This window comes from Hyla sarda, chromosome 8, assembly GCF_029499605.1.
Source record: "Hyla sarda isolate aHylSar1 chromosome 8, aHylSar1.hap1, whole genome shotgun sequence".
Lineage (NCBI taxonomy): Eukaryota > Metazoa > Chordata > Amphibia > Anura > Hylidae > Hyla > Hyla sarda.
Window position 1 is genome coordinate 229,291,250 of NC_079196.1, and position 72,089 is coordinate 229,363,338.

The 72,089-nt window shown below is 42.1% G+C and overlaps 2 protein-coding genes across 2 annotated transcripts; both read left to right on the plus strand.

The window, feature by feature from the left end:
• Positions 1-2,561: 2,561 nt before the first annotated feature.
• LOC130285359 (transmembrane protease serine 9-like) lies at positions 2,562-57,249 on the plus strand (the record flags this gene model as incomplete). Its single annotated transcript, XM_056536719.1, has 4 exons — positions 2,562-2,656; positions 54,810-55,044; positions 55,130-55,340; positions 57,093-57,249. Coding segments are annotated over exons 1-4 (681 nt in total), but the record flags the coding sequence as incomplete, so codon positions are not given.
• Position 57,250: 1 nt separating this feature from the next.
• LOC130285360 (prostasin-like) lies at positions 57,251-60,257 on the plus strand. Its single transcript, XM_056536720.1, has 3 exons — positions 57,251-57,339; positions 59,571-59,740; positions 59,880-60,257. Exons 1-3 carry the CDS (start codon positions 57,258-57,260, stop codon positions 60,255-60,257), a joined length of 630 nt encoding a protein of 209 aa, XP_056392695.1. The 5' UTR covers positions 57,251-57,257.
• Positions 60,258-72,089: the final 11,832 nt, after the last annotated feature.

The following is a 72,089-nucleotide window of genomic DNA, read 5'->3' on the forward strand; positions in this document are numbered from 1 at the left end:
AAACAGGTGACACTGGGGTGGAGGCCGGTGATGGTGGTGGTATGGGCCTAGCTACAGCCCCTAGTGGCTCTTGGACCGGGGTACAAACTTCCTCTAACTCAGTCCCGGATTCCATTACTTGAATAGCCAGTCTTTTAAAAGCGCGGGAAGGACAGACTGGGGTTTTGAACTGTTAACATTCTCAACTGGGCTTTGTCCCACTTACTATGAGCCCCATCAATAAATCTGTCGATTAACACTTTGTTGCCCTGCTCGGGCGTTATACCATCTAGTTTTTGAACAGTCTCTAGGGCATTCTGCAGGGCTATGGCATAAGCTCTTAAAGTCTCACCTGGCTTCTGTCGCCTCTCATACAGCCGGAGACGTACCTCTGAGGGAGAATGTGACTCAAATACCTGGTACAGGAGGCGGGCCAGGTATGGACTTCCTATAGTGCTGGTCCCTGTAGTTGCCCTCTGAGCAATGGCACCTGTTGGTTAGGAAAGAATAAGAGACAAACAAACTCTGGATGCTCTCCTTGAAATCCCTCAGGGTGAAGGGGTCTCCATTGTAGGTAGCGAGAACAGGGTTCCCTATGAATACTGGTGCTGACGCTGGAACACACAGGATGTTAATGTGGACTGCAGGCAGGACTGGCAGCATTCCGGCCACTGGGGCAGCAGGTGATCCAGCTGTGCCGTTACTCTAAGAAGAATTGAGTGCGTTGTGGCTTTCAGATGAATTGAGTGTGCTGTCACTTTAAAATGAATTGAGTGCGCTCTCGCTTTAATATAAATTAAGTGTGCTGTTGCTTTAAGATGAATTGAGTGTGCTGTCGCTTTAAGATGCTTGTTGAGGTGCTGCAGCGGCTTAGTCTTGGCTAGCGGAAACACTCTGAGTGGCGCTCCCCTTCTATGTGGCAGGTACCCAGTATTACTGTTGGGCACTAGAGGGTTAATGAAGGGAGCTACTGATGATCGTTTGTGTTTGCAGAGTCTGCACTGCAGCGGGTGCTTGACTGAAGACAGCGGAGCTGGACGCAGAAGCTGGAACCTTCAATATGGCTGCGGCCAGGGAACTTCCTGTTTTGGTCCGGACTGCAAAGTCTTCCCCTGTGCAACACAGGGCGGATCTTTAGTTCCTCCTCGTAACACTGGAGAGGTGTTACCGCTGGGGACTGACGGGGCAGAGCTGCGACCGCTCACGCTCGCGGGAAACACCGGAACAAGTTAACATTTTCAGGTACTGACTTTTTATCCTCCACAGTGGCAAACAATAGTGTTTCCGTCACCTCTCCAAATATTTCAAAGGTGCCGCTAGTAAACACATTTACAGACAAAGTCCCGAACACTTTTTCTGGCGCAAATTTGTCACATCGGCATGCGATTACGGCAGACAGTCTTGGACAAAGTTCAGACTAGGGGGAAGACTTTTGGCTTGTGACATATGATGCACACCTGTGTCCTGTTCGTAGGACGCCAAAAGTTGTGGTGTCGGGGTGCAATGCAGGGTAGATGCAGGGCAGATGTTGTGGCCCTAGGGGCAGATGTTATTAACCTCTTCTCGTAGTTACGCCAGGGGCATGGTTTAGCCTTAACCACCCAAAGGTAATACCGCAGGTCCTGGGCTAGGCACGGGGGCAATGAAGACACCAACGAAGAGTTACGGACAAACGGTGGCTTTACTGAGGGTAGACAGGTGATACAGTCTATGCAGTAAAGCCGGGGCCCAAGGAGGTGACCAGTGACACAGCGGGACCTCGCAGGATTGCTGGGATTTGCAGTAGTTAGACAGACTATGATGCAGGCCACGATGACTATAAGGAAGACTTGACTTGAGGACTGACAATTAGATGACTTTACGTTACTTGCAATTGACTTGTGGCTGCAGACTTTAGGCTCAAGGCCTTCAATGCTCCGGACACACACTGAGACGACTGCACTGGACCTCAGCAGGAAGAGAGAGATTGCAGCCCTTCCCCTGGTTTTATAGGTGGGCTGTGCAAGGAGCCCATAGGTCACTTGGGGGGGTCCCCTTGTCACTAGTGCCTCCTGGGTAACAAACACGTGGTTTACAATTTAAAGGAACAATGCATTTTATAACACAATTATATACAACATGGAGATTATACTGTAAGGGGGCCCTGGGAACATGCAGGGACACTGCCTGACAGGGCAGGAGAACGGTACGGGGACACATCATCCTGTACTGGGCCACCACATATGGCTCAAAAAAAGTAAGGCAAGATAGAAAATTTGGAGTAGGGATTGTCTCCCCAGGATGTAAACATAAAAGAGAAATAGCAGTGGGTAGTAAACATCCAGTGATTACCAGGGGCCATCGAGCGAAGGTAAGTACTTACTGAAGTCCGGCCTTCACACTGGAGACATTTTAAGACTTTTAGGAAGAAGGAGGAGTAAGAGAGCACCCGATCCTCAAATATTTGTAATTTGGACCCAAACCCATTGACCATAAACCAGCTTCTTCTTCCTACAGGTTGACACTTCCATGTATTTTAGGTACTCAAGAATTTCCCAGAAGCCTCCAGAAGGTGAGGACGTCTCTCATTGACCAATCACGATGTGACCTCCTGTATCATATGGGCTCGTCCAGTAACATCTCCATCATCCTGGACGACATGATCTGTTCTGACCCCAGAGCCGAGGGCCCCTGCCAGGTACTATAGGTGTCCAGGATGAGAGGAAAGCCTCATAGGACAATATTGGGAACAATCCCCTAATCACAATGTATTTTCTGTACGAGGGGTTCAGGTTATATTACATGATCTTCCTAAAAGGTAAAATAGTCATGTAATGTGATTATTATAGGAGATGTATGGGGGTAGTAGTCATGTAATGTGATTATTATAGGAGATGTATGGGGGTAGTAGTCATGTAATGTGATTATTACAGGAGATGTATGGGGGTAGTAGTCATGTAATGTGATTATTATAGGAGATGTATGGGGGTAGTAGTCATGTAATGTGATTATTATAGGAGATGTATGGGGGTAGTAGTCATGTAATGTGATGATTATTATAGGAGATGTATGGGGGTAGTAGTCATGTAATGTGATGATTATTATAGGAGATGTATGGGGGTAGTAGTCATGTAATGTGATGATTATTATAGGAGATGTATGGGGGTAGTAGTCATGTAATGTGATTATTATTATAGGAGATGTATGGGGGTAGTAGTCATGTAATGTGATTATTATAGGAGGTGTATGGGGGTAGTAGTCATGTAATGTGATTATTATTATAGGAGATGTATGGGGGTAGTAGTCATGTAATGTGATGATTATTATAGGAGATGTATGGGGGTAGTAGTCATGTAATGTGATTATTATAGGAGGTGTATGGGGGTAGTAGTCATGTAATGTGATGATTATTATAGGAGATGTATGGGGGTAGTAGTCATGTAATGTGATTATTATAGGAGGTGTATGGGGGTAGTAGTCATGTAATGTGATGAATATTATAGGAGATGTATGGGGGTAGTAGTCATGTAATGTGATTATTATAGGAGATGTATGGGGGTAGTAGTCATGTAATGTGATGATTATTATAGGAGATGTATGGGGGTAGTAGTCATGTAATGTGATGATTATTATAGGAGATGTATGGGGGTAGTAGTCATGTAATGTGATGATTATTATAGGAGATGTATGGGGGTAGTAGTCATGTAATGTGATTATTATAGGAGGTGTATGGGGGTAGTAGTCATGTAATGTGATTATTATTATAGGAGATGTATGGGGGTAGTAGTCATGTAATGTGATGATTATTATAGGAGATGTATGGGGGTAGTAGTCATGTAATGTGATGATTATTATAGGAGATGTATGGGGGTAGTAGTCATGTAATGTGATTATTATAGGAGGTGTATGGGGGTAGTAGTCATGTAATGTGATGAATATTATAGGAGATGTATGGGGGTAGTAGTCATGTAATGTGATTATTATAGGAGATGTATGGGGGTAGTAGTCATGTAATGTGATTATTATTATAGGAGATGTATGGGGGTAGTAGTCATGTAATGTGATTATTATAGGAGGTGTATGGGGGTAGTAGTCATGTAATGTGATTAATATAGGAGGTGTATGGGGGTAGTAGTCATGTAATGTGATTATTTTAGGAGGTGTATGGGGGTAGTAGTCATGTAATGTGATTATTATAGGAGATGTATGGGGGTAGTAGTCATGTAATGTGATTATTATAGGAGATGTATGGGGGTAGTAGTCATGTAATGTGATTATTATAGGAGATGTATGGGGGTAGTAGTCATGTAATGTGATGATTATTATTATAGGAGATGTATGGGGGTAGTAGTCATGTAATGTGATGATTATTATAGGAGATGTATGGGGGTAGTAGTCATGTAATGTGATTATTATAGGAGGTGTATGGGGGTAGTAGTCATGTAATGTGATGATTATTATAGGAGATGTATGGGGGTAGTAGTCATGTAATGTGATTATTATAGGAGATGTATGGGGGTAGTAGTCATGTAATGTGATTATTATAGGAGATGTATGGGGGTAGTAGTCATGTAATGTGATGATTATTATAGGAGGTGTATGGGGGTAGTAGTCATGTAATGTGATGATTATTATAGGAGGTGTATGGGGGTAGTAGTCATGTAATGTGATTATTATAGGAGATGTATGGGGGTAGTAGTCATGTAATGTGATGATTATTATAGGAGATGTATTGGGGTAGTAGTCATGTAATGTGATGATTATTATAGGAGATGTATGGGGGTAGTAGTCATGTAATGTGATGATTATTATAGGAGGTGAAAGGGGGTAGTAGTCATGTAATGTGATGATTATTATAGGAGATGTATGGGGGTAGTAGTCATGTAATGTGATGATTATTATAGGAGGTGTATGGGGGTAGTAGTCATGTAATGTGATTATTATAGGAGATGTATGGGGGTAGTAGTCATGTAATGTGATGATTATTATAGGAGATGTATGGGGGTAGTAGTCATGTAATGTGATTATTATAGGAGATGTATGGGGGTAGTAGTCATGTAATGTGATGATTATTATAGGAGATGTATGGGGGTAGTAGTCATGTAATGTGATGATTATTATAGGAGGTGTATGGGGGTAGTAGTCATGTAATGTGATGATTATTATAGGAGATGTATGGGGGTAGTAGTCATGTAATGTCATTATTATAGGAGATGTATGGGGGTAGTAGTCATGTAATGTGATGATTATTATAGGAGGTGTATGGGGGTAGTAGTCATGTAATGTGATTATTATAGGAGATGTATGGGGGTAGTAGTCATGTAATGTGATGATTATTATAGGAGATGTATGGGGGTAGTAGTCATGTAATGTGATGATTATTATAGGAGATGTATGGGGGTAGTAGTCATGTAATGTGATGATTATTATAGGAGGTGTATGGGGGTAGTAGTCATGTAATGTGATGATTATAGGAGATGTATGGGGGTAGTAGTCATGTAATGTGATTATTATAGGAGATGTATGGGGGTAGTAGTCATGTAATGTGATGATTATTATAGGAGATGTATGGGGGTAGTAGTCATGTAATGTGATGATTATTATAGGAGATGTATGGGGGTAGTAGTCATGTAATGTGATTATTATAGGAGATGTATGGGGGTAGTAGTCATGTAATGTGATTATTATAGGAGATGTACGGGGGTAGTAGTCATGTAATGTGATGATTATTATAGGAGATGTATGGGGGTAGTAGTCATGTAATGTGATGATTATTATAGGAGGTGTATGGGGGTAGTAGTCATGTAATGTGATGATTATTATAGGAGGTGAAAGGGGGTAGTAGTCATGTAATGTGATGATTATTATAGGAGATGTATGGGGGTAGTAGTCATGTAATGTGATGATTATTATAGGAGGTGTATGGGGGTAGTAGTCATGTAATGTGATGATTATAGGAGATGTATGGGGGTAGTAGTCATGTAATGTGATTATTATAGGAGATGTATGGGGGTAGTAGTCATGTAATGTGATGATTATTATAGGAGATGTATGGGGGTAGTAGTCATGTAATGTGATTATTATAGGAGATGTATGGGGGTAGTAGTCATGTAATGTGATGATTATTATAGGAGATGTATGGGGGTAGTAGTCATGTAATGTGATTATTATAGGAGATGTATGGGGGTAGTAGTCATGTAATGTGATTATTATAGGAGATGTATGGGGGTAGTAGTCATGTAATGTGATTATTATTATAGGAGGTGTATGGGGGTAGTAGTCATGTAATGTGATGATTATTATAGGAGGTGTATGGGGGTAGTAGTCATGTAATGTGATGATTATTATAGGAGGTGTATGGGGGTAGTAGTCATGTAATGTGATTATTATAGGAGGTGTATGGGGGTAGTAGTCATGTAATGTGATGATTATTAGAGGAGATGTATGGGGGTAGTAGTCATGTAATGTGATGATTATTATAGGAGATGTATGGGGGTAGTAGTCATGTAATGTGATGATTATTATAGGAGATGTATGGAGGTAGTAGTCATGTAATGTGATTATTATAGGAGGTGTATGGGGGTAGTAGTCATGTAATGTGATGATTATTATAGGAGATGTATGGGGGTAGTAGTCATGTAATGTGATTATTATAGGAGGTGTATGGGGGTAGTAGTCATGTAATGTGATGATTATTATAGGAGATGTATGGGGGTAGTAGTCATATAATGTGATGATTATTATAGGAGATGTATGGGGGTAGTAGTCATGTAATGTGATGATTATTATAGGAGATGTATGGGGGTAGTAGTCATGTAATGTGATGATTATTATAGGAGATGTATGGGGGTAGTAGTCATGTAATGTGATGATTATAGGAGGTGTATGGGGGTAGTAGTCATGTAATGTGATGATTATAGGAGATGTATGGGGGTAGTAGTCATGTAATGTGATTATTATAGGAGATGTATGGGGGTAGTAGTCATGTAATGTGATTATTATAGGAGATGTATGGGGGTAGTAGTCATGTAATGTGATGATTATAGGAGATGTATGGGGGTAGTAGTCATGTAATGTGATGATTATTATAGGAGATGTATGGGGGTAGTAGTCATGTAATGTGATGATTATTATAGGAGATGTATGGGGGTAGTAGTCATGTAATGTGAGGATTATTATAGGAGATGTATGGGGGTAGTAGTCATGTAATGTGAGGATTATTATAGGAGGTGTATGGGGGTAGTAGTCATGTAATGTGATGATTATTATAGGAGGTGTATGGGGGTAGTAGTCATGTAATGTGATGATTATTATAGGAGATGTATGGGGGTAGTAGTCATGTAATGTGATGATTATTATAGGAGGTGTATGGGGGTAGTAGTCATGTAATGTGATTATTATAGGAGATGTATGGGGGTAGTAGTCATGTAATGATTATTATAGGAGGTGTATGGGGGTAGTAGTCATGTAATGTGATTATTATTATAGGAGGTGTATGGGGGTAGTAGTCATGTAATGTGATTATTATAGGAGGTGTATGGGGGTAGTAGTCATGTAATGTGATTATTATAGGAGATGTATGGGGGTAGTAGTCATGTAATGTGATGATTATTATAGGAGATGTATGGGGGTAGTAGTCATGTAATGTGATGATTATTATAGGAGATGTATGGGGGTAGTAGTCATGTAATGTGATTATTACAGGAGATGTATGGGGGTAGTAGTCATGTAATGTGATTATTATAGGAGATGTATGGGGGTAGTAGTCATGTAATGTGATGATTATTATAGGAGATGTATGGGGGTAGTAGTCATGTAATGTGATGATTATTATAGGAGATGTATGGGGGTAGTAGTCATGTAATGTGATGATTATTATAGGAGATGTATGGGGGTAGTAGTCATGTAATGTGATTATTATTATAGGAGATGTATGGGGGTAGTAGTCATGTAATGTGATTATTATAGGAGATGTATGGGGGTAGTAGTCATGTAATGTGATGATTGTTATAGGAGATGTATGGGGGTAGTAGTCATGTAATGTGATGATTATTATAGGAGATGTATGGGGGTAGTAGTCATGTAATGTGATGATTATTATAGGAGGTGTATGGGGGTAGTAGTCATGTAATGTGATGATTATTATAGGAGATGTATGGGGGTAGTAGTCATGTAATGTGATGATTATTATAGGAGGTGTATGGGGGTAGTAGTCATGTAATGTGATTATTATAGGAGATGTATGGGGGTAGTAGTCATGTAATGTGATGATTATTATAGGAGATGTATGGGGGTAGTAGTCATGTAATGTGATGATTATTATAGGAGATGTATGGGGGTAGTAGTCATGTAATGTGATTATTATAGGAGATGTATGGGGGTAGTAGTCATGTAATGTGTCTATTATAGGAGATGTATGGGGGTAGTAGTCATGTAATGTGATGATTATTATAGGAGATGTATGGGGGTAGTAGTCATGTAATGTGATGATTATTATAGGAGGTGTATGGGGGTAGTAGTCATGTAATGTGATTATTATAGGAGATGTATGGGGGTAGTAGTCATGTAATGTGATGTTTATTATAGGAGATGTATGGGGGTAGTAGTCATGTAATGTGATTATTATAGGAGATGTATGGGGGTAGTAGTCATGTAATGTGATGTTTATTATAGGAGATGTATGGGGGTAGTAGTCATGTAATGTGATGATTATTATAGGAGATGTATGGAGGTAGTAGTCATGTAATGTGATGATTATAGGAGATGTATGGGGGTAGTAGTCATGTAATGTAATGATTATTATAGGAGGTGTATGGGGGTAGTAGTCATGTAATGTGATTATTATAGGAGATGTATGGGGGTAGTAGTCATGTAATGTGATGTTTATTATAGGAGATGTATGGGGGTAGTAGTCATGTAATGTGAGGATTATTATAGGAGATGTATGGGGGTAGTAGTCATGTAATGTGATTATTATTATAGGAGGTGTATGGGGGTAGTAGTCATGTAATGTGATGATTATTATAGGAGATGTATGGGGGTAGTAGTCATGTAATGTGATGATTATTATAGGAGATGTATGGGGGTAGTAGTCATGTAATGTGATTATTATAGGAGATGTATGGGGGTAGTAGTCATGTAATGTGATTATTATAGGAGATGTATGGGGGTAGTAGTCATGTAATGTAATGATTATTATAGGAGATGTATGGGGGTAGTAGTCATGTAATGTGATGATTATTATAGGAGATGTATGGGGGTAGTAGTCATGTAATGATTATTATAGGAGATGTATGGGGGTAGTAGTCATGTAATGTGATGATTATTATAGGAGGTGTATGGGGGTAGTAGTCATGTAATGTGATGATTATTATAGGAGATGTATGGGGGTAGTAGTCATGTAATGTGATGATTATTATAGGAGATGTATGGGGGTAGTAGTCATGTAATGTGATGATTATTATAGGAGATGTATGGGGGTAGTAGTCATGTAATGTGATTATTATAGGAGATGTATGGGGGTAGTAGTCATGTAATGTGATTATTATAGGAGATGTATGGGGGTAGTAGTCATGTAATGTGATGATTATTATAGGAGATGTATGGGGGTAGTAGTCATGTAATGTGATTATTATAGGAGATGTATGGGGGTAGTAGTCATGTAATGTGATGATTATTATAGGAGATATATGGGGGTAGTAGTCATGTAATGTGATGATTATTATAGGAGATGTATGGGGGTAGTAGTCATGTAATGTAATGATTATTATAGGAGATGTATGGGGGTAGTAGTCATGTAATGTGATTATTATAGGAGATGTATGGGGGTAGTAGTCATGTAATGTGATGATTATTATAGGAGATGTATGGGGGTAGTAGTCATGTAATGTGATTATTATAGGAGATGTATGGGGGTAGTAGTCATGTAATGTGATGATTATTATAGGAGATGTATGGGGGTAGTAGTCATGTAATGTGATTATTATAGGAGATGTATGGGGGTAGTAGTCATGTAATGTGATGATTATTATAGGAGATGTATGGGGGTAGTAGTCATGTAATGTGATGATTATTATAGGAGATGTATGGGGGTAGTAGTCATGTAATGTGATGATTATTATAGGAGGTGTATGGGGGTAGTAGTCATGTAATGTGATGATTATAGGAGATGTATGGGGGTAGTAGTCATGTAATGTGATTATTATAGGAGATGTATGGGGGTAGTAGTCATGTAATGTGATGATTATTATAGGAGATGTATGGGGGTAGTAGTCATGTAATGTGATGATTATTATAGGAGATGTATGGGGGTAGTAGTCATGTAATGTGATTATTATAGGAGATGTATGGGGGTAGTAGTCATGTAATGTGATGATTATTATAGGAGGTGAAAGGGGGTAGTAGTCATGTAATGTGATGATTATTATAGGAGATGTATGGGGGTAGTAGTCATGTAATGTGATGATTATTATAGGAGATGTATGGGGGTAGTAGTCATGTAATGTGATGATTATTATAGGAGATGTATGGGGGTAGTAGTCATGTAATGTGATGATTATTATAGGAGGTGTATGGGGGTAGTAGTCATGTAATGTGATGATTATTATAGGAGGTGTATGGGGGTAGTAGTCATGTAATGTGATTATTATAGGAGATGTATGGGGGTAGTAGTCATGTAATGATTATTATAGGAGGTGTATGGGGGTAGTAGTCATGTAATGTGATTATTATTATAGGAGGTGTATGGGGGTAGTAGTCATGTAATGTGATTATTATAGGAGGTGTATGGGGGTAGTAGTCATGTAATGTGATTATTATAGGAGATGTATGGGGGTAGTAGTCATGTAATGTGATGATTATTATAGGAGATGTATGGGGGTAGTAGTCATGTAATGTGATGATTATTATAGGAGATGTATGGGGGTAGTAGTCATGTAATGTGATGATTATTATAGGAGATGTATGGGGGTAGTAGTCATGTAATGTGATTATTATTATAGGAGATGTATGGGGGTAGTAGTCATGTAATGTGATTATTATAGGAGATGTATGGGGGTAGTAGTCATGTAATGTGATGATTGTTATAGGAGATGTATGGGGGTAGTAGTCATGTAATGTGATGATTATTATAGGAGATGTATGGGGGTAGTAGTCATGTAATGTGATGATTATTATAGGAGGTGTATGGGGGTAGTAGTCATGTAATGTGATGATTATTATAGGAGATGTATGGGGGTAGTAGTCATGTAATGTGATGATTATTATAGGAGGTGTATGGGGGTAGTAGTCATGTAATGTGATTATTATAGGAGATGTATGGGGGTAGTAGTCATGTAATGTGATGATTATTATAGGAGATGTATGGGGGTAGTAGTCATGTAATGTGATGATTATTATAGGAGATGTATGGGGGTAGTAGTCATGTAATGTGATTATTATAGGAGATGTATGGGGGTAGTAGTCATGTAATGTGTCTATTATAGGAGATGTATGGGGGTAGTAGTCATGTAATGTGATGATTATTATAGGAGATGTATGGGGGTAGTAGTCATGTAATGTGATGATTATTATAGGAGGTGTATGGGGGTAGTAGTCATGTAATGTGATTATTATAGGAGATGTATGGGGGTAGTAGTCATGTAATGTGATGTTTATTATAGGAGATGTATGGGGGTAGTAGTCATGTAATGTGATTATTATAGGAGATGTATGGGGGTAGTAGTCATGTAATGTGATGTTTATTATAGGAGATGTATGGGGGTAGTAGTCATGTAATGTAATGATTATTATAGGAGATGTATGGGGGTAGTAGTCATGTAATGTGATTATTATAGGAGATGTATGGGGGTAGTAGTCATGTAATGTGATGTTTATTATAGGAGATGTATGGGGGTAGTAGTCATGTAATGTGAGGATTATTATAGGAGATGTATGGGGGTAGTAGTCATGTAATGTGATTATTATTATAGGAGGTGTATGGGGGTAGTAGTCATGTAATGTGATGATTATTATAGGAGATGTATGGGGGTAGTAGTCATGTAATGTGATGATTATTATAGGAGATGTATGGGGGTAGTAGTCATGTAATGTGATTATTATAGGAGATGTATGGGGGTAGTAGTCATGTAATGTGATTATTATAGGAGATGTATGGGGGTAGTAGTCATGTAATGTAATGATTATTATAGGAGATGTATGGGGGTAGTAGTCATGTAATGTGATGATTATTATAGGAGATGTATGGGGGTAGTAGTCATGTAATGATTATTATAGGAGATGTATGGGGGTAGTAGTCATGTAATGTGATGATTATTATAGGAGGTGTATGGGGGTAGTAGTCATGTAATGTGATGATTATTATAGGAGATGTATGGGGGTAGTAGTCATGTAATGTGATGATTATTATAGGAGATGTATGGGGGTAGTAGTCATGTAATGTGATGATTATTATAGGAGATGTATGGGGGTAGTAGTCATGTAATGTGATTATTATAGGAGATGTATGGGGGTAGTAGTCATGTAATGTGATTATTATAGGAGATGTATGGGGGTAGTAGTCATGTAATGTGATGATTATTATAGGAGATGTATGGGGGTAGTAGTCATGTAATGTGATTATTATAGGAGATGTATGGGGGTAGTAGTCATGTAATGTGATGATTATTATAGGAGATATATGGGGGTAGTAGTCATGTAATGTGATGATTATTATAGGAGATGTATGGGGGTAGTAGTCATGTAATGTAATGATTATTATAGGAGATGTATGGGGGTAGTAGTCATGTAATGTGATTATTATAGGAGATGTATGGGGGTAGTAGTCATGTAATGTGATGATTATTATAGGAGATGTATGGGGGTAGTAGTCATGTAATGTGATTATTATAGGAGATGTATGGGGGTAGTAGTCATGTAATGTGATGATTATTATAGGAGATGTATGGGGGTAGTAGTCATGTAATGTGATTATTATAGGAGATGTATGGGGGTAGTAGTCATGTAATGTGATGATTATTATAGGAGATGTATGGGGGTAGTAGTCATGTAATGTGATTATTATAGGAGATGTATGGGGGTAGTAGTCATGTAATGTGATGATTATTATAGGAGATGTATGGGGGTAGTAGTCATGTAATGTGATGATTATTATAGGAGATGTATGGGGGTAGTAGTCATGTAATGTGATGATTATTATAGGAGGTGTATGGGGGTAGTAGTCATGTAATGTGATGATTATAGGAGATGTATGGGGGTAGTAGTCATGTAATGTGATTATTATAGGAGATGTATGGGGGTAGTAGTCATGTAATGTGATGATTATTATAGGAGATGTATGGGGGTAGTAGTCATGTAATGTGATGATTATTATAGGAGATGTATGGGGGTAGTAGTCATGTAATGTGATTATTATAGGAGATGTATGGGGGTAGTAGTCATGTAATGTGATGATTATTATAGGAGGTGAAAGGGGGTAGTAGTCATGTAATGTGATGATTATTATAGGAGATGTATGGGGGTAGTAGTCATGTAATGTGATGATTATTATAGGAGATGTATGGGGGTAGTAGTCATGTAATGTGATGATTATTATAGGAGATGTATGGGGGTAGTAGTCATGTAATGTGATGATTATTATAGGAGGTGTATGGGGGTAGTAGTCATGTAATGTGATGATTATAGGAGATGTATGGGGGTAGTAGTCATGTAATGTGATTATTATAAGAGATGTATGGGGGTAGTAGTCATGTAATGTGATGATTATTATAGGAGATGTATGGGGGTAGTAGTCATGTAATGTGATTATTATAGGAGATGTATGGGGGTAGTAGTCATGTAATGTGATTATTATAGGAGATGTACGGGGGTAGTAGTCATGTAATGTGATGATTATTATAGGAGGTGTATGGGGGTAGTAGTCATGTAATGTGATGATTATTATAGGAGATGTATGGGGGTAGTAGTCATGTAATGTGATTATTATAGGAGGTGTATGGGGGTAGTAGTCATGTAATGTGATGATTATTAGAGGAGATGTATGGGGGTAGTAGTCATGTAATGTGATTATTATAGGAGGTGTATGGGGGTAGTAGTCATGTAATGTGATTATTATAGGAGATGTATGGGGGTAGTAGTCATGTAATGTGATGATTATTATAGGAGATGTATGGGGGTAGTAGTCATGTAATGTGATTATTATAGGAGATGTATGGGGGTAGTAGTCATGTAATGTGATGATTATTATAGGAGATGTATGGGGGTAGTAGTCATGTAATGTGATTATTATAGGAGATGTATGGGGGTAGTAGTCATGTAATGTGATGATTATTATAGGAGATGTATGGAGGTAGTAGTCATGTAATGTGATTATTATAGGAGGTGTATGGGGGTAGTAGTCATGTAATGTGATGATTATTATAGGAGATGTATGGGGGTAGTAGTCATGTAATGTGATTATTATAGGAGATGTATGGGGGTAGTAGTCATGTAATGTGATGATTATTATAGGAGATGTATGGGGGTAGTAGTCATATAATGTGATGATTATTATAGGAGATGTATGGGGGTAGTAGTCATGTAATGTGATGATTATTATAGGAGATGTATGGGGGTAGTAGTCATGTAATGTGATGATTATTATAGGAGATGTATGGGGGTAGTAGTCATGTAATGTGATGATTATTATAGGAGATGTATGGGGGTAGTAGTCATGTAATGTGATTATTATTATAGGAGATGTATGGGGGTAGTAGTCATGTAATGTGATGATTATTATAGGAGGTGTATGGGGGTAGTAGTCATGTAATGTGATTATTATAGGAGGTGTATGGGGGTAGTAGTCATGTAATGTGAAGATTATTATAGGAGATGTATGGGGGTAGTAGTCATGTAATGTGATGATTATTATAGGAGATGTATGGGGGTAGTAGTCATGTAATGTGATTATTATTATAGGAGATGTATGGGGGTAGTAGTCATGTAATGTGATTATTATAGGAGATGTATGGGGGTAGTAGTCATGTAATGTGATGATTGTTATAGGAGATGTATGGGGGTAGTAGTCATGTAATGTGATGATTATTATAGGAGATGTATGGGGGTAGTAGTCATGTAATGTGATGATTATTATAGGAGGTGTATGGGGGTAGTAGTCATGTAATGTGATTATTATAGGAGGTGTATGGGGGTAGTAGTCATGTAATGTGATGATTATTATAGGAGGTGTATGGGGGTAGTAGTCATGTAATGTGATTATTATAGGAGATGTATGGGGGTAGTAGTCATGTAATGTGATGATTATTATAGGAGGTGTATGGGGGTAGTAGTCATGTAATGTGATTATTATAGGAGGTGTATGGGGGTAGTAGTCATGTAATGTGATGATTATTATAGGAGATGTATGGGGGTAGTAGTCATGTAATGTGATGATTATTATAGGAGATGTATGGGGGTAGTAGTCATGTAATGTGATGATTATTATAGGAGATGTATGGGGGTAGTAGTCATGTAATGGGATGATTATTATAGGAGATGTATGGGGGTAGTAGTCATGTAATGTGATTATTATAGGAGATGTATGGGGGTAGTAGTCATGTAATGTGATGATTATTATAGGAGATGTATGGGGGTAGTAGTCATGTAATGTGATGATTATTATAGGAGATGTATGGGGGTAGTAGTCATGTAATGTGATTATTATAGGAGGTGTATGGGGGTAGTAGTCATGTAATGTGATGATTATTATAGGAGATGTATGGGGGTAGTAGTCATGTAATGTGATTATTATTATAGGAGATGTATGGGGGTAGTAGTCATGTAATGTGATTATTATAGGAGATGTATGGGGGTAGTAGTCATGTAATGTGATGATTGTTATAGGAGATGTATGGGGGTAGTAGTCATGTAATGTGATGATTATTATAGGAGATGTATGGGGGTAGTAGTCATGTAATGTGATGATTATTATAGATGTATGGGGGTAGTAGTCATGTAATGTGATGATTATTATAGGAGGTGTATGGGGGTAGTAGTCATGTAATGTGATTATTATAGGAGGTGTATGGGGGTAGTAGTCATGTAATGTGATGATTATTATAGGAGATGTATGGGGGTAGTAGTCATGTAATGTGATGATTATTATAGGAGGTGTATGGGGGTAGTAGTCATGTAATGTGATGATTATTATAGGAGGTGTATGGGGGTAGTAGTCATGTAATGTGATTATTATAGGAGATGTATGGGGGTAGTAGTCATGTAATGTGATGATTATAGGAGATGTATGGGGGTAGTAGTCATTGTCACGATGCCGGCTGGCAGGTAGTGGACCCTCTGTGCCAGAGAGGGATTGGCGTGGACCGTGCTAGTGGACCGGTTCTAAGCCACTACTGGTTTTCACCAGAGCCCGCCGCAAAGCGGGATGGTCTTGCTGCGGCGGTAGTGACCAGGTCGTATCCACTAGCAACGGCTCACCTCTCTGGCTGCTGAAGATAGGCGCGGTACAAGGGAGTAGGCAGAAGCAAGGTCGGACGTAGCAGAAGGTCGAGGCAGGCAGCAAGGATCGTAGTCAAGGGCAACGGCAGAAGGTCTGGAAACACTGGCAAGGGACACACAAGGAACGCTTTCACTGGCACTAAGGCAACAAGATCCGGCAAGGGAGTGCAAGGGAAGTGAGGTAATATAGGGAAGTGCACAGGTGAAAACCCTAATTGGAACCACTGCGCCAATCAGCGGCGCAGTGGCCCTTTAAATCGCAGAGACCCGGCGCGCGCGCGCCCTAGGGAGCGGGGCCGCGCGCGCCGGGACAGAACAGACGGGGAGCGAGTCAGGTAGGGGAGCCGGGGTGCGCATCGCGAGCGGGCGCTACCCGCATCGCGAATCGCATCCCGGCTAGCAGCAGGATCGCAGCGCCCCGGGTCAGAGGACGTGACCGGAGCGCTGCAGCGGAGGAGGTGAAGCGAGCGCTCCGGGGAGGAGCGGGAACCCGGAGCGCTCGGCGTAACAGTACCCCCCCCCTTGGGTCTCCCCCTCTTCTTGGAGCCTGAGAACCTGAGGAGCAGACTTTTGTCAAGGATGTTGTCCTCAGGTTCCCAGGATCTCTCTTCAGGACCACAACCCTCCCAGTCTACTAAAAAAAAATTTTTCCCTCTGACCTTTTTGGCAGCCAAAATCTCCTTGACCGAGAAGACGTCCGAGGAGCCGGAAACAGGAGTGGGAGGAACAGATTTGGGAGAAAAACGGTTGAGGATGAGTGGTTTGAGAAGAGAGACGTGAAAGGCATTAGGGATACGAAGAGAAGGAGGAAGAAGAAGTTTATAAGAGACAGGATTGATTTGACACAAAATTTTGAAAGGACCAAGATAGCGTGGTCCCAACTTGTAGCTAGGGACACGGAAGCGGACATATTTAGCGGAGAGCCATACCTTGTCTCCAGGGGAAAAAACGGGGGGAGCTCTTCTTTTCTTATCCGCGAAGCTCTTCATGCGTGAAGAAGCCTGTAAGAGAGAATTTTGGGTCTCTCTCCATATAATGGAAAGGTCACGAGAAATTTCATCCACAGCGGGCAGACCAGAGGGCAAGGGGGTAGGGAGGGGGGGGAAGAGGGGTGACGGCCGTACACCACGAAAAATGGGGATTTGGAGGAAGATTCAGAGACCCTGAAGTTATACGAGAATTCGGCCCATGGAAGGAGATCTGCCCAGTCATCCTGGCGGGAGGAAACAAAATGTCGCAAATAATCACCCAGGATCTGGTTAATTCTTTCTACTTGTCCATTGGACTGGGGATGATATGCAGAGGAAAAATTTAATTTAATCTTGAGTTGTTTACAGAGAGCTCTCCAGAATTTAGACACGAATTGGACCCCTCTATCCGAGACAATCTGCGTAGGCAACCCGTGAAGACGAAAAATGTGTACAAAAAATTGTTTAGCCAACTGAGGCGCAGAAGGAAGACCAGGAAGAGGAATGAAATGTGCCATTTTGGAGAATCGATCAACGACCACCCAAATAACGGTGTTGCCACGGGAAGGGGGTAAATCAGTAATAAAATCCATACCAATCAGAGACCAAGGCTGTTCGGGGACAGGCAGAGGATGAAGAAAACCAGCGGGCTTCTGGCGAGGAGTCTTATCCCGGGCACAGATAGTGCAGGCTCGCACAAAGTCCCCAACATCCGTCTCCAGAGTCGGCCACCAATAGAAGCGGGAGATGAGTTGCACAGATTTCTTGATGCCCGCATGACCTGCGAGATGGGAGGAGTGACCCCATTTGAGGATTCCGAGGCGTTGGCGTGGAGAAACAAAGGTCTTCCCTGGAGGAGTCTGCCTGATGGAGGCAGGAGAAGTGGAGATCAGGCAGTCAGGTGGAATGATGTGTTGCGGAGGGAGATCAACTTCTGAGGCATCCGAGGAACGAGAGAGAGCATCGGCTCTAATGTTCTTATCGGCAGGACGAAAGTGAATCTCAAAATTAAATCGGGCAAAAAACAGAGGACCACCGGGCCTGGCGAGGATTCAGCCGTTGGGCCGACTGGAGGTAGGAGAGGTTCTTGTGGTCGGTGTAGATAATAACAGGAAATCTTGATCCCTCCAGCAGATGCCTCCATTCCTCAAGTGCTAATTTAATGGCTAGAAGCTCTCGATCCCCGATGGAGTAGTTCCTCTCCGCTGGAGAGAAGGTCCTAGAGAAAAAACCACAAGTGACAGCATGCCCGGAATGATTTTTTTGTAGAAGAACAGCTCCAGCTCCTACTGAGGAGGCATCAACCTCCAATAGGAAGGGTTTGGAAGGGTCAGGTCTGGAGAGCACGGGAGCCGAAGAAAAGGCAGACTTGAGTTGTTTAAAGGAGTCTTCTGCTAGAGGAGGCCAGGACTTGGGATCAGCATTTTTCTTGGTTAAAGCCACGATAGGAGCCACAATGGTAGAAAAATGTGGAATAAATTGCCTGTAATAATTGGCGAACCCCAAAAAGCGTTGGATAGCACGGAGTCCGGAGGGGCGTGGCCAATTTAAGACGGCAGAGAGTTTGTCTGGATCCATCTGTAGTCCCTGGCCAGAGACCAAATATCCTAGAAAAGGAAGAGATTGGCATTCAAACAGACATTTCTCAATTTTGGCATAGAGTTGGTTGTCACGAAGTCTCTGAAGAACCATACGGACATGCTGGCGGTGTTCTTCTAGATTGGCAGAAAAAATTAGGATATCGTCCAGATATACCACAACACAGGAGTATAATAGATCACGAAAAATTTCATTGACAAAGTCTTGGAAGACGGCAGGGGCATTGCACAGTCCAAAGGGCATGACCAGATACTCAAAGTGTCCATCTCTGGTGTTAAATGCCGTTTTCCACTCGTCCCCCTCTCTGATGCGGATGAGGTTATAGGCGCCTCTTAAGTCCAATTTAGTGAAGATGTGGGTACCTTGGAGGCGATCAAAGAGTTCAGAGATGAGGGGTAAGGGGTAGCGGTTCTTAACCGTGATTTTATTAAGACCGCGGTAGTCAATGCAAGGACGTAGGGAGCCATCTTTTTTGGAGACAAAGAAAAATCCGGCTCCGGCAGGAGAGGAGGATTTACGGATAAAGCCCTTTTTTAGATTCTCCTGGACGTATTCGGACATGGCAAGAGTCTCTGGGGCAGAGAGAGGATAAATTCTGCCCCGGGGTGGAGTAGTACCCGGGAGGAGGTCGATAGGGCAATCATAAGGCCTGTGAGGAGGTAGAGTCTCAGCTTGTTTTTTGCAGAAAACATCCGCGAAGTCCATATAGGCCTTAGGGAGACCGGTTACTGGAGGAACCACAGAGTTACGGCAAGGGTTACTGGGAACCGGTTTTAGACAGTTCTTGGAACAAGAGGACCCCCAACTCTTGATCTCCCCAGTGGACCAATCCAGGGTTGGGGAATGAAGTTGAAGCCAAGGAAGTCCAAGGAGAATCTCCGAGGTGCAATTGGGGAGGACCAAAAGTTCAATCCTCTCATGATGAGATCCGATGCTCATAAGAAGGGGCTCCGTGCGGAAACGTATGGTACAGTCCAATCTTTCATTATTTACACAATTGATGTAGAGGGGTCTGGCGAGACTGGTCACTGGGATGTTGAACCTGTTGACGAGAGAGGCCAAAATAAAATTTCCTGCAGAACCAGAGTCCAAGAAGGCCACTGTAGAGAAGGAGAAGGCAGAAGCAGACATCCGCACAGGCACAGTAAGACGTGGAGAAGCAGAGTAGACATCAAGGACTGTCTCACCTTTGTGCGGAATCAGCGTACGTCTTTCCAGGCGGGGAGGACGGATAGGACAATCCCTCAGGAAGTGTTCGGTACTAGCACAGTACAGGCAGAGGTTCTCCATACGGCGTCGTGTCCTCTCTTGAGGTGTCAGGCGAGACCGGTCGACCTGCATAGCCTCCACGGCGGGAGGCACAGGAACAGATTGCAGGGGACCAGAGGAGAGAGGAGCCGAGGAGACGAAACGCCTCGTGCGAACAGAGTCCATATCTTGGCGGAGTTCCTGACGCCTTTCAGAAAAACGCATGTCAATGCGAGTGGCTAGGTGAATAAGTTCATGTAGATTAGCAGGAATTTCTCGTGCGGCCAGAACATCTTTAATGTTGCTGGATAGGCCTTTTTTGAAGGTCGCGCAGAGGGCCTCATTATTCCAGGACAATTCTGAAGCAAGTGTACGGAATTGTACGGCATACTCGCCAACGGAAGAATTACCCTGGACCAGGTTCAACAGGGCAGTCTCAGCAGAAGAGGCTCGGGCAGGTTCCTCAAAGACACTTCGGATTTCCGAGAAGAAGGAGTGTACAGAGGCAGTGACGGGGTCATTGCGGTCCCAGAGCGGTGTGGCCCATGACAGGGCTTTTCCGGACAGAAGACTGACTACGAAAGCCACCTTAGACCTTTCAGTGGGAAACAGGTCCGACATCATCTCCAGATGCAGGGAACATTGGGAAAGGAAGCCACGGCAAACCTTAGAGTCCCCATCAAATTTATCCGGCAAGGATAAGCGTATCCCAGGAGCGGCCACTCGCTGCGGAGGAGGTGCAGGAGCTGGCGGAGGAGATGACTGCTGAAGCTGTGGTAGCAACTGTTGTAGCATAATGGTCAGTTGAGACAGCTGTTGGCCTTGTTGCGCAATCTGTTGTGACTGCTGGGCGACCACCGTGGTGAGGTCAGCGACAACTGGCAGAGGAACTTCAGCGGGATCCATGGCCGGATCTACTGTCACGATGCCGGCTGGCAGGTAGTGGACCCTCTGTGCCAGAGAGGGATTGGCGTGGACCGTGCTAGTGGACCGGTTCTAAGCCACTACTGGTTTTCACCAGAGCCCGCCGCAAAGCGGGATGGTCTTGCTGCGGCGGTAGTGACCAGGTCGTATCCACTAGCAACGGCTCACCTCTCTGGCTGCTGAAGATAGGCGCGGTACAAGGGAGTAGGCAGAAGCAAGGTCGGACGTAGCAGAAGGTCGAGGCAGGCAGCAAGGATCGTAGTCAAGGGCAACGGCAGAAGGTCTGGAAACACTGGCAAGGGACACACAAGGAACGCTTTCACTGGCACTAAGGCAACAAGATCCGGCAAGGGAGTGCAAGGGAAGTGAGGTAATATAGGGAAGTGCACAGGTGAAAACCCTAATTGGAACCACTGCGCCAATCAGCGGCGCAGTGGCCCTTTAAATCGCAGAGACCCGGCGCGCGCGCGCCCTAGGGAGCGGGGCCGCGCGCGCCGGGACAGAACAGACGGGGAGCGAGTCAGGTAGGGGAGCCGGGGTGCGCATCGCGAGCGGGCGCTACCCGCATCGCGAATCGCATCCCGGCTAGCAGCAGGATCGCAGCGCCCCGGGTCAGAGGACGTGACCGGAGCGCTGCAGCGGAGGAGGTGAAGCGAGCGCTCCGGGGAGGAGCGGGAACCCGGAGCGCTCGGCGTAACAGTCATGTAATGTGATGATTATTATAGGAGGTGTATGGGGGTAGTAGTCATGTAATGTGATTATTATAGGAGGTGTATGGGGGTAGTAGTCATGTAATGTGATGATTATTATAGGAGATGTATGGGGGTAGTAGTCATGTAATGTGATTATTATAGGAGATGTATGGGGGTAGTAGTCATGTAATGTGATTATTATAGGAGATGTATGGGGGTAGTAGTCATGTAATGTGATGATTATTATAGGAGGTGTATGGGGGTAGTAGTCATGTAATGTGATTATTATAGGAGATGTATGGGGGTAGTAGTCATGTAATGTGATTATTATAGGAGATGTATGGGGGTAGTAGTCATGTAATGTGATTATTATAGGAGATGTATGGGGGTAGTAGTCATGTAATGTGATGATTATTATAGGAGATGTATGGGGGTAGTAGTCATGTAATGTGATGATTATTATAGGAGATGTATGGGGTAGTAGTCATGTAATGTGATTATTATAGGAGATGTATGGGGGTAGTAGTCATGTAATGTGATGTTTATTATAGGAGATGTATGGGGGTAGTAGTCATGTAATGTGATTATTATTATAGGAGGTGTATGGGGGTAGTAGTCATGTAATGTGATGATTATTATAGGAGATGTATGGGGGTAGTAGTCATGTAATGTGATGATTATTATAGGAGATGTATGGGGGTAGTAGTCATGTAATGATTATTATAGGAGATGTATGGGGGTAGTAGTCATGTAATGTGATTATTATAGGAGATGTATGGGGGTAGTAGTCATGTAATGTGATTATTATAGGAGATGTATGGGGGTAGTAGTCATGTAATGTGATTATTATAGGAGATGTATGGGGGTAGTAGTCATGTAATGTGATGATTATTATAGGAGATGTATGGGGGTAGTAGTCATGTAATGTGATTATTATAGGAGATGTATGGGGGTAGTAGTCATGTAATGTGATGATTATTATAGGAGATATATGGGGGTAGTAGTCATGTAATGTGATGATTATTATAGGAGATGTATGGGGGTAGTAGTCATGTAATGTAATGATTATTATAGGAGATGTATGGGGGTAGTAGTCATGTAATGTGATTATTATAGGAGATGTATGGGGGTAGTAGTCATGTAATGTGATTATTATAGGAGATGTATGGGGGTAGTAGTCATGTAATGTGATTATTATAGGAGATGTATGGGGGTAGTAGTCATGTAATGTGATTATTATTATAGGAGATGTATGGGGGTAGTAGTCATGTAATGTGATGATTATTATAGGAGATGTATGGGGGTAGTAGTCATGTAATGTAATGATTATTATAGGAGATGTATGGGGGTAGTAGTCATGTAATGTGATTATTATAGGAGATGTATGGGAGTAGTAGTCATGCAATGTGATTATTATAGGAGATATATGGGGGTAGTAGTCATGTAATGTGATGATTATTATAGGAGATGTATGGGGGTAGTAGTCATGTAATGTGATTATTATAGGAGATGTATGGGGGTAGTAGTCATGTAATGTGATGATTATTATAGGAGATGTATGGGGGTAGTAGTCATGTAATGTGATTATTATAGGAGATGTATGGGGGTAGTAGTCATGTAATGTGATTATTATAGGAGGTGTATGGGGGTAGTAGTCATGTAATGTGATGATTATTATAGGAGATGTATGGGGGTAGTAGTCATGTAATGTGATGATTATTATAGGAGATGTATGGGGGTAGTAGTCATGTAATGTGATTATTATAGGAGATGTATGGGGGTAGTAGTCATGTAATGTGATGATTATTATAGGAGGTGTATGGGGGTAGTAGTCATGTAATGTGATGATTATTATAGGAGGTGTATGGGGGTAGTAGTCATGTAATGTGATTATTATTATAGGAGGTGTATGGGGGTAGTAGTCATGTAATGTGATTATTATAGGAGGTGTATGGGGGTAGTAGTCATGTAATGTGATGATTATTATAGGAGGTGTATGGGGGTAGTAGTCATGTAATGTGATTATTATAGGAGATGTATGGGGGTAGTAGTCATGTAATGTGATTATTATAGGAGATGTATGGGGGTAGTAGTCATGTAATGTGATGATTATTATAGGAGATGTATGGGGGTAGTAGTCATGTAATGTGATGATTAGTATAGGAGATGTATGGGGGTAGTAGTCATGTAATGTGATGATTATTATAGGAGATGTATGGGGGTAGTAGTCATGTAATGTTATGATTATTATAGGAGATGTATGGGGGTAGTTAGTCATGTAATGTGATGATTATAGGAGATGTATGGGGGTAGTAGTCATGTAATGTGATGATTATTATAGGAGGTGTATGGGGGTAGTAGTCATGTAATGTTATGATTATTATAGGAGATGTATGGGGGTAGTAGTCATGTAATGTGATGATTATAGGAGATGTATGGGGGTAGTAGTCATGTAATGTGATGATTATTATAGGAGGTGTATGGGGGTAGTAGTCATGTAATGTGATTATTATAGGAGATGTATGGGGGTAGTAGTCATGTAATGTGATGATTATTATAGGAGATGTATGGGGGTAGTAGTCATGTAATTTGATGATTATTATAGGAGATGTATGGGGGTAGTAGTCATGTAATGTGATTATTATAGGAGATGTATGGGGGTAGTAGTCATGTAATGTGATTATTATAGGAGATGTATGGGGGTAGTAGTCATGTAATGTGATTATTATAGGAGATGTATGGGGGTTAGTAGTCATGTAATGTGATTATTATAGGAGGTGTATGGGGGTAGTAGTCATGTAATGTGATTATTATAGGAGGTGTATGGGGGTAGTAGTCATGTAATGTGATGATTATTATAGGAGGTGTATGGGGGTAGTAGTCATGTAATGTGCTGATTATTATAGGAGATGTATGGGGGTAGTAGTCATGTAATGTGATTATTATAGGAGGTGTATGGGGGTAGTAGTCATGTAATGTGATGATTATTATAGGAGATGTATGGGGGTAGTAGTCATGTAATGTGATGATTATTATAGGAGATGTATGGGGGTAGTAGTCATGTAATGTGATGATTAGTATAGGAGATGTATGGGGGTAGTAGTCATGTAATGTGATGATTATTATAGGAGGTGTATGGGGGTAGTAGTCATGTAATGTGATTATTATAGGAGGTGTATGGGGGTAGTAGTCATGTAATGTGATTATTATAGGAGATGTATGGGGGTAGTAGTCATGTAATGTGATGATTATTATAGGAGATGTATGGGGGTAGTAGTCATGTAATGTGATGATTATTATAGGAGGTGTATGGGGGTAGTAGTCATGTAATGTGATGATTATTATAGGAGGTGTATGGGGGTAGTAGTCATGTAATGTGATTATTATAGGAGATGTATGGGGGTAGTAGTCATGTAATGTGATTATTATAGGAGATGTATGGGGGTAGTAGTCATGTAATGTGATGATTATAGGAGGTGTATGGGGGTAGTAGTCATGTAATGTGATGATTATTATAGGAGATGTATGGGGGTAGTAGTCATGTAATGTGATTATTATAGGAGATGTATGGGGGTAGTAGTCATGTAATGTGATTATTATTATAAGAGATGTATGGGGGTAGTAGTCATGTAATGTGATTATTATAGGAGATGTATGGGGGTAGTAGTCATGTAATGTGATTATTATAGGAGATGTATGGGGGTAGTAGTCATGTAATGTGATGATTATTATAGGAGATGTATGGGGGTAGTAGTCATGTAATGTGATGATTATTATAGGAGGTGTATGGGGGTAGTAGTCATGTAATGTGCTGATTATTATAGGAGATGTATGGGGGTAGTAGTCATGTAATGTGATTATTATAGGAGATGTATGGGGGTAGTAGTCATGTAATGTGATGATTATTATAGGAGATGTATGGGGGTAGTAGTCATGTAATGTGATGATTATTATAGGAGATGTATGGGGGTAGTAGTCATGTAATGTGATGATTATTATAGGAGATGTATGGGGGTAGTAGTCATGTAATGTGATTATTACAGGAGATGTATGGGGGTAGTAGTCATGTAATGTGATTATTATAGGAGATGTATGGGGGTAGTAGTCATGTAATGTGATGATTATTATAGGAGATGTATGGGGGTAGTAGTCATGTAATGTGATTATTATAGGAGATGTATGGGGGTAGTAGTCATGTAATGTGATGATTATTATAGGAGATGTATGGGGGTAGTAGTCATGTAATGTGATTATTATAGGAGGTGTATGGGGGTAGTAGTCATGTAATGTGATGATTATTATAGGAGGTGTATGGGGGTAGTAGTCATGTAATGTGATGATTATTATAGGAGGTGTATGGGGGTAGTAGTCATGTAATGTGATTATTATTATAGGAGATGTATGGGGGTAGTAGTCATGTAATGTGATTATTATAGGAGATGTATGGGGGTAGTAGTCATGTAATGTGATTATTATAGGAGATGTATGGGGGTAGTAGTCATGTAATGTGATGATTATATAGGAGGTGTATGGGGGTAGTAGTCATGTAATGTGATTATTATAGGAGATGTATGGGGGTAGTAGTCATGTAATGTGATTATTATAGGAGATGTATGGGGGTAGTAGTCATGTAATGTGATGATTATTATAGGAGGTGTATGGGGGTAGTAGTCATGTATTGTGATGATTATTATAGGAATTGTATGGGGGTAGTAGTCATGTAATGTGATGATTATTATAGGAGATGTATGGGGGTAGTAGTCATGTAATGTGATTATTATAGGAGATGTATGGGGGTAGTAGTCATGTAATGTGATGATTATTATAGGAGATGTATGGGGGTAGTAGTCATGTAATGTGATGATTATTATAGGAGATGTATGGGGGTAGTAGTCATGTAATGTGATGATTATTATAGGAGATGTATGGGGGTAGTAGTCATGTAATGTGATTATTATAGGAGATGTATGGGGGTAGTAGTCATGTAATGTGATGAATATTATAGGAGATGTATGGGGGTAGTAGTCATGTAATGTGATGATTATTATAGGAGATGTATGGGGGTAGTAGTCATGTAATGTGATGATTATTATAGGAGATGTATGGGGGTAGTAGTCATGTAATGTGATTATTATAGGAGATGTATGGGGGTAGTAGTCATGTAATGTGATTATTATAGGAGGTGTATGGGGGTAGTAGTCATGTAATGTGATGATTATTATAGGAGATGTGTGGGGGTAGTAGTCATGTAATGTGATGATTATAGGAGGTGTATGGGGGTAGTAGTCATGTAATGTGATGATTATTATAGGAGGTGTATGGGGGTAGTAGTCATGTAATGTGATGATTATTATAGGAGATGTATGGGGGTAGTAGTCATGTAATGTGATGATTATTATAGGACATGTGTGGGGGTAGTAGTCATGTAATGTGATGATTATTATAGGAGATGTATGGGGGTAGTAGTCATGTAATGTGATTATTATAGGAGATGTATGTGGGTAGTAGTCATGTAATGTGATTATTATAGGAGATGTATGGGGGTAGTAGTCATGTAATGTGATGATTATTATAGGAGATGTATGGGGGTAGTAGTCATGTAATGTGATGATTATTATAGGAGATGTATGGGGGTAGTAGTCATGTAATGTGATGATTATTATAGGAGGTGTATGGGGGTAGTAGTCATGTAATGTGATGATTATTATAGGAGGTGTATGGGGGTAGTAGTCATGTAATGTGATTATTATTATAGGAGATGTATGGGGGTAGTAGTCATGTAATGTGATTATTATAGCAGATATATGGGGGTAGTAGTCATGTAATGTGATGATTATTATAGGAGATGTATGGGGGTAGTAGTCATGTAATGTGATGATTATTATAGGAGGTGTATGGGGGTAGTAGTCATGTAATGTGATGATTATTATAGGAGATATATGGGGGTAGTAGTCATGTAATGTGATTATTATTATAGGAGGTGTATGGGGGTAGTAGTCATGTAATGTGATGATTATTATAGGAGGTGTATGGGGGTAGTAGTCATGTAATGTGATGATTATTATAGGAGATGTATGGGGGTAGTAGTCATGTAATGTGATTATTATTATAGGAGGTGTATGGGGGTAGTAGTCATGTAATGTAATGATTATTATAGGAGGTGTATGGGGGTAGTAGTCATGTAATGTGATGATTATTATAGGAGGTGTATGGGGGTAGTAGTCATGTAATGATTATTATAGGAGATGTATGGGGGTAGTAGTCATGTAATGTGATGATTATTATAGGAGATGTATGGGGGTAGTAGTCATGTAATGTGATGATTATTATAGGAGGTGTATGGGGGTAGTAGTCATGTAATGTGATGATTATTATAGGAGGTGTATGGGGGTAGTAGTCATGTAATGTGATGATTATTATAGGAGATGTATGGGGGTAGTAGTCATGTAATGTGATGATTATTATAGGAGATGTATGGGGGTAGTAGTCATGTAATGTGATGATTATTATAGGAGGTGTATGGGGGTAGTAGTCATGTAATGTGATTATTATAGGAGGTGTATGGGGGTAGTAGTCATGTAATGTGATGATTATTATAGGAGATGTATGGGGGTAGTAGTCATGTAATGTGATTATTATAGGAGATGTATGGGGGTAGTAGTCATGTAATGTGATTATTATAGGAGATGTATGGGGGTAGTAGTCATGTAATGTGATGATTATTATAGGAGGTGTATGGGGGTAGTAGTCATGTAATGTGATTATTATAGGAGATGTATGGGGGTAGTAGTCATGTAATGTGATTATTATAGGAGATGTATGGGGGTAGTAGTCATGTAATGTGATTATTATAGGAGATGTATGGGGGTAGTAGTCATGTAATGTGATGATTATTATAGGAGATGTATGGGGGTAGTAGTCATGTAATGTGATGATTATTATAGGAGATGTATGGGGTAGTAGTCATGTAATGTGATTATTATAGGAGATGTATGGGGGTAGTAGTCATGTAATGTGATGTTTATTATAGGAGATGTATGGGGGTAGTAGTCATGTAATGTGATTATTATTATAGGAGGTGTATGGGGGTAGTAGTCATGTAATGTGATGATTATTATAGGAGATGTATGGGGGTAGTAGTCATGTAATGTGATGATTATTATAGGAGATGTATGGGGGTAGTAGTCATGTAATGATTATTATAGGAGATGTATGGGGGTAGTAGTCATGTAATGTGATTATTATAGGAGATGTATGGGGGTAGTAGTCATGTAATGTGATTATTATAGGAGATGTATGGGGGTAGTAGTCATGTAATGTGATTATTATAGGAGATGTATGGGGGTAGTAGTCATGTAATGTGATGATTATTATAGGAGATGTATGGGGGTAGTAGTCATGTAATGTGATTATTATAGGAGATGTATGGGGGTAGTAGTCATGTAATGTGATGATTATTATAGGAGGTGTATGGAGGTAGTAGTCATGTAATGTGATTATTATAGGAGGTGTATGGGGGTAGTAGTCATGTAATGTGATGATTATTATAGGAGATGTATGGGGGTAGTAGTCATGTAATGTAATGATTATTATAGGAGATGTATGGGGGTAGTAGTCATGTAATGTGATTATTATAGGAGATGTATGGGGGTAGTAGTCATGTAATGTGATTATTATAGGAGATGTATGGGGGTAGTAGTCATGTAATGTGATTATTATTATAGGAGGTGTATGGGGGTAGTAGTCATGTAATGTGATGATTAGTATAGGAGATGTATGGGGGTAGTAGTCATGTAATGTGATGATTATTATAGGAGATGTATGGGGGTAGTAGTCATGTAATGTAATGATTATTATAGGAGATGTATGGGGGTAGTAGTCATGTAATGTGATTATTATAGGAGATGTATGGGAGTAGTAGTCATGCAATGTGATTATTATAGGAGATATATGGGGGTAGTAGTCATGTAATGTGATGATTATTATAGGAGATGTATGGGGGTAGTAGTCATGTAATGTGATTATTATAGGAGATGTATGGGGGTAGTAGTCATGTAATGTGATGATTATTATAGGAGATGTATGGGGGTAGTAGTCATGTAATGTGATTATTATAGGAGATGTATGGGGGTAGTAGTCATGTAATGTGATTATTATAGGAGGTGTATGGGGGTAGTAGTCATGTAATGTGATGATTATTATAGGAGATGTATGGGGGTAGTAGTCATGTAATGTGATGATTATTATAGGAGATGTATGGGGGTAGTAGTCATGTAATGTGATTATTATAGGAGATGTATGGGGGTAGTAGTCATGTAATGTGATGATTATTATAGGAGGTGTATGGGGGTAGTAGTCATGTAATGTGATGATTATTATAGGAGGTGTATGGGGGTAGTAGTCATGTAATGTGATTATTATTATAGGAGGTGTATGGGGGTAGTAGTCATGTAATGTGATTATTATAGGAGGTGTATGGGGGTAGTAGTCATGTAATGTGATGATTATTATAGGAGGTGTATGGGGGTAGTAGTCATGTAATGTGATTATTATAGGAGATGTATGGGGGTAGTAGTCATGTAATGTGATTATTATAGGAGATGTATGGGGGTAGTAGTCATGTAATGTGATGATTATTATAGGAGATGTATGGGGGTAGTAGTCATGTAATGTGATGATTATTATAGGAGATGTATGGGGGTAGTAGTCATGTAATGTGATGAATATTATAGGAGATGTATGGGGGTAGTAGTCATGTAATGTGATGATTAGTATAGGAGATGTATGGGGGTAGTAGTCATGTAATGTGATGATTATTATAGGAGATGTATGGGGGTAGTAGTCATGTAATGTTATGATTATTATAGGAGATGTATGGGGGTAGTAGTCATGTAATGTGATGATTATAGGAGATGTATGGGGGTAGTAGTCATGTAATGTGATGATTATTATAGGAGATGTATGGGGGTAGTAGTCATGTAATGTGATGATTATAGGAGATGTATGGGGGTAGTAGTCATGTAATGTGATTATTATAGGAGGTGTATGGGGGTAGTAGTCATGTAATGTGATGATTATTATAGGAGGTGTATGGGGGTAGTAGTCATGTAATGTGATGATTATTATAGGAGATGTATGGGGGTAGTAGTCATGTAATGTGATGATTATAGGAGATGTATGGGGGTAGTAGTCATGTAATGTTATGATTATTATAGGAGATGTATGGGGGTAGTAGTCATGTAATGTGATGATTATAGGAGATGTATGGGGGTAGTAGTCATGTAATGTGATTATTATAGGAGGTGTATGGGGGTAGTAGTCATGTAATGTGATGATTATTATAGGAGGTGTATGGGGGTAGTAGTCATGTAATGTGATTATTATAGGAGATGTATGGGGGTAGTAGTCATGTAATGTGATGATTATTATAGGAGATGTATGGGGGTAGTAGTCATGTAATGTGTTGATTATAGGAGATGTATGGGGGTAGTAGTCATGTAATGTGATGATTATTATAGGAGATGTATGGGGGTAGTAGTCATGTAATGTGATTATTATAGGAGATGTATGGGGGTAGTAGTCATGTAATTTGATGATTATTATAGGAGATGTATGGGGGTAGTAGTCATGTAATGTGATTATTATAGGAGATGTATGGGGGTAGTAGTCATGTAATGTGATGATTATTATAGGAGATGTATGGGGGTAGTAGTCATGTAATGTGATTATTATAGGAGGTGTATGGGGGTAGTAGTCATGTAATGTGATGATTATTATAGGAGATGTATGGGGGTAGTAGTCATGTAATGTGTTGATTATAGGAGATGTATGGGGGGTAGTAGTCATGTAATGTGATGATTATTATAGGAGATGTATGGGGGTAGTAGTCATGTAATGTGATTATTATAGGAGATGTATGGGGGTAGTAGTCATGTAATTTGATGATTATTATAGGAGATGTATGGGGGTAGTAGTCATGTAATGTGATTATTATAGGAGATGTATGGGGGTAGTAGTCATGTAATGTGATTATTATAGGAGATGTATGGGGGTAGTAGTCATGTAATGTGATTATTATAGGAGATGTATGGGGGTAGTAGTCATGTAATGTGATGATTATTATAGGAGATGTATGGGGGTAGTAGTCATGTAATGTGATTATTATAGGAGGTGTATGGGGGTAGTAGTCATGTAATGTGATGATTATTATAGGAGGTGTATGGGGGTAGTAGTCATGTAATGTGCTGATTATTATAGGAGATGTATGGGGGTAGTAGTCATGTAATGTGATTATTATAGGAGGTGTATGGGGGTAGTAGTCATGTAATGTGATGATTATTATAGGAGATGTATGGGGGTAGTAGTCATGTAATGTGATGATTATTATAGGAGATGTATGGGGGTAGTAGTCATGTAATGTGATGATTAGTATAGGAGATGTATGGGGGTAGTAGTCATGTAATGTGATGATTATTATAGGAGGTGTATGGGGGTAGTAGTCATGTAATGTGATTATTATAGGAGGTGTATGGGGGTAGTAGTCATGTAATGTGATTATTATAGGAGATGTATGGGGGTAGTAGTCATGTAATGTGATGATTATTATAGGAGATGTATGGGGGTAGTAGTCATGTAATGTGATGATTATTATAGGAGGTGTATGGGGGTAGTAGTCATGTAATGTGATGATTATTATAGGAGGTGTATGGGGGTAGTAGTCATGTAATGTGATTATTATAGGAGATGTATGGGGGTAGTAGTCATGTAATGTGATTATTATAGGAGATGTATGGGGGTAGTAGTCATGTAATGTGATGATTATAGGAGGTGTATGGGGGTAGTAGTCATGTAATGTGATGATTATTATAGGAGATGTATGGGGGTAGTAGTCATGTAATGTGATTATTATAGGAGATGTATGGGGGTAGTAGTCATGTAATGTGATGATTATTATAGGAGATGTATGGGGGTAGTAGTCATGTAATGTGATGATTATTATAGGAGGTGTATGGGGGTAGTAGTCATGTAATGTGATGATTATTATAGGAGGTGTATGGGGGTAGTAGTCATGTAATGTGATTATTATAGGAGATGTATGGGGGTAGTAGTCATGTAATGTGATTATTATAGGAGATGTATGGGGGTAGTAGTCATGTAATGTGATTATTATAGGAGGTGTATGGGGGTAGTAGTCATGTAATGTGATGATTATTATAGGAGGTGTATGGGGGTAGTAGTCATGTAATGTGATTATTATAGGAGATGTATGGGGGTAGTAGTCATGTAATGTGATTATTATAGGAGATGTATGGGGGTAGTAGTCATGTAATGTGATTATTATAGGAGATGTATGGGGGTAGTAGTCATGTAATGTGATGATTATTATAGGAGATGTATGGGGGTAGTAGTCATGTAATGTGATTATTACAGGAGATGTATGGGGGTAGTAGTCATGTAATGTGATTATTATAGGAGATGTATGGGGGTAGTAGTCATGTAATGTGATGATTATTATAGGAGATGTATGGGGGTAGTAGTCATGTAATGTGCTGATTATTATAGGAGATGTATGGGGGTAGTAGTCATGTAATGTGATTATTATAGGAGATGTATGGGGGTAGTAGTCATGTAATGTGATGATTATTATAGGAGATGTATGGGGGTAGTAGTCATGTAATGTGATGATTATTATAGGAGATGTATGGGGGTAGTAGTCATGTAATGTGATTATTACAGGAGATGTATGGGGGTAGTAGTCATGTAATGTGATTATTATAGGAGATGTATGGGGGTAGTAGTCATGTAATGTGATGATTATTATAGGAGATGTATGGGGGTAGTAGTCATGTAATGTGATTATTATAGGAGATGTATGGGGGTAGTAGTCATGTAATGTGATGATTATTATAGGAGATGTATGGGGGTAGTAGTCATGTAATGTGATTATTATAGGAGGTGTATGGGGGTAGTAGTCATGTAATGTGATGATTATTATAGGAGGTGTATGGGGGTAGTAGTCATGTAATGTGATGATTATTATAGGAGGTGTATGGGGGTAGTAGTCATGTAATGTGATTATTATTATAGGAGATGTATGGGGGTAGTAGTCATGTAATGTGATTATTATAGGAGATGTATGGGGGTAGTAGTCATGTAATGTGATTATTATAGGAGATGTATGGGGGTAGTAGTCATGTAATGTGATGATTATATAGGAGGTGTATGGGGGTAGTAGTCATGTAATGTGATTATTATAGGAGATGTATGGGGGTAGTAGTCATGTAATGTGATTATTATAGGAGATGTATGGGGGTAGTAGTCATGTAATGTGATGATTATTATAGGAGGTGTATGGGGGTAGTAGTCATGTATTGTGATGATTATTATAGAATTGTATGGGGGTAGTAGTCATGTAATGTGATGATTATTATAGGAGATGTATGGGGGTAGTAGTCATGTAATGTGATTATTATAGGAGATGTATGGGGGTAGTAGTCATGTAATGTGATGATTATTATAGGAGATGTATGGGGGTAGTAGTCATGTAATGTGATGATTATTATAGGAGATGTATGGGGGTAGTAGTCATGTAATGTGATGATTATTATAGGAGATGTATGGGGGTAGTAGTCATGTAATGTGATTATTATAGGAGATGTATGGGGGTAGTAGTCATGTAATGTGATGAATATTATAGGAGATGTATGGGGGTAGTAGTCATGTAATGTGATGATTATTATAGGAGATGTATGGGGGTAGTAGTCATGTAATGTGATGATTATTATAGGAGATGTATGGGGGTAGTAGTCATGTAATGTGATTATTATAGGAGATGTATGGGGGTAGTAGTCATGTAATGTGATTATTATAGGAGGTGTATGGGGGTAGTAGTCATGTAATGTGATGATTATTATAGGAGATGTGTGGGGGTAGTAGTCATGTAATGTGATGATTATAGGAGGTGTATGAGGGTAGTAGTCATGTAATGTGATGATTATTATAGGAGGTGTATGGGGGTAGTAGTCATGTAATGTGATGATTATTATAGGAGATGTATGGGGGTAGTAGTCATGTAATGTGATGATTATTATAGGAGATGTGTGGGGGTAGTAGTCATGTAATGTGATGATTATTATAGGAGATGTATGGGGGTAGTAGTCATGTAATGTGATTATTATAGGAGATGTATGGGGGTAGTAGTCATGTAATGTGATTATTATTATAGGAGGTGTATGGGGGTAGTAGTCATGTAATGTGATGATTATTATAGGAGATGTATGGGGGTAGTAGTCATGTAATGTCATGATTATTATAGGAGATGTATGGGGGTAGTAGTCATGTAATGTGATTATTATTATAGGAGATGTATGGGGGTAGTAGTCATGTAATGTGATTATTATAGCAGATATATGGGGGTAGTAGTCATGTAATGTGATGATTATTATAGGAGATGTATGGGGGTAGTAGTCATGTAATGTGAGGATTATTATAGGAGGTGTATGGGGGTAGTAATCATGTAATGTGATGATTATTATAGGAGATGTATGGGGGTAGTAGTCATGTAATGTGATTATTATAGCAGATATATGGGGGTAGTAGTCATGTAATGTGATGATTATTATAGGAGGTGTATGGGGGTAGTAGTCATGTAATGTAATGATTATTATAGGAGGTGTATGGGGGTAGTAGTCATGTAATGTGATGATTATTATAGGAGATGTATGGGGGTAGTAGTCATGTAATGATTATTATAGGAGATGTATGGGGGTAGTAGTCATGTAATGTGATGATTATTATAGGAGATGTATGGGGGTAGTAGTCATGTAATGTGATGATTATTATAGGAGGTGTATGGGGGTAGTAGTCATGTAATGTGATGATTATTATAGGAGATGTATGGGGGTAGTAGTCATGTAATGTGATTATTATAGGAGGTGTATGGGGGTAGTAGTCATGTAATGTGATTATTATAGGAGATGTATGGGGGTAGTAGTCATGTAATGTGATGATTATTATAGGAGGTGTATGGGGGTAGTAGTCATGTAATGTGATGATTATTATAGGAGATGTATGGGGGTAGTAGTCATGTAATGTGATGATTATTATAGGAGATGTATGGGGGTAGTAGTCATGTAATGTGATTATTATAGGAGATGTATGGGGGTAGTAGTCATGTAATGTGATTATTATAGGAGGTGTATGGGGGTAGTAGTCATGTAATGTGATTATTATAGGAGGTGTATGGGGGTAGTAGTCATGTAATGTGATTATTATAGGAGATGTATGGGGGTAGTAGTCATGTAATGTGATGATTATTATAGGAGATGTATGGGGGTAGTAGTCATGTAATGTGATGATTATAGGAGATGTATGGGGGTAGTAGTCATGTAATGTGATTATTATAGGAGATGTATGGGGGTAGTAGTCATGTAATGTGATTATTATAGGAGATGTATGGGGGTAGTAGTCATGTAATGTGATGATTATTATAGGAGGTGTATGGGGGTAGTAGTCATGTAATGTGATTATTATAGAAGATGTATGGGGGTAGTAGTCATGTAATGTGATTATTATAGGAGATGTATGGGGGTAGTAGTCATGTAATGTGATGATTATTATAGGAGATGTATGGGGGTAGTAGTCATGTAATGTGATGATTATTATTATAGGAGGTGTATGGGGGTAGTAGTCATGTAATGTGATGATTATTATTATAGGAGGTGTATGGGGGTAGTAGTCATGTAATGTGATTATTATAGGAGGTGTATGGGGGTAGTAGTCATGTAATGTGATTATTATAGGAGATGTATGGGGGTAGTAGTCATGTAATGTGATGATTATTATAGGAGGTGTATGGGGGTAGTAGTCATGTAATGTGATGATTATTATAGGAGATGTATGGGGGTAGTAGTCATGTAATGTGATGATTATTATAGGAGATGTATGGGGGTAGTAGTCATGTAATGTGATTATTATAGGAGATGTATGGGGGTAGTAGTCATGTAATGTGATTATTATAGGAGGTGTATGGGGGTAGTAGTCATGTAATGTGATGATTATTATAGGAGATGTATGGAGGTAGTAGTCATGTAATGTGATGATTATAGGAGGTGTATGGGGGTAGTAGTCATGTAATAGTGATTATTATAGGAGATGTATGGGGGTAGTAGTCATGTAATGTGATTATTATAGGAGATGTATGGGGGGTAGTAGTCATGTAATGTGATGATTATTATAGGAGGTGTATGGGGGTAGTAGTCATGTAATGTGATGATTATTATAGGAGATGTATGGGGGGTAGTAATCATGTAATGTGATGATTATTATAGGAGATGTATGGGGGTAGTAGTCATGTAATGTGATGATTATTATAGGAGATGTATGGGGGTAGTAATCATGTAATGTGATTGAATATTATAGGAGGTGTATGGGGGTAGTAGTCATGTAATGATGATTATTATAGGAGATGTATGGGGGTAGTAGTCATGTAATGTGATGATTATTATAGGAGATGTATGGGGGTAGTAGTCATGTAATGTGATGATTATTATAGGAGATGTATGGGGGTAGTAGTCATGTAATGTGATTATTATAGGAGGTGTATGGGGGTAATAGTCATGTAATGTGATGATTATTATAGGAGATGTATGGGGGTAGTAGTCATGTAATGTGATTATTATAGGAGATGTATGGGGGTAGTAGTCATGTAATGTGATTATTATAGGAGGTGTATGGGGGTAGTAGTCATGTAATGTGATTATTATAGGAGTGTATGGGGGTAGTAGTCATGTAATGTGATTATTATAGGAGATGTATGGGGGTAGTAGTCATGTAATGTGATGATTATAGGAGATGTATGGGGGTAGTAGTCATGTAATGATTATTATAGGAGATGTATGGGGGTAGTAGTCATGTAATGTGATGATTATTATAGGAGATGTATGGGGGTAGTAGTCATGTAATGTGATTATTATAGGAGATGTATGGGGGTAGTAGTCATGTAATGTGATTATTATAGGAGGTGTATGGGGGTAGTAGTCATGTAATGTGATGATTATTATAGGAGGTGTATGGGGGTAGTAGTCATGTAATGTGATTATTATAGGAGATGTATGGGGGTAGTAGTCATGTAATGTGATTATTATAGGAGATGTATGGGGGTAGTAGTCATGTAATGTGATTATTATAGGAGATGTATGGGGGTAGTAGTCATGTAATGTGATGATTATTATAGGAGATGTATGGGGGTAGTAGTCATGTAATGTGATGATTATTATAGGAGATGTATGGGGGTAGTAGTCATGTAATGTGATGATTATTATAGGAGATGTATGGGGGTAGTAGTCATGTAATGTGATTATTATAGGAGGTGTATGGGGGTAGTAGTCATGTAATGTGATTATTATAGGAGATGTATGGGGGTAGTAGTCATGTAATGTGATGATTATTATAGGAGATGTATGGGGGTAGTAGTCATGTAATGTGATGATTATTATAGGAGATGTATGGGGGTAGTAGTCATGTAATGTGATGATTATTATAGGAGGTGTATGGGGGTAGTAGTCATGTAATGTGATTATTATAGGAGATGTATGGGGGTAGTAGTCATGTAATGTGATTATTATAGGAGATGTATGGGGGTAGTAGTCATGTAATGTGATTATTATAGGAGGTGTATGGGGGTAGTAGTCATGTAATGTGATTATTATAGGAGATGTATGGGGGTAGTAGTCATGTAATGTGATGATTATTATAGGAGATGTATGGGGGTAGTAGTCATGTAATGTGATTATTATAGGAGATGTATGGGGGTAGTAGTAATGTAATGTGGTGATTATTATAGGAGGTGTATGGGGGTAGTAGTCATGTAATGTGATGATTATTATAGGAGATGTATGGGGGTAGTAGTCATGTAATGTGATTATTATAGGAGATGTATGGGGGTAGTAGTCATGTAATGTGATGATTATTATAGGAGATGTATGGGGTAGTAGTCATGTAATGTGATTATTATAGGAGGTGTATGGGGGTAGTAGTCATGTAATGTGATGATTATTATAGGAGATGTATGGGGGTAGTAGTCATGTAATGTGATGATTATTATAGGAGGTGTATGGGGGTAGTAGTAATGTAATGTGATTATTATAGGAGGTGTATGGGGGTAGTAGTAATGTAATGTGATTATTATAGGAGATGACTGTCACGATGCCGGCTGGCAGGTAGTGGATCCTCTGTGCCAGAGAGGGATTGGCGTGGACCGTGCTAGCGGACCGGTTCTAAGTCACTACTGGTATTCACCAGAGCCCGCCGCAAAGCGGGATGGTCTTGCTGCGGCGGTAGTGACCAGGTCGTATCCACTAGCAACGGCTCAACCTCTCTGACTGCTGAAGATAGGCGCGGTACAAGGGAGTAGACAGAAGCAAGGTCGGACGTAGCAGAAGGTCGGGGCAGGCAGCAAGGATCGTAGTCAGGGGCAACGACAGGAGGTCTGGAACACAGGCTAGGAACACACAAGGAAACGCTTTCACTGGCACAATGGCAACAAGATCCGGCGAGGGAGTGAAGGGGAAGTGAGGTATAAATAGGGAGTGCACAGGTGAACACACTAATTGGAACCACTGCGCCAATCAGCGGCGCAGTGGCCCTTTAAATCGCAGAGACCCGGCGCGCGCGCGCCCTAGGGAGTGGGGCCGCGCGTGCCGGGACAGGACAGACGGAGAGCGAGTCAGGTACGGGAGCCGGGATGCGCATCGCGAGCGGGCGCTACCCGCATCGCGAATCGCATCCCGGCTGGAGACGGTATCGCAGCGCACCGGGTCAGTGGAGCTGCCCGGAGCGCTGCGGTAGCGAGAGAGAAGCGAGCGCTCCGGGGAGGAGCGGGGACCCGGAGCGCTCGGCGTAACAGTACCCCCCCCCTTGGGTCTCCCCCTCTTCTTAGAGCCTGAGAACCTGAGGAGCAGACTTTTGTCTAGGATGTTGTCCTCAGGTTCCCAGGATCTCTCTTCAGGTCCACAGCCCTCCCAATCCACTAAAAAGAACCTTTTTCCTCTGACCGTCTTGGAGGCCAGTATCTCTTTCACTGAGAAGACGTCAGAAGAACCGGAGACAGGAGTGGGAGAAACTAATTTGGGAGAGAAACGGTTGATGATGAGTGGTTTAAGAAGAGAGACATGAAAGGCATTAGGAATACGGAGAGAAGGAGGAAGAAGAAGTTTGTAAGAGACAGGATTAATTTGGCACAAGACTTTGAAAGGACCAAGATAGCGTGGACCCAGTTTGTAACTGGGGACACGAAAGCGGACATATTTAGCGGAGAGCCATACCTTGTCTCCGGGAGCAAAAATGGGGGGAGCTCTTCTTTTCTTATCGGCAAACTTTTTCATGCGAGATGAAGCCTGTAAAAGAGAATCTTGGGTCTCTTTCCATATGGTGGAAAGATCACGAGTCACTTCATCTACAGCGGGCAAACCAGAGGGCAAGGGAGTAGGGAGGGGGGGAAGAGGGTGACGGCCGTACACCACGAAAAATGGGGATTTGGAGGAAGATTCAGAGACTCTAAAGTTATACGAGAATTCGGCCCATGGTAGAAGATCTGCCCAATCATCCTGGCGGGAGGAAACAAAATGTCGTAAATAATCACCCAAGACCTGGTTAATTCTTTCTACTTGTCCATTGGATTGAGGATGATATGCAGAAGAAAAGTTTAATTTAATCTTGAGTTGTTTACAGAGAGCCCTCCAGAATTTTGACACAAATTGGACGCCTCTATCCGAGACTATCTGTGTGGGCAACCCGTGAAGACGAAAAATGTGTACAAAAAATTGTTTAGCCAACTGAGGCGCTGAAGGAAGACCAGGAAGAGGGATGAAATGTGCCATCTTGGAGAATCGATCAACGACCACCCAAACAACAGTGTTGCCACGGGATGGGGGTAGGTCTGTAATAAAATCCATACCAATCAGAGACCAAGGCTGTTCGGGGACAGGCAGAGGATGAAGAAAACCAGCGGGCTTCTGGCGAGGAGTCTTATCCCGGGCACAGACAGTGCAGGCTCGCACAAAGTCCACGACATCCGTCTCCAGAGTCGGCCACCAATAGAAGCGAGAGATGAGTTGCACAGATTTCTTGATGCCCGCATGGCCTGCGAGATGGGAGGAGTGACCCCATTTGAGGATTCCGAGGCGTTGGCGTGGAGTGACGAAGGTCTTCCCTGGAGGAGTTTGCCTGATGGAGGCTGGAGAAGTGGAAATCAGGCAGTCAGGAGGAATGATGTGTTGCGGAGAGAGTTCAACTTCCGAGGCATCCGAGGAACGAGAGAGAGCATCGGCCCTAATGTTCTTATCGGCAGGCCGAAAGTGAATTTCAAAATTAAATCGGGCAAAGAACAGAGACCACCTGGCCTGGCGAGGATTCAGCCGTTGGGCAGACTGGAGATAGGAGAGGTTCTTGTGATCGGTGTAAATAATAACTGGAAATCTTGATCCCTCCAGCAGATGCCTCCATTCCTCAAGTGCTAATTTAATGGCTAGAAGCTCTCGATCCCCGATGGAGTAGTTCCTCTCCGCCGGAGAGAAGGTCCTAGAAAAAAAACCACAAGTAACAGCATGCCCAGAAGAATTTTTTTGTAGAAGGACCGCTCCAGCTCCTACAGAGGAGGCATCAACCTCCAATAGGAAGGGTTTAGATGGGTCAGGTCTGGAGAGCACAGGAGCCGAAGAAAAGGCAGACTTGAGCCGTTTAAAGGCGTCTTCCGCTTGAGGAGGCCAAGACTTGGGATTGGCATTTTTTTTGGTTAAAGCCACGATAGGGGCCACAACGGTAGAAAAATGTGGAATAAATTGCCTGTAATAATTGGCGAACCCCAAAAAACGTTGGATAGCACGGAGTCCGGAGGGGCGTGGCCAATCTAAGACGGCAGAGAGTTTGTCTGGATCCATTTGTAGTCCTTGGCCAGAGACCAAGTATCCTAGGAAAGGAAGAGATTGGCATTCAAACAGACATTTCTCTATCTTGGCATAAAGTTGATTGTCACGAAGTCTCTGAAGAACCATACGGACATGCTGGCGGTGTTCTTCTAGATTGGCAGAAAAAATCAGGATATCGTCCAGATATACAACAACACAGGAGTATAAGAGATCACGAAAAATTTCATTAACAAAGTCTTGGAAGACGGCAGGGGCGTTGCACAGGCCAAAGGGCATGACCAGATACTCAAAGTGTCCATCTCTAGTGTTAAATGCCGTTTTCCATTCATCCCCCTCTCTGATGCGGATGAGATTATAAGCACCTCTTAAGTCCAGTTTGGTAAAGATGTGGGCGCCTTGGAGGCGATCAAAGAGTTCAGAGATGAGGGGTAGGGGGTAGCGGTTCTTTACCGTGATTTTATTAAGACCGCGGTAGTCAATGCAAGGACGTAGAGAGCCATCTTTTTTGGACACAAAGAAAAATCCGGCTCCGGCAGGAGAGGAGGATTTACGGATAAAGCCTTTTTTTAAATTTTCCTGGATGTACTCCGACATAGCAAGAGTCTCTGGGGCGGACAGAGGATAGATTCTGCCCCGGGGTGGAGTAGTGCCCGGGAGGAGGTCAATAGGACAATCATAAGGCCTGTGAGGAGGTAGAGTCTCAGCTTGTTTTTTGCAAAAAACATCCGCAAAGTCCATATAGGCCTTAGGAAGACCGGTTACAGGGGGAACCACAGAGTCACGGCAAGGGGTACTGGGAACCGGTTTTAGGCAGTCCTTGAAACAAGAGGGCCCCCAACTCTTGATCTCCCCAGTGGACCAATCCAGGGTTGGGGAATGGAGTTGAAGCCAGGGTAGTCCAAGGAGGATTTCGGAAGTGCAATTGGGGAGGACCAACAATTCAATCTTCTCGTGATGAGGTCCGATGCACATTAGAAGGGGCTCCGTGCGGAGACGTATGGTACAGTCCAATCTTTCATTGTTTACACAATTGATGTAGAGGGGTCTGGCGAGACTGGTCACTGGGATGTTGAACCTGTTGACGAGAGAGGCCAAAATAAAATTTCCTGCAGATCCGGAATCCAAGAAGGCCATAGTGGAGAAGGAGAAGGCAGAGGCAGATATCCGCACAGGCACAGTAAGACGTGGAGAAGCAGAGTAGACATCAAGGACTGTCTCACCTTTGTGCGGAGTCAGCGTACGTCTTTCCAGGCGGGGAGGACGGATAGGACAATCCTTCAGGAAGTGTTCGGTACTGGCACAGTACAGGCAGAGATTCTCCATGCGGCGTCGTGTCCTCTCTTGAGGTGTCAGGCGAGACCGGTCGACCTGCATAGCCTCCACGGCGGGAGGCACAGGAACGGATTGCAGGGGACCAGAGGAGAGAGGAGCCGGGGAGAAAAAACGCCTTGTGCGAACAAAGTCCATATCCTGGCGGAGCTCCTGACGCCTTTCGGAAAAACGCATGTCAATGCGAGTGGCAAGATGGATGAGTTCATGTAGGTTAGCAGGGATTTCTCGTGCGGCCAGAACATCTTTAATGTTGCTGGATAGGCCTTTTTTAAAGGTCGCGCAGAGGGCCTCATTATTCCAGGATAATTCTGAAGCAAGAGTACGGAATTGTACGGCGTACTCGCCAACGGAAGAATTACCCTGGACCAGGTTCAACAGGGCAGTCTCAGCAGAAGAGGCTCGGGCAGGTTCCTCAAAGACACTTCGAATTTCCGAGAAGAAGGAGTGTATAGAGGCAGTGACGGGGTCATTGCGGTCCCAGAGCGGTGTGGCCCATGACAGAGCTTTTCCAGACAAAAGGCTGACTACGAAAGCCACCTTAGACCTTTCAGTAGGAAACTGGTCCGACATCATCTCCAAGTGCAGGGAACATTGGGAAAGAAAGCCACGGCAGAATTTAGAGTCCCCATCAAATTTATCCGGCAAGGATAGTCGTAGACCAGAAGCGGCCACTCGCTGCGGAGGAGGTGCAGGAGCTGGCGGAGGAGATGATTGCTGAAGCTGTGGTAGTAGCTGCTGTAGCATAACGGTCAGTTGAGACAGCTGTTGGCCTTGTTGCGCTATCTGTTGTGACTGCTGGGCGACCACCGTGGTGAGGTCGGCGACAACTGGCAGAGGAACTTCAGCGGGATCCATGGCCGGATCTACTGTCACGATGCCGGCTGGCAGGTAGTGGATCCTCTGTGCCAGAGAAGGATTGGCGTGGACCGTGCTAGTGGATCGGTTCTAAGTCACTACTGGTTTTCACCAGAGCCCGCCGCAAAGCGGGATGGTCTTGCTGCGGCGGTAGTGACCAGGTCGTATCCACTAGCAACGGCTCAACCTCTCTGACTGCTGAAGATAGGCGCGGTACAAGGGAGTAGACAGAAGCAAGGTCGGACGTAGCAGAAGGTCGGGGCAGGCAGCAAGGATCGTAGTCGGGGGCAACGGCAGGAGGTCTGGAACACAGGCTAGGAACACACAAGGAAACGCTTTCACTGGCACAATGGCAACAAGATCCGGCGAGGGAGTGAAAGTGAGGTATAAATAGGGAGTGCACAGGTGAACACACTAATTGGAACCACTGCGCCAATCAGCGGCGCAGTGGCCCTTTAAATCGCAGAGACCCGGCGCGCGCGCGCCCTAGGGAGCGGGGCCGCGCGCGCCGGGACAGCACAGACGGAGAGCGAGTCAGGTACGGGAGCCGGGATGCGCATCGCGAGCGGGCGCTACCCGCATCGCGAATCGCATCCCGGCTGGAGACGGTATCGCAGCGCACCGGGTCAGTGGAGCTGCCCGGAGCGCTGCGGTAGCGAGAGAGAAGCAAGCGCTCCGGGGAGGAGCGGGGACCCGGAGCGCTCGGCGTAACAATGTATGGGGGTAGTAGTCATGTAATGTGATGATTATAGGAGGTGTATGGGGGTAGTAGTCATGTAATGTAATGATTATTATAGGAGATGTATGGGGGTAGTAGTCATGTAATGTGATTATTATAGGAGGTGTATGGGGGTAGTAGTCATGTAATGTGATGATTATTATAGGAGGTGTATGGGGGTAGTAGTCATGTAATGTGATGATTATTATAGGAGGTGTATGGGGGTAGTAGTCATGTAATGTGATGATTATTATAGGAGATGTATGGGGGTAGTAGTCATGTAATGTGATGATTATTATAGGAGATGTATGGGGGTAGTAGTCATGTAATGTGATGATTATTATAGGAGATGTATGGGGGTAGTAGTCATGTAATGTGATGATTATTATAGGAGATGTATGGGGGTAGTAGTCATGTAATGTGATGATTATTATAGGAGATGTATGGGGGTAGTAGTCATGTAATGTGATGATTATAGGAGATGTATGGGGGTAGTAGTCATGTAATGTGATGATTATAGGAGATGTATGGGGGTAGTAGTCATGTAATGTGATGATTATAGGAGATGTATGGGGGTAGTAGTCATGTAATGTGATGATTATTATAGGAGATGTATGGGGGTAATAGTCATGTAATGTGATTATTATAGGAGGTGTATGGGGGTAGTAGTCATGTAATGATTATTATAGGAGATGTATGGGGGTAGTAGTCATGTAATGTGATGATTATTATAGGAGGTGTATGGGGGTAGTAGTCATGTAATGTGATTATTATAGGAGATGTATGGGGGTAGTAGTCATGTAATGTGATGATTATTATAGGAGATGTATGGGGGTAGTAGTCATGTAATGTGATGATTATTATAGGAGACGTATGGGGGTAGTAGTCATGTAATGTGATTATTATAGGAGGTGTATGGGGGTAGTAGTCATGTAATGTGATGATTATTATAGGAGGTGTATGGGAGTAGTAGTCATGTAATGATTATTATAGGAGGTGTATGGGGGTAGTAGTCATGTAATGATTATTATAGGAGATGTATGGGGGTAGTAGTCATGTAATGTGATGATTATTATAGGAGATGTATGGGGGTAGTAGTCATGTAATGTGATGATTATAGGAGATGTATGGGGGTAGTAGTCATGTAATGTGATTATTTTAGCAGATATATGGGGGTAGTAGTCATGTAATGTGATTATTATAGGAGATATATGGGGGTAGTAGTCATGTAATGTGATTATTATAGGAGATGTATGGGGGTAGTAGTCATGTAATGTGATGATTATTATAGGAGGTGTATGGGGGTAGTAGTCATGTAATGTGATGATTATAGGAGATGTATGGGGGTAGTAGTCATGTAATGTGATGATTATTATAGGAGATGTATGGGGGTAGTAGTCATGTAATGTGATGATTATAGGAGATGTATGGGGGTAGTAGTCATGTGATGATTATTATAGGAGATGTATGGGGGTAGTAGTCATGTAATGTGATGATTATTATAGGAGATGTATGGGGGTAGTAGTCATGTAATGTGATGATTATTATAGGAGGTGTATGGGGGTAGTAGTCATGTAATGTGATGATTATAGGAGATGTATGGGGGTAGTAGTCATGTAATGTGATGATTATTATAGGAGATGTATGGGGGTAGTAGTCATGTAATGTGATTATTATAGGAGATGTATGGGGGTAGTAGTCATGTAATGTGAATATTATAGGAGATGTATGGGGGTAGTAGTCATGTAATGTGATTATTATAGGAGATGTATGGGGGTAGTAGTCATGTAATGTGATTATTATTATAGGAGATGTATGGGGGTAGTAGTCATGTAATGTGATGATTATTATAGGAGATGTATGGGGGTAGTAGTCATGTAATGTGATGATTATTATAGGAGGTGTATGGGGGTAGTAGTCATGTAATGTGATGATTATTATAGGAGATGTATGGGGGTAGTAGTCATGTAATGTGATTATTATAGGAGATGTATGGGGGTAGTAGTCATGTAATGTGATGATTATTATAGGAGATGTATGGGGGTAGTAGTCATGTAATGTGATGATTATTATAGGAGGTGTATGGGGGTAGTAGTCATGTAATGTGATTATTATAGGAGATGTATGGGGGTAGTAGTCATGTAATGTGATTATTATAGGAGATGTATGGGGGTAGTAGTCATGTAATGTAATGATTATTATAGGAGATGTATGGGGGTAGTAGTCATGTAATGTGATGATTATAGGAGATGTATGGGGGTAGTAGTCATGTAATGTGATGATTATTATAGGAGGTGTATGGGGGTAGTAGTCATGTAATGTGATTATTATAGGAGGTGTATGGGGGTAGTAGTCATGTAATGTGATGATTATTATAGGAGATCTATGGGGGTAGTAGTCATGTAATGTGATGATTATTATAGGAGGTGTATGGGGGTAGTAGTCATGTAATGTGATGATTATTATAGGAGATGTATGGGGGTAGTAGTCATGTAATGTGATTATTATAGGAGGTGTATGGGAGTAGTAGTCATGTAATGTGATGATTATTATAGGAGATGTATGGGGGTAGTAGTCATGTAATGTGATGATTATTATAGGAGGTGTATGGGGGTAGTAGTCATGTAATGTGATTATTATAGGAGATGTATGGGGGTAGTAGTCATGTAATGTGATGATTATTATAGGAGGTGTATGGGGGTAGTAGTCATGTAATGTGATGATTATTATTATAGGAGATGTATGGGGGTAGTAGTCATGTAATGTGATGATTATAGGAGATGTATGGGGGTAGTAGTCATGTAATGTGATGATTATTATAGGAGATGTATGGGGGTAGTAGTCATGTAATGTGATGATTATTATAGATGTATGGGGGTAGTAGTCATGTAATGTGATGATTATTATAGGAGATGTATGGGGGTAGTAGTCATGTAATGTGATTATTATAGGAGATGTATGGGGGTTGTAGTCATGTAATGTGATGATTATTATAGGAGATGTATGGGGGTAGTAGTCATGTAATGTGATGATTATTATAGGAGATGTATGGGGGTAGTAGTCATGTAATGTGAGGATTATTATAGGAGATGTATGGGGGTAGTAGTCATGTAATGTGATGATTATTATAGGAGGTGTATGGGGGTAGTAGTCATGTAATGTGATGATTATTATAGGAGGTGTATGGGGGTAGTAGTCATGTAATGTGATTATTATAGGAGATGTATGGGGGTAGTAGTCATGTAATGTGATGATTATTATAGGAGGTGTATGGGGATAGTAGTCATGTAATGATTATTATAGGAGATGTATGGGGGTAGTAGTCATGTAATGTGATGATTATTATAGGAGGTGTATGGGGATAGTAGTCATGTAATGATTATTATAGGAGATGTATGGGGGTAGTAGTCATGTAATGTGATTATTATTATAGGAGATGTATGGGGGTAGTAGTCATGTAATGTGATGATTATTATAGGAGATGTATGGGGGTAGTAGTCATGTAATGTGAGGATTATTATAGGAGATGTATGGGGGTAGTAGTCATGTAATGTGATGATTATTATAGGAGGTGTATGGGGGTAGTAGTCATGTAATGTGATGATTATTATAGGAGGTGTATGGGGGTAGTAGTCATGTAATGTGATTATTATAGGAGATGTATGGGGGTAGTAGTCATGTAATGTGATGATTATTATAGGAGGTGTATGGGGATAGTAGTCATGTAATGATTATTATAGGAGATGTATGGGGGTAGTAGTCATGTAATGTGATGATTATTATAGGAGGTGTATGGGGGTAGTAGTCATGTAATGTGATGATTATTATAGGAGATGTATGGGGGTAGTAGTCATGTAATGTGATTATTATTATAGGAGGTGTATGGGGGTAGTAGTCATGTAATGTGATGATTATTATAGGAGGTGTATGGGGGTAGTAGTCATGTAATGTGATTATTATTATAGGAGATGTATGGGGGTAGTAGTCATGTAATGTGATTATTATTATAGGAGATGTATGGGGGTAGTAGTCATGTAATGTGATGATTATTATAGGAGGTGTATGGGGGTAGTAGTCATGTAATGTGATTATTATAGCAGATGTATGGGGATAGTAGTCATGTAATGTGATTATTATAGGAGGTGTATGGGGGTAGTAGTCATGTAATGTGATTATTATTATAGGAGATGTATGGGGGTAGTAGTCATGTAATGTGATGATTATTATAGGAGGTGTATGGGGGTAGTAGTCATGTAATGTGATTATTATTATAGGAGGTGTATGGGGGTAGTAGTCATGTAATGTGATGATTATTATAGGAGGTGTATGGGGGTAGTAGTCATGTAATGTGATTATTATTATAGGAGGTGTATGGGGGTAGTAGTCATGTAATGTGATGATTATTATAGGAGATGTATGGGGGTAGTAGTCATGTAATGTGATGATTATTATAGGAGGTGTATGGGGGTAGTAGTCATGTAATGTGATTATTATAGGAGATGTATGGGGGTAGTAGTCATGTAATGTAATGATTATTATAGGAGGTGTATGGGGGTAGTAGTCATGTAATGTGATGATTATTATAGGAGATGTATGGGGGTAGTAGTCATGTAATGTGATTATTATAGGAGATGTATGGGGGTAGTAGTCATGTAATGTGATGATTATTATAGGAGGTGTATGGGGGTAGTAGTCATGTAATGTGATGATTATTATAGGAGATGTATGGGGGTAGTAGTCATGTAATGTGATTATTATTATAGGAGGTGTATGGGGGTAGTAGTCATGTAATGTGATGATTATTATAGGAGATGTATGGGGGTAGTAGTCATGTAATGTGATTATTATAGGATATGTATGGGGGTAGTAGTCATGTAATGTGATTATTATAGGAGATGTATGGGGGTAGTAGTCATGTAATGTGATTATTATAGGAGATGTATGGGGGTAGTAGTCATGTAATGTGATTATTATAGGAGATGTATGGGGGTAGTAGTCATGTAATGTGATTATTATTATAGGAGATGTATGGGGGTAGTAGTCATGTAATGTGATGATTATTATAGGAGATGTATGGGGGTAGTAGTCATGTAATGTGATTATTATAGGAGATGTATGGGGGTAGTAGTCATGTAATGTGATGATTATTATAGGAGATGTATAGGGGTAGTAGTCATGTAATGTGATGATTATAGGAGGTGTATGGGGGTAGTAATCATGTAATGTGATGATTATTATAGGAGATGTATGGGGGTAGTAGTCATGTAATGTGATGATTATTATAGGAGATGTATGGGGGTAGTAGTCATGTAATGTGATTATTATAGGAGATGTATGGGGGTAGTAGTCATGTAATGTGATTATTATAGGAGATGTATGGGGGTAGTAGTCATGTAATGTGATGATTATTATAGGAGATGTATGGGGTAGTAGTCATGTAATGTGATTATTATAGGAGATGTATGGGGGTAGTAGTCATGTAATGTGATGATTATTATTATAGGAGGTGTATGGGGGTAGTAGTCATGTAATGTGATTATTATAGGAGATGTATGGGGGTAGTAGTCTTGTAATGTGATGATTATTATAGGAGATGTATGGGGGTAGTAGTCATGTAATGTGATTATTATAGGAGGTGTATGGGGGTAGTAGTCATGTAATGTGATTATTATTATAGGAGATGTATGGGGGTAGTAGTCATGTAATGTGATGATTATTATAGGAGATGTATGGGGGTAGTAGTCATGTAATGTGATGATTATTATAGGAGATGTATGGGGGTAGTAGTCATGTAATGTGATTATTATAGGAGATGTATGGGGGTAGTAGTCATGTAATGTGATTATTATTATAGGAGGTGTATGGGGGTAGTAGTCATGTAATGTGATTATTATTATAGGAGATGTATGGGGGTAGTAGTCATGTAATGTGATGATTATTATAGGAGATGTATGGGGGTAGTAGTCATGTAATGTGATGATTATTATAGGAGGTGTATGGGGGTAGTAGTCATGTAATGTGATTATTATAGGAGATGTATGGGGGTAGTAGTCATGTAATGTGATGATTATTATAGGAGGTGTATGGGGGTAGTAGTCATGTAATGTGATTATTATAGGAGATGTATGGGGGTAGTAGTCATGTAATGTGATGATTATTATAGGAGATGTATGGGGGTAGTAATCATGTAATGTGATTATTATAGGAGGTGTATGGGGGTAGTAGTCATGTAATGTGATGATTATTATAGGAGATGTATGGGGGTAGTAGTCATGTAATGTAATGATTATTATAGGAGGTGTATGTGGGTAGTAGTCATGTAATGTGATTATTATTATAGGAGATGTATGGGGGTAGTAGTCATGTAATGTGATGATTATTATAGGAGATGTATGGGGGTAGTAGTCATGTAATGTGATGATTATTATAGGAGGTGTATGGGGGTAGTAGTCATGTAATGTGATTATTATTATAGGAGGTGTATGGGGGTAGTAGTCATGTAATGTGATGATTATTATAGGAGATGTATGGGGGTAGTAGTCATGTAATGTGATTATTATAGGATATGTATGGGGGTAGTAGTCATGTAATGTGATTATTATAGGAGATGTATGGGGGTAGTAGTCATGTAATGTGATGATTATTATAGGAGGTGTATGGGGGTAGTAGTCATGTAATGTGATTATTATTATAGGAGATGTATGGGGGTAGTAGTCATGTAATGTGATGATTATTATAGGAGATGTATGGGGGTAGTAGTCATGTAATGTGATTATTATAGGAGGTGTATGGGGGTAGTAGTCATGTAATGTGTTGATTATTATAGGAGATGTATGGGGGTAGTAGTCATGTAATGTGATGATTATAGGAGGTGTATGGGGGTAGTAGTCATGTAATGTGATGATTATTATAGGAGATGTATGGGGGTAGTAGTCATGTAATGTGATGATTATAGGAGATGTATGGGGGTAGTAGTCATGTAATGATTATTATAGGAGGTGTATGGGGGTAGTAGTCATGTAATGTGATGATTATTATAGGAGATGTATGGGGGTAGTAGTCATGTAATGTGATGATTATTAGAGGAGATGTATGGGGGTAGTAGTCATGTAATGTGATGATTATAGGAGGTGTATGGGGGTAGTAGTCATGTAATGTGATGATTATTATAGGAGATGTATGGGGGTAGTAGTCATGTAATGTGATGATTATAGTAGGTGTATGGGGGTAGTAGTCATGTAATGTGATGATTATTATAGGAGATGTATGGGGGTAGTAGTCATGTAATGTGATTATTATAGGAGATGTATGGGGTAGTAGTCATGTAATGATTATTATAGGAGATGTATGGGGGTAGTAGTCATGTAATGTGATTATTATAGGAGGTGTATGGGGGTAGTAGTCATGTAATGTGATTATTATAGGAGATGTATGGGGTAGTAGTCATGTAATGATTATTATAGGAGATGTATGGGGGTAGTAGTCATGTAATGTGATTATTATAGGAGGTGTATGGGGGTAGTAGTCATGTAATGTGATTATTATAGGAGGTGTATGGGGGTAGTAGTCATGTAATGTGATGATTATTATAGGAGGTGTATGGGGGTAGTAGTCATGTAATGTGATGATTATTATAGGAGATGTATGGGGGTAGTAGTCATGTAATGTGATGATTATAGGAGATGTATGGGGGTAGTAGTCATGTAATGTGATGATTATAGGAGATGTATGGGGGTAGTAGTCATGTAATGTGATTATTATAGGAGATGTGTGGGGGTAGTAGTCATGTAATGTGATGATTATTATAGGAGATGTATGGGGGTAGTAGTCATGTAATGTGATGATTATTATAGGAGATGTATGGGGGTAGTAGTCATGTAATGTGATGATTATTATAGGAGGTGTATGGGGGTAGTAGTCATGTATTGTGATGATTATTATAGGAGGTGTATGGGGGTAGTAGTCATGTAATGTGATGATTATTATAGGAGGTGTATGGGGGTAGTAGTCATGTAATGTAATGATTATTATTATAGGAGGTGTATGGGGGTAGTAGTCATGTAATGTGATTATTATAGGAGATGTATGGGGGTAGTAGTCATGTAATGTAATGATTATTATAGGAGATGTATGGGGGTAGTAGTCATGTAATGTGATGATTATTATAGGAGATGTATGGGGGTAGTAGTCATGTAATGGGATGATTATTATAGGAGATGTATGGGGGTAGTAGTCATGTAATGTAATGATTATTATAGGAGATGTATGGGGGTAGTAGTCATGTAATGTGATGATTATTATAGGAGATGTATGGGGGTAGTAGTCATGTAATGTGATGATTATAGGAGGTGTATGGGGGTAGTAGTCATGTAATGTGATGATTATTATAGGAGATGTATGGGGTAGTAGTCATGTAATGTGATTATTATAGGAGGTGTATGGGGGTAGTAGTCATGTAATGTGATTATTATAGGAGGTGTATGGGGGTAGTATTCATGTAATGTGATGATTATTATAGGAGGTGTATGGGGGTAGTAGTCATGTAATGTGATGATTATTATAGGAGGTGTATGGGGGTAGTAGTCATGTAATGTGATGATTATTATAGAAGATGTATGGGGGTAGTAGTCATGTAATGTAATGATTATTATAGGAGATGTATGGGGGTAGTAGTCATGTAATGTGATGATTATTATAGGAGGTGTATGGGGGTAGTAGTCATGTAATGTAATGATTATTATAGGAGATGTATGGGGGTAGTAGTCATGTAATGTGATGATTATTATAGGAGATGTATGGGGGTAGAAGTCATGTAATGTGATTATTATAGGAGGTGTATGGGGGTAGTAGTCATGTAATGTGATGATTATTATAGGAGGTGTATGGGGGTAGTAGTCATGTAATGTGATGATTATTATAGAAGATGTATGGGGGTAGTAGTCATGTAATGTGATTATTATAGGAGATGTACGGGGGTAGTAGTCATGTAATGTGATGATTATAGGAGGTGTATGGGGGTAGTAGTCATGTAATGTGATTATTATAGGAGGTGTATGGGGGTAGTAGTCATGTAATGGGATTATTATAGGAGATGTATGGGGGTAGTAGTCATGTAATGTGATTATTATAGGAGGTGTATGGGGGTAGTAGTCATGTAATGTGATTATTATAGGAGATGTATGGGGGTAGTAGTCATGTAATGTGATGATTATTATAGGAGATGTATGGGGGTAGTAGTCATGTAATGTGATGATTATTATAGGAGATGTATGGGGGTAGTAGTCATGTAATGTGATTATTATAAGAGGTGTATGGGGGTAGTAGTCATGTAATGTGATGATTATTATAGGAGATGTATGGGGGTAGTAGTCATGTAATGTGATTATTATAGGAGATGTATGGGGGTAGTAGTCATGTAATGTGATGATTATTATAGGAGATGTATGGGGGTAGTAGTCATGTAATGTAATGATTATTATAGGAGATGTATGGGGGTAGTAGTCATGTAATGTGATTATTATAGGAGGTGTATGGGGGTAGTAGTCATGTAATGATTATTATAGGAGGTGTATGGGGATAGTAGTCATGTAATGATTATTATAGGAGATGTATGGGGGTAGTAGTCATGTAATGTGATTATTATTATAGGAGGTGTATGGGGGTAGTAGTCATGTAATGTGATGATTATTATAGGAGGTGTATGGGGGTAGTATTCATGTAATGTGATGATTATTATAGGAGGTGTATTGGGGTAGTAGTCATGTAATGTGATTATTATTATAGGAGGTGTATGGGGGTAGTAGTCATGTAATGTGATGATTATTATAGGAGGTGTATGGGGGTAGTATTCATGTAATGTGATGATTATTATAGGAGGTGTATGGGGGTAGTAGTCATGTAATGTGATTATTATAGGAGGTGTATGGGGGTAGTAGTCATGTAATGTGATGATTATTATAGGAGATGTATGGGGGTAGTAGTCATGTAATGTGATGATTATTATAGGAGATGTATGGGGGTAGTAGTCATGTAATTGCACAGTTTTATGTCATGTGATCGTCTGATCCTGAGTTGCTGACATGTGACCATTGTTATCTTCCAGACTGACTCCGGGGGTCCGCTCATGTATGAAGTGCGGGGGGTCTGGTACCAGGCCGGTGTTATAAGTTGGGGGTACGGTTGTACTGATATTGAGCGTGCTGCGGTGTACGCCATGGTGCCGACCTACATCTCCTGGATCCAGAGCTACGTACCAGAGCTGACACCTCACAATGTAGGAAGCTTCTCCAATCCATCTATTGACTGTGACAAGTCCTACATGGTCCCTGCTGTCCCCGGTGAGGACAATCACAATACACATCTTCTTGGATTACACTTCTCCCATCTGTAGAGATTTTATAGACATTTCTTCTTCTCCTCCAGACGTTTCCTCCCCCGATTCTCGAGCGGCCGGGTCGGTCTGTGGTTCTCCAATGGTGTTCAGCCGTACAGTTAATGGCACAGACGCTGTGCCGGGAGAATGGCCATGGCAAGTCAGTGTGCAGTACCTCCTGCCAGGACACGGCTATTATCATATATGTGGAGGGTCCCTTATCGCCTCTCAGTGGGTGTTGACCGCTTCCCACTGTATTGTGTAAGTGTGAATAGTTTTTATATTATATCTATCCATACATTTCTTATCTATCTCATATCTATCTATCTTTCTATCTGTTGAGATGTGGTACCACGGGTGGTGTAGAGAAATACCTTATCACTTCGTGATGCCAGACAACCATTATTGTTACGCTGAGCGCTCCGGGCCCCCTGCTGGCCTCGGAGCGCTCACAGCATGTGTCCCCAGGCAGCGCTCCTGAGTCTCAGCGTGTGCGTCCCCGCTCTCTAGGGCGCGCGTGCGCCGGGACTCTTAGATTTAAAGGGCCAGTGCACCAGTGATCGGTGCCTGGCCCAAAGTGGTTATTAAGGGTTAATGTTTGTGAGAAGCAGCGCTGTTTGGACTTAATTAGGCCTCACCTGTGCACTGCCTACAAGTACCTTCCCCTCCCACAGCCTCCTGCCGGATCTTTGTTGCCTTTTGAGCCATTGTGAAAGCGTTCCTGTGTATTCCTTGCCTGTTGCCGACCCGTTGCTACTGACTACCGCCTGTGAACTGTTGCCATCTGCCCTGACCATTTGCTCCGTCTGACTTCGCCTTTGCCTGATCCTCTTGTACCTTGCCTTATCTCAGCAGCCAGAGAGGTTGAGTCGCTACTGGGTGGAACGACCTGGGGTCGCAGCAAGTCTATCCCGCTTTGCGGCGGGCTCTGGTGAAAACCAGTAACCCCTTAGATTCCGTTCCCCTGGTACAGCCCACGTCATCACCTCTCTGCCATAGCGGATCCACCACCAGCCTCCGCTACCAGCTACCAGCCCGGATCCTGACAATTATCCTATACACGGTCCAAGAATGGAGACAGCTTCTCCTGGGCCAGGCATGAGGAGTAAATGAACACACGATGTCAAGTTACAGACGACTGTCCGCACTGAGCAGAGTGCAGATGGTAATACACGGACAGTATGATGCAGAGTGAGAGGATGCAGTGTAACCATTTGGCGCCCTGTTGCCTTGCTTGGACTTGTGGTGCTTTCACCCAATAAATTGATACTGACTTGAAAGAATTGAAGATTGATCCTGGCAGCTAGGGTGCTGTCAAGGTCTTGCAGCTTTCTCCAGGGCATGAACTTTTACCGTGCGAGGTTCCTTGCAGAATGGCCGGATAAGATGTATGTGTTGTTGGCCTTCTCTTAGAGCAGGTATAGGCAACCTTCGGCACTGCAGATGTTTTGGACTACATCTCCCATGATGCTCTTACAGCCTTAGTATCATGGGAGATGTAGTCCAAAACATCTGCAGTGCCGAAGGTTGCCTATACCTGCTTAGGGCTTCTCCATACACCTCAAACCTTTCCCACATTTGTGCTCTGCTCTCCACAGTGACTTGCACTGAACTGGGGACCCCCCCCCCCCCACTCCACTATATGGACAAGAATTTCAGGGTTTCCATTGCTGACAGGGTCACGTGGGTTGTACTGCTCTTCTCTTAAAGGTACAATAACACATATAAATAACATATAGAGAAATAACGTAACAGGATAATTATAAAAATATATTATGTTTTGGTAAACTGCGAAAACTCAATAGAAACTAGAATCAGTCCCTCAGTGGGGCCAACACCTGTGCTGCCGGTCGGTCTGAGGAAGTCCGAAGCCACAGGACAGCCTTTGGTGCTGGGACACCACATATCTATCTGTCTATCTATGTATCTATCTATCTATGTATCCTTAGAGGATTTTCTGGGTATTTTGTGCCTTCTGTGTAATACTAAGTTGTAATTTTCCATTTTCTCCAGTGATTATAGCCCCAATAACTATCTGGTTATACTGGGTGGACACAAACTTCAGGATTTGGATTCTAATGCGGTCACTATGGAAGTGCAGAGATTTTTCAAACACTCATTTCATATATTGACTGGAGGAGACATCAGTTTAATCAAACTCCTATCACCCGTCACATCATGCCCATCTGCCTGCCCTCCGTCTCCTTCCCCTGTGGCATGGAATGCTGGGTCACCGGCTGGGGCGATATCGGCTATAATGGTAAGATTTACTGGAAACTGATGGTATCATTACAATTAGTGTTCAGCGAAACTTTCAAAAACTTCCTTTGTCAGTTTCACCGAATGTTTTCAAAAAGTATCCTTGGTTTTTGGTAGATGCGGCGGATGTTATAATGCACTCGAAGGAATCGGAAGCCCTAGGGAATTTTTCCCGCTGTTCCAAAAATTCTTCCTTTTTAAGAGTAACATCAGGTTTTGCACATGGAAAGTGAAGAAGCAATGTTTTTGCTTACAAACGAAAAGTTAAAGCGTACCTGTCATAGTGCAAAAAAAAGAAAAAAAGTGATATGTTACTCAGGACCCAATCCTGATCATGTGCATATAATGTTTATGTGTCTCGGATCTATATATCCAGAGATATAAGCATTTATCTGCTGGTGAGTTACTTTTTCATTGTGCAGGCTGGAGGGGGCGTGTCAGTCTGGGCTGGAGGGGGCGTGTCAGTCTGTCTCCCTCACAGGAGCAAGCCTGGGCAGTCAGCCAATCAGTGCTCTCTACTCTGTAACCCTTTCCTCTCTGGTTTTATGCTGTGTCATGTTACACAGAGGAAGATACTTGGAGCTTGCCTGCAGTAATCAGAAGACATTATGGTGAATTCATAATAAGGATAAAATGTATAAATATAAGAATAGATCTTTATAAAATTAGTGCAAGGATTTTTTTAGATAAAAGTACAGCATTTTTATGAATACATGTTCTATCTGTTTTATCTTCTCCTAGTAAAGCTGGATGCTAATCAGCATAGCTGTCACTATGTGTGTAATTCATCTTTCACAGACTCCTGAATGTCTGATCAACTTCTTTGTCATTCAGGAGTCCGAGAAAGCTTTGACTATTTCAGCATGCTGGGAGTTGTAGTTTAGTAACAACTGAAGCTGCAATGTTTGTAAATAACTGTGTTAGAGCAGTGTTGCCTCCAGCTGTTGTAAAACTACAGCTCCCAGCATGTCCACACATCCTTTATCTGTAGTTTTGCACACACAATAGAAATCTCCTATACTGGATACTGGTATGCTTTACGTCCGGTATCCAGTATGCTGTAAAATCTAGACTAGTCTGTCTGGCTAAAAGACAGGCGACTCCTAGTGGCGGCTATTTTGAGCTTGAATTTCAGGTGAAAATTTACATTTTTTTAACAGGTGTATATTGTGAAATGTCATATTATAATGAGTCCTGCAATATATGAAAAGTATTTAACAATGACAGTGCCTCTTTAAATAAATAATCCCTTCATTGAGATCATGGATTGTGTATGTGCAGTCCTAGTAGTACCAGTGGAAGGGGGACGATCTGTACTTACTGAGGCCTGGTAATAGTGGGCGGGTGGTAAATGTAACAAGTAGGGTTGGTGGACTGGTGGTAGTACGGGGGTGGACTGGTGGTAGTAGGGTTGGTGGAATGGTGGTAGTAGGGGGGTGGACTGGTAGTAGTAGTAGTAGGGTTGGTGGACTGGTGGTAGTAGGGGGGGGTGGACTGGTAGTAGGGTTGGTGGACTGGTGGTAGTAGGGGGGTGGACTGGTGGTAGTAGGGGGGGTGGACTGGTGGTAGTAGGGTTGGTGGACTGGTGGTAGTAGGGGGGTGGACTGGTGCTAGTAATTGGTGGTCGTAAGGATGGTGGACTGGTGGTAGTAATGGGTGGTAATAGGGTTGGTGGACTGGTGGTAGTAATGGATGGTAGTAGGGTTGGTGGACTGGTGGTAGTAAGGGTGGTAGTAGGGGTGGTGCACTAGTGGTAGTAATGGATAGTGGAATGGTTGTAATACTGGGTGGTAGTAGAGGAAGTAGACTGGTAGTAGTAATGGGTGGTAGTAGGGTTGGTGGCCTGGTGGTAGTAATGGGTGGTTGTAGAGGTGGTTAACTGGAGGTAGTTGTCAAAATGGACCGCAGGGGTGGTAGACTGGTAGTAGATTTTGCCAGTTGACAGCAGGAGTTGTAATAGATGTAGCAAGTTTACATCATCAAAGACACACGGCTGTCAGGGCATGCTGGGAGTTGACGTTTTGCAACATCTGGAGGGCAACGGTTTGAAACCATTGTTCTAGAGTATTTGTCTTTGGGTGGTATCAAGCATCTGAAAATTGTAATGGTTCCAATCCAACCCCACACTATGACAGTGCCCCTAAACGATGAGCTGGGGGAACACTCCCCAGGATGATATTATACATATTCCTAGTCTCTGGTTTATGAGTTTCACCGTATTATACTTTATAGAGAGTCAGACAGCACCACGGACCCTCCAGAAGGTGACAGCACAACTGATGGGCCGAAAAGAGTGTGACCAGATGTATCATGAGATATTAGCAGTGGTTTCCAACTCCAGGATCATTCAAGATAACATGATATGTGCTGGATATGAAGAAGGACTGAGAGACACCTGCCAGGTGAGGTCAACTTACCTTATGGTCCACCACATCACTGACCATATTCTTCTGGAATTCTCATTGACTTCCTACATTTTCTTCTCCAAATTATTGACTATTTTCTTGATGATGGTATCAAAGTTCTTCCTCTTCTCTGCAGGGAGACTCTGGAGGACCTCTGGTGTGTAATGTGCGTGGGGTCTGGTACCAAGTTGGCATCGTAAGCTGGGGTTATAAGTGCGCTCTACCAAGAAGACCAACCGTATACACCCTGGTGTCCTCCTACCAGTCATGGATGAAGATTTCCATCCCAGATATCAAATTCACCAAAGTGACTAAAATCCCAGAGCCAAGTGTGAGATGTTCAGGAAGCCTCCTCATGCCAGATCCAATGTGGACACTTCTGATTCTACTGACATGGATATCGGGCTCCACCAATCTAAGGGCCTCTCAGATCCAACCTTGGATTCATCTTCCTCAAGCCATTAAACAATTCTTCAAAGTCTCATTGTGTCAGGACTGTATTGAAATCCTATAATCTCTTGGTCTGGGTAAATTTATGTGGTGTCCCGGTACCGTATTGTATACCGTACCTTGTGTGGTGGTCCCCAAAGTCAGAGTTCCTAGTAAGGGATGGGGTCCGCCTTTTGAGTAAATCCCCAGTCACCTCTTTACCTTTAAATTTGATGTGTTATATGTATAAAATGTATATAAATGTTAATTACCTTGATGCGGTCACAGGACCTTCGGTCATGTGACTATGTTAATTCCCCTATGGTATGTTGGAGGACCTTTGGAGGTCCTTGGGTCACATGGTTACCCCTAACTCTTTGTACAGAAGATTGACAGTTGTTATGGACCAGTGAGCTCAAGTCCAGCCTCTGCCCATATAAGGGAGCTGTAGCCAATGATCGCTCTCTTGGGTTGCTGCTCTCGTGGATGCCGGACTATCAGGACGGATCTGCGCAACTTACAAAGGCAAGCTAGGCCAGAAGCCTGCCGGCCTCTGCCTGAACTAAACTGTGAGTCCTAAACTAACTCCCTGCTAAAGCTAGCGTGACTACTGGACCGAAACTAAATCCCCTAAATCCAGTGTAACAGCGCATATCAGTCTCCAGACTCTAAAATGCTCAAGGTCCCAACCACTGTCAACATCTAAGAGACTTTGCTTGTAAAGAGACTGTTCCTGTTATAAAGCCTGCATACAATCTTCAGTAAAAGTTCCGACAGTTTTCAGCAAACTCTCCGGTTGTGGACAATCAATTATTTCCTATCTCCCTATCGCTCTTGGGAGGGGTGGTGGTAGGACAAGCAAACAGAGAATAGCCCTCACCCTGGTGTCACGAATAGAAAGGGTTAACCAGACACCCTTTAGTTACTGCACAGCTACACCCCATATACCCTACAACCCCAGGCTACCACATATATATATATATATATATATATATATATATATATATATATATATATATGTGACCGACTCGTGGTTTGCAGAAGATACGGAGACACGCAGTACCATTTAGTTGTATCATAGTCGGGGAATTGGTGCGGATTGCTGAAGGTTTACGGCAATATAGTCAGGCCTGTATTTGCCACTAGGGCACCAGTGGGCCAGGGCCTAGGGTGACAGTATTGATTGGGGCAGCGCTTCAGTGAGTAAAAAAAAATTATAATAATAAAATAATAATAATAATGATAATAATAAAAAATAATAATAATAGAAAAGAGAAGGGAAAAGTGCCTTGAACTGCGCAATAAACCGTCTTAACACCTATACCCTTGGTGTAAAAAATATAAAAATAGACAAATAGAAAGTGACGGTGCTCGAAGTTGAATGGATACTGAGTCTCAATAATTGTAAATAAATCTATTAAAAAATGTATTTATTGAAAAAATCACAATACACATAGCTGTTAAAAGTATATTGATGCTGTATCTATATCTATATATCTATATATATATATATATATATATATATATATATATATATATATATATATATATTGCTGTCTAGAAAACCACAGGGCCCTTGTGGCTTACTTTAAGCTATAGGATGAGGTATAAGCAAGTTATAAAATACAATGAAGCATAAAAATAGTAGCATACAATATATTGAGGACTGCTGCTGAATTAAAGTGGGATTTTAAATGGCAAAAAATGTTCAAATGTCCAGTAATAGGGCAAAATGACCTGCAGATGCTTATAATCCGGCAAAAATTTATTTTAAAAGTAACTGTTCAGCAATGTTTTTAGTCTTGCAACAATGTAATTGCAGAGGTGTTACAGCGGTATTATTCTAATTGTTACACATCCGCACCGTCTATCTGGTGTAGGATTCTATTGTGGCACTTGTAGTCCGCTGCAGGCATCCTCCATTGTATGCATTTTTATGCTGGGGATCGCCCCTAGCAACGGACCACAAGGGCAGGATCTGCTCCCCCAGTATAAATGCACAACCGCATTTGGGGTTCAGCACCTCCAGCCATTTGAGACCACGTTTTTTGTTGTTGTTTAAATTTTATACTTGGAGGTGTGTAAACTCCATATGTAATGCGCCCTGAATATCTTCCAGGCAGCATTAGGGTAGCACCTGTGAGGCCGGCACCTATATTCTAAAAGGAAAGCAGAAGGCGCTCCATGTGCGGGATCAGCAGGTCAGGCCCATAGGGAAATGGAATAGATCTATCCCACGCCGCTTACCAGAGTTGGTTGTGTGCACACACAACAATGGGAGGCGCCTGTAAGTACTTGTGTCCTCATCCGCAGCCCTCCTCGGAGGCAATAGACGCAATTTGCCCGTGTGGTGGGAGATGTCGGCGCTGGATGAAGGAACCAGGAGGAGTGCAGCATAAAATCAAGCTGGGTTTATTAGATGCAACGCGTTTCGCTGCGCATGCGCAGCTTCATCAGGCATGACAAGGTTGGGTTCAAAAGGGGTATAAATACCTACAAGTGTTAACCCTTTATGTTACATAAAATTGTATATATCAAAAAGTATAATAATCAAAATATGAAGAATACATTAAATACATGTCACTTTTCATATCATATATCATACAACAATTAAAACATTATAACAATAATGCCATAAAGAAATTAGATAATGTCACACATTATTAGATATGTACATAGAAGTGCTTTATAAGGGGTTAATATCCTCCAAATACACAAGCCGAGGACCTCGCCAATCTATTACAGAGACCTAGATCTCAAGGCGAGGTCACGGAGTGTGAATGGGGGACTTAAAAAGAAGCAGTAGAAAAACAATAAACAACACGGATTTGTAGATTGTCAAACCAAAATACACGAGCCCGTCAGGTCAGATCCACAAAGTGCCGCCCACACAGGAGCTCCCAAGACACCGTCCAAAAACGCGTGGATTTCGGAACCCCACATGGTGAGAAGGCAGTGTGCGAATACCGGCCGACAAACCAATGGAATCTTAAAGCGTCCGCAGACACGCCGGGGCCAGTGGACCACACGCCGAGAGGATCGCGGCAAGAGGGAAAATGATGCCGCGAGCAAAAGGCGCAAGTGGTGAGGCCGCAGCGTGTGTATTTAGTTGCAATTTGTTTGACTTTAGTTGCAACTTATCAAGTTATCTGAATAACAATTATTATATATACTTTCACAAGTTTTCCCTATATATATTTGGTTGTTTTACTTGTCTATATACGCACGCTGCGGCCTCACCACTTGCGCCTTTTGCTCGCGGCATCATTTTCCCTCTTGCCGCGATCCTCTCGGCGTGTGGTCCACTGGCCCCGGCGTGTCTGCGGACGCTTTAAGATTCCATTGGTTTGTCGGCCGGTATTCGCACACTGCCTTCTCACCATGTGGGGTTCCGAAATCCACGCGTTTTTGGACGGTGTCTTGGGAGCTCCTGTGTGGGCGGCACTTTGTGGATCTGACCTGACGGGCTCGTGTATTTTGGTTTGACAATCTACAAATCCGTGTTGTTTATTGTTTTTCTACTGCTTCTTTTTAAGTCCCCCATTCACACTCCGTGACCTCGCCTTGAGATCTAGGTCTCTGTAATAGATTGGCGAGGTCCTCGGCTTGTGTATTTGGAGGATATTAACCCCTTATAAACCACTTCTATGTACATATCTAATAATTTGTGACATTATCTAATTTCTTTATGGCATTAATGTTATAATGTTTTAATTGTTGTATGATATATGATATGAAAAGTGACATGTATTTAATGTATTGTTCATATTTTGATTATTATACTTTTTGATATATACAATTTCATGTAACATAAAGGGTTAACACTTGTAGGTATTTATACCCCTTGTGAATTCAACCTTGTCATGCCTGATGAAGCTGCGCATGCGCAGCGAAACGCGTTGCATCTAATAAACCCAGCTTGATTTTATGCTGCACTCCTCCTGGTTCCTTCATCCAGCGCCGACATCTCCTACCACATGGTCAAATTGCTTGTCTAATGCATCTATATTAGCCAACTCAGGTGGGGCTTACAGCTTTCCTCCCCCTCCCATTGTATGTGTGCTCAGCCACACTGGAGGGTACCTGGGAGGACGCTGTGAGTCAATCGAATGCTGCCGTAATTGCCCACTGGCCCCTGTTTTGCTCATCACGTACAGGTAGGATTAGCGTTAGGTCCCGCGCCATTTGAGAAACCTTGGCGTTGGTGTGCGGGCTCTGGTATGTACTTCATATAAGGATACACTGGTGAATGTCTCAATTTTAACATCAGTGTTGAGGGATTAGCCAATGTCATTGTTACATCTACCACAGTAGTGCACCCATATTCCTGTATTATTCTAATTGTTACACATCCACACCGTCTATCTGGTGTAGGATTCTATTGTGGCACTTGTAGTCCGCTGCAGGCATCCTCCATTGTATGCATTTGTTACGCCGAGCGCTCCGGGTTCCCGCTCCTCCCCGGAGCGCTCGCTACACTCTCGCTCCCGCAGCGCCCCGGTCAGATCCACTGACCGGGTGCGCTGCGATACCGCCTCCAGCCGGGATGCGATTCGCGATGCGGGTGGCGCCCGCTCGCGATGCGCACCCCGGCTCCCGTACCTGACTCGCTCTCCGTCGGTCCTGTCCCATCGCGCGCGGCCCTGCTCCCTAGGGCGCGCGCGCGCCGGGTCTCTGCGATTTAAAGGGCCACTGCGCCGCTGATTGGCGCAGTGGTTCTAATCAGTGTGTTCACCTGTGCACTCCCTATGTATACCTCACTTCCCCTGCACTCCCTCGCCGGATCTTGTTGCCATTGTGCCAGTGAAAGCGTTCCCTTGTGTGTTCCTAGCCTGTGTTCCAGACCTCCTGCCGTTGCCCCTGACTACGATCCTTGCTGCCTTCCCCGACCTTCTGCTACGTCCGACCTTGCTTCTGTCTACTCCCTTGTACCGCGCCTATCTTCAGCAGTCAGAGAGGTTGAGCCGTTGCTAGTGGATACGACCTGGTCACTACCGCCGCAGCAAGACCATCCCGCTTTGCGGCGGGCTCTGGTGAATACCAGTAGTGACTTAGAACCGGTCCACTAGCACGGTCCACACCAATCCCTCTCTGGCACAGAGGATCCACCTCCTGCCAGCCGGCATCGTGACAGTAGATCCGGCCATGGATCCCGCTGAAGTTCCTCTGCCAGTTGTCGCCGACCTCACCACGGTGGTCGCCCAGCAGTCACAACAGATAGCGCAACAAGGCCACCAGCTGTCTCAACTGACCGTGATGCTACAGCAGCTACTACCACAGCTTCAGCAATCATCTCCTCCGCCAGCTCCTGCACCTCCTCCGCAGCGAGTGGCCGCCTCAGGCCTACGACTATCCTTGCCGGATAAATTTGATGGGGACTCTAAGTTTTGCCGTGGCTTTCTTTCACAATGTTCCCTGCACTTGGAGATGATGTCGGACCAGTTTCCTACTGAAAGGTCTAAGGTGGCTTTCGTAGTCAGCCTTCTGTCTGGAAAAGCTCTGTCATGGGCCACACCGCTCTGGGACCGCAATGACCCCGTCACTGTCTCTGTACACTCCTTCTTCTCGGAAATTCGAAGTGTCTTTGAGGAACCTGCCCGAGCCTCTTCTGCTGAGACTGCCTTGCTGAACCTGGTCCAGGGTAATTCTTCCGTTGGCGAGTACGCCGTGCAATTCCGTACTCTTGCTTCAGAACTTTCCTGGAATAATGAGGCCCTCTGCGCGACCTTTAAAAAAGGCCTATCCAGCAACATTAAAGATGTTCTGGCCGCACGAGAAATTCCTGCTAACCTACATGAACTCATTCATCTAGCCACTCGCATTGACATGCGTTTTTCCGAAAGGCGTCAGGAGCTCCGCCAGGATATGGACTTTGTTCGCACGAGGCGTTTTTTCTCCCCGGCTCCTCTCTCCTCTGGTCCTCTGCAATCCGTTCCTGTGCCTTCCGCCGTGGAGGCTATGCAAGTTGACCGGTCTCGCCTGACACCTCAAGAGAGGACACGACGCCGCATGGAGAATCTCTGCCTGTACTGTGCCGGTACCGAACACTTCCTGAAGGATTGTCCTATCCGTCCTCCCCACCTGGAAAGACGTACGCTGACTCCGCACAAAGGTGAAACAGTCCTTGATGTCAACTCTGCTTCTCCACGTCTTACTGTGCCTGTGCGGATATCTGCCTCTACCTTCTCCTTCTCCACTAAGGCCTTCTTGGACTCCGGATCTGCAGGAAACTTTATTTTGGCCTCTCTCATCAACAGGTTCAACATCCCAGTGACCAGTCTCGCCAGACCTCTCTACATCAATTGCGTTAACAATGAAAGATTGGACTGTACCGTGCGTTACCGCACGGAACCCCTCCTAATGTGCATCGGACCTCACCACGAAAAAATTGAGTTTTTGGTCCTCTCCAATTGCACTTCCGAAATTCTCCTTGGACTACCCTGGCTTCAACACCATTCCCCAACCCTGGATTGGTCCACAGGGGAAATCAAGAGTTGGGGTCCCTCTTGTTTCAAGGACTGCCTTAAACCGGTTACCAGTACTCCTTGCCGTGACCCTGTGGTTCCCCCTGTAACCGGTCTCCCTAAGGCCTATATGGACTTTGCGGATGTTTTTTGCAAAAAACAAGCTGAGACTCTACCTCCTCACAGGCCTTATGACTGTCCTATTGACCTCCTCCCGAGCACTACTCCACCCCGGGGCAGAATTTATCCTCTGTCCGCCCCAGAGACTCTTGCTATGTCTGAGTACATCCAGGAAAATTTAAAAAAGGGCTTTATCCGCAAATCCTCCTCTCCTGCCGGAGCCGGATTTTTCTTTGTGTCCAAAAAAGATGGCTCCCTACGTCCTTGCATTGACTACCGCGGTCTTAATAAAATCACGGTAAAGAACCGCTACCCTCTACCTCTCATCTCTGAACTCTTTGATCGCCTCCAAGGTGCCCACATCTTTACCAAACTGGACTTAAGAGGTGCTTATAATCTCATCCGCATCAGAGAGGGGGATGAATGGAAAACGGCATTTAACACTAGAGATGGACACTTTGAGTATCTGGTCATGCCCTTTGGCCTGTGCAACGCCCCTGCCGTCTTCCAAGACTTTGTTAATGAAATTTTTCGTGATCTCTTATATTCCTGTGTTGTTGTGTATCTGGACGATATCCTGATTTTTTCTGCCAACCTAGAAGAACACCGCCAGCATGTCCGCATGGTTCTTCAGAGACTTCGTGACAATCAACTTTATGCCAAAATGGAGAAATGTCTGTTTGAATGTCAATCTCTTCCTTTCCTAGGATACTTGGTCTCTGGCCAGGGACTACAAATGGATCCAGACAAACTCTCTGCCGTCTTAGATTGGCCACGCCCCTCCGGACTCCGTGCTATCCAACGTTTTTTGGGGTTCGCCAATTATTACAGACAATTTATTCCACATTTTTCCACCATTGTGGCTCCTATCGTGGCTTTAACCAAAAAGAATGCCAATCCTAAGTCATGGCCTCCTCAAGCGGAAGACGCCTTTAAACAGCTCAAGTCTGCCTTTTCTTCAGCTCCCGTGCTCTCCAGACCTGACCCATCTAAACCCTTCCTATTGGAGGTTGATGCCTCCTCAGTAGGAGCTGGAGCGGTCCTTCTACAAAAAAATTCTTCCGGGCATGCTGTTACTTGTGGGTTTTTTTCTAAGACCTTCTCTCCGGCGGAGAGGAACTACTCCATCGGGGATCGAGAGCTACTAGCCATTAAATTAGCACTTGAGGAATGGAGGCATCTGCTGGAGGGATCAAGATTTCCAGTTATTATTTACACCGATCACAAGAACCTCTCCTATCTCCAGTCTGCCCAACGGCTGAATCCTCGCCAGGCCAGGTGGTCTCTGTTCTTTGCCCGATTTAATTTTGAAATTCACTTTCGGCCTGCCGATAAGAACATTAGGGCCGATGCTCTCTCTCGTTCCTCGGATGCCTCGGAAGTAGAGCTCTCTCCGCAACACATAATTCCTCCTGACTGCCTGATCTCCACTTCTCCAGCCTCCATCAGGCAAACTCCTCCAGGGAAGACCTTCGTCTCCCCACGCCAATGCCTCGGAATCCTCAAATGGGGTCACTCCTCCCATCTCGCAGGTCATGCGGGCATCAAGAAATCCGTGCAACTCATCTCTCGTTTCTATTGGTGGCCGACTCTGGAGACGGATGTTGTGGATTTTGTGCGAGCCTGCACTGTCTGTGCCCGGGATAAGACTCCTCGCCAGAAGCCCGCTGGTCTTCTTCATCCTCTGCCTGTTCCCGAACAGCCTTGGTCTCTGATTGGTATGGGCTTTATTACAGACTTACCCTCATCCCGTGGCAACACTGTTGTTTGGGTGGTCGTTGATCGATTCTCCAAGATGGCACATTTCATCCCTCTTCCTGGTCTTCCTTCTGCGCCTCAGTTGGCAAAACAATTTTTTGTACACATTTTTCGTCTTCACGGGTTGCCCACGCAGATCGTCTCGGATAGAGGCGTCCAATTCGTGTCTAAATTCTGGAGGGCTCTCTGTAAACAACTCAAGATTAAATTAAACTTTTCTTCTGCTTATCATCCTCAATCCAATGGGCAAGTAGAAAGAATTAACCAGGTCCTGGGTGATTATTTACGGCATTTTGTTTCCTCCCGCCAGGATGACTGGGCAGATCTTCTACCATGGGCCGAATTCTCGTATAACTTCAGAGTTTCTGAATCTTCTTCCAAATCCCCATTTTTCGTGGTGTACGGCCGTCACCCTCTTCCCCCCCTCCCTACTCCCTTGCCCTCTGGTGTACCCGCTGTGGATGAAATATCTCGTGATCTTTCCACCATATGGAAAGAGACCCAAAATTCTCTCTTACAGGCTTCATCTCGCATGAAAAAGTTTGCCGATAAGAAAAGAAGAGCTCCCCCCATTTTTTCTCCCGGAGACAAGGTATGGCTCTCCGCTAAATATGTCCGCTTCCGTGTTCCCAGCTACAAATTGGGACCACGCTATCTTGGTCCTTTCAAAATTTTGTGCCAGATTAATCCTGTCTCTTATAAACTTCTTCTCCCTCCTTCTCTTCGTATTCCTAATGCCTTTCACGTTTCTCTTCTTAAACCACTCATCATCAACCGTTTCTCTCCTAAACTTATCTCTCCCACTCCTGTCTCCGGTTCTTCAGACATCTTTCCCGTAAAGGAGATACTGGCCTCCAAAAAGGTCAGAGGAAAAACCTTCTTTTTGGTTGACTGGGAGGGCTGTGGTCCTGAAGAGAGATCCTGGGAACCTGAGGACAATATCCTAGATAAAAATCTGGTCCTCAGGTTCTCAGGCTCCAAGAAGAGGGGGAGACCCAAGGGGGGGGTACTGTTACGCCGAGCGCTCCGGGTTCCCGCTCCTCCCCGGAGCGCTCGCTACACTCTCGCTCCCGCAGCGCCCCGGTCAGATCCACTGACCGGGTGCGCTGCGATACCGCCTCCAGCCGGGATGCGATTCGCGATGCGGGTGGCGCCCGCTCGCGATGCGCACCCCGGCTCCCGTACCTGACTCGCTCTCCGTCGGTCCTGTCCCGGCGCGCGTTGCCCCGCTCCCTAGGGCGCGCGCGCGCCGGGTCTCTGCGATTTAAAGGGCCACTGCGCCGCTGATTGGCGCAGTGGTTCTAATCAGTGTGTTCACCTGTGCACTCCCTATGTATACCTCACTTCCCCTGCACTCCCTCGCCGGATCTTGTTGTCATTGTGCCAGTGAAAGCGTTCCCTTGTGTGTTCCTAGCCTGTGTTCCAGACCTCCTGCCGTTGCCCCTGACTACGATCCTTGCTGCCTGCCCCGACCTTCTGCTACGTCCGACCTTGCTTCTGTCTACTCCCTTGTACCGCGCCTATCTTCAGCAGTCAGAGAGGTTGAGCCGTTGCTAGTGGATACGACCTGGTTACTACCGCCGCAGCAAGACCATCCCGCTTTGCGGCGGGCTCTGGTGAATACCAGTAGTGACTTAGAACCGGTCCACTAGCACGGTCCACGCCAATCCCTCTCTGGCACAGAGGATCCACCTCCTGCCAGCCGGCATCGTGACACTGACCTTATGGTCCACAATATCACTGATGCTGATATCTTGACACTTTCTAAAGCCGAAACCTTCTTAAAATGTTCTTGTTGATGGTATTGATGTCCTACATCTTCTCTGCAGGGAGACTCTGGAGGATCTCTGGTGTGCAAAGTGCAAGGGGTTTGGTACCAAGTTGGCATCGTGAGCTGGGGTTATAAATGTGCCCAACCAAGAATACCACCCATGTTCACCCTGGTGACCTCCTACCAGTCATGGATCAAGAGTTACATCCCAGAGATCACATTGGCCGAAGTGACTAACATCCCAGAGCCAAGCGTGAGATGTTCAGGAAGCCTCTGCGTGCCAGATCCAATGTGGACACTTCCGATTCTACTGACATCGATATTGAGCTCCTCGTAACCAAATATCTCACGAAGAGCAGGACTTTAGACTCATCCATACAGAAATTCTTTAAAGGGGTACTCCAAAGGATAGGGGAAAAAGATTTCTGATCGGGGGACCGCTGGGACCCTCCACTATCTCCGCGCAGCACCTGTGCTGCACCTGCCATTCTTTAGAATGCTGTGTTTTGGCAACTGGAGATGTGATGTCATGCCGCACCCCCTAATTATGTCACGCTACGCCCCCTCCATTCATGTCTATGGGAGGGGGCGTGACTACCGTCACGCCCCCTCCCATAGACATGAATGGAGGGGGCATGGTGGGACGTCATGTCTCCGGCCGCCCAAACCCAGTGTTCTAAACATACTGTTTAGAATGCTAGGTGTGGAGCGGGTGCTGCGCGGAGATCGCGGGGGTCCCAGTGGCGGGACCCCCGCAATCAGACATCTTATCCCCTATCCTTTGGATAGGCAATAAGATGTCTGTAGGCAGAGTACTCCTTTAAATTCCCAATATGTGATGACCTCATTATAATCCTACAATCTCTTGGTCTGGACACAGACCCATAGACAACCAACCAGAGATTTGCAGAAGATGATGAGAAACTTGATACAATTTAGTTCTATGATGGTCGGGGACCTTGTTATGGATTGCGGAAGGTTTGAGGCGATGTTGTTACCTTTTTCCATTATTCCATTATTTCATTGCCTTCTATTTACCACCTTCCAGTCTTGTTATTGGCAGGAAGCTTACACTGTCCAGGAACCAATCATTCTCGACTGCTCTATAGATGATCTAAGTAAAAAGACTAGAAACGACTGAGGATTCTCACAAATGGTCCGATTTCCTGTAATCTGAAACTACGTACGAGTCGATATTTAATCGCAACGCAGGAGTAGTCGTGCCGCTGTTGGCAGCGCTGTGGCTTTGGTATATAGACATCGTTTCCGTTTTTGCACTGCTGCGCAGTTTTGCACGGGCTGTCGCTTGTTTGGTCCGTTAAAGGGGTACTCCGGTGGAAAACTGTTTTTTTTTTTTTTTTAAATCAACTGGTGCCAGAAAATTAAACAAATTTGTAAATTATTTCTATGAAAAAATCCTAATCCTTCCAGTACTTATCAGCTGCTGTATGCTCCACAGGAAGTTGTGCAGTTCTTTACAATCTGACCACAGCGCTCTTTGCTGACACCTCAGTCCGTGTCAGGAACTGTCTAAAGCAGGAGAGGTTGGCTATGGTTTTTTGCTCCTACTCTGGACGGTTCCTGACACGGACAGAGGTGTCAGCAGAGAGCACTGTGGTCAGACTGGAAAGAAATTCTAAAAGAAAAGAACTTCCTGTGGAGCATACAGCAGCTGATAAGTACTGGAAGGATGAAGATTTTTTATTTGAAGTCATATACAAATCTGTTTTACTTTCTGGCGCCAGTTGATTAAAATTGTTTTCCACCGGAGTACCCCTTTAAGGGGTCGTCTGACTCCAAGAAC

Bases quoted from the DNA above. Each gene is read 5' to 3' on its own strand.
- LOC130285360 (XM_056536720.1), top strand. From the start codon at position 57,258: ATGCCCATCTGCCTGCCCTCCGTCTCCTTCCCCTGTGGCATGGAATGC. The intron at 57,340-59,570 runs GTAAGATTTACT...TATACTTTATAG, and splicing joins GGGCGATATCGGCTATAATG to AGAGTCAGACAGCACCACGG. The intron at 59,741-59,879 runs GTGAGGTCAACT...TCTTCTCTGCAG, and splicing joins GACTGAGAGACACCTGCCAG to GGAGACTCTGGAGGACCTCT.